Below are 72,089 nucleotides of genomic sequence, written 5' to 3' on the forward strand. Positions count from 1 at the left end.
GAAGGGAAGGAAGGGAAGGGAAGGAAGGGAAGGGAAGAGGAAGGAAGGAAAGGGAAAGGGAAGAAGGAAAGGAAAGAAAGGAGAAGGAAGGGAGGAAAGGAAAGGAAAGAAAGGAAGGAAGGGAAGGAGAGGAAGGAAGAAGGAGGAAGGAAGGAGAAGAAGGAGAAGGAGAGGAGAGGAGAGGAGAGGAGAGGAGAGGAGAGAGAGAGGAGAGGAGAGGAGAGGAGAGGAGAGGAGAGGAGAGGAGAGGAGAGGAGAGAGAGAGGAGAGGAGAGGAGAGGAGAGGAGAGGAGAGGAGAGGAGAGAGAGAGGAGAGGAGAGGAGAGGGAGAGGAGAGGAGAGGAGAGAGGAGAGGGAGGAGAGGAGAGGAGAGAGGAGAGGAGAGGAGAGGAGAGGAGAGGAGAGGAGAGGGAAAAAGCTTATGTCCTAGTCTCCACCCTAAAAAATAGAAACAGACCAAGAGGATGCTTCAGTGTCACCACAGGGCTTAGGAGAAGCAGGTTGTTTTCCCAAACTTCCAGCAATATCTAAGACACATGCCAGTTCCTACCAGGAATTTCGTGAAGACCACATTTTAGGGTATGGTCTTGATCCTCTTTGACATGAGTATGCCCATGACACCAAGCTGGATATTTTTCTTTGCATTGGCCTCCAGTCTCCCAGTTTTCACAGCAAGGGAGGCAGGATAACCTCTGCTGGGTTCCACTCTCCCTTTTCAAGTTCAAAAGAGATGGGAGCCACTCTTGTACCCCAGGGATGCCCCAGCAGACCTGGAGCACGGTCTGTTCTGATGAAGTTTGGGATGGGATGGCACTTGAACATGGCACGAGCTGGATGCTGCCTGCTGCTGTTGCACTCAGACTCCTGCAAGCAGCCAAGCCCTCACAGTGTGAGCCAGCCAGCCAGCACACAGAGCACTGCCCAGGGTGGGCAGGGCAGTGTGGGCACCACCACGGCAGCCACTGCCCCCGAGGGCACCACCTCTGCTCCTGGGCACCCCCTCAGCACAGAGCTGCTGCTGGAGCTCTCAGAGCTGCGACAGTGCACAGGGCACTATAGAGAGAAATGCAGTGAGACATTGGATGGTGCCACCCAGCTCCTGGCTGAGGATCAAGGCTAGGGAGAGGCACCACGCTGATGGGCAGCGTGCAGGGGCCAGGTGCCCCCCCAGACACGTCCCAAGGCATGCACCATACAGTGCTCAGGCAGTGCTGTGGAAGGAAGGGGGAGGTGCCCACCTGCTGCTCAGCAGATCTGCCACCTTGCAGTTTTCTAACCAGTTTTGCTATCTGCCTCCCTCTTGATAAGTCACCTCCCTGACTGCTTTTTCCGTCACACATATTCCACTCCCTGATGCAATTAACCTGCTGGTCTCCATTTCACAGGCTTCAGAAGCATTAAAGCCTTAGAGCAGTTGCCTTAATATCAGTGAAAACATTTCCAAAAGTGAGAACTATTCAAGTAAAGAAGAGTTTACCTATAATTTGCAGCAATTTCTCTCATTTCAGTTCTGGACTGTGCAGCTTTTTGAGCCAAAAAGTTTAGGTGCTTTATATGCAAGATTGTTGCATTTTCCTAAAGCAATGAATGATTCATTCCAGTCGTGACTGAAAAGCTTAGGACTTGCCTACAGTTGGAAATTTATCAAAATAGTTATTCTGGAAGAAATCTTGGGGTAGCGGCTCTTCTTCTGGAATTGAAATGCCCACACAGTGTTGGATAACACCGTTGTCATTCTGGAAGAGCTGCTCTGCTACATTTGCAAGTGTTGACCCTGGTGTCAGAGGCTGCCAAGCAGGTTATCCTTGCTGTGGGATTTAAGATGAGGAGGTAAGAAAGGGTTTGTTTTGGTGTCTGAGATCTTTTCTGCAAGTGTGTTTCTGAGAGACCCATAAAATGAAATGGGTGGGAACAACATAGCAGATTATTAGCACCAGTCTTCTCCACCAAACTGGAGGCGTAGAAGTGCAGTAGAACTTATTTTATGACCTAATTTCTAGTTTAAGTTTTTCATCAGAGATTGCCTGGGAGATAAGGACACATTGCTATATTTTAGTAATATTTCTTCCTAGTTTCATGTTACAGTTGCCAGCAGAGAAAAAGTTTTGGTTTGGCCCTTGCTACTTATTAGAACTTATTTCGCCACATTCCCAGCCAAATGGATACAGGTACAAGAGGCCAATGTTCTTCTTCCCTGGGAATGTGAAAGCTGGCAAGTGCTTCAGATGCTTTATTTTTCCACAGTGCTACTGAGGGACAGAATCCAAACCTAGCCAGGATTGTGTTCCCTGCATGTGTGAGGTCCACTTGTGCTGATGTGAATCCAGAGGTCTGCTGTCCAGCTGCACCCTCTACTACATGACACTGATCTTCAGGAGCACCAGATTCCTCATGGGGACTTCCACTGGGCTAGATGTGGGCTGCACACACAAAATGATGCTCCAGGAAAAAATGGGTGCAGCAGCCCCATACATGAGGGTAGTGCCTCCAGTGCCCTGCCTCCCAGCAATGTGTAAGGCTCCTGGTGTTACACCTGCCAAAACAGGAGGCACTACATTCAGTGGGAAGTAGTTTTGACTAAATTTTTGTGTTTGAAGCCTGTGTGTGTGCAACAGTAATTTCTGGTTTTGTTAATGCCTGAAGATGCAGCTGCCAGGCAGCTTCTGCTGTTAAAAGAAGTCTTGCCCTGTGGAAGAAAAGCCTCCAACACAATAAAGAAAGGGAGGTTCAGAATTCCTGGTATTTCTACATTAAAAATGAACAATAATTTAACAACCAAAATAAATATTTTAGGTCCACAAAACAAATAAATAAAAGAATAAAAGTGCTAGAAGGCACAATTGCTAGCTTTTGTAGCCCCTTGCATTGACTTCTAAAAGTCAGTAGTGGCTAGCAGTGCCATGGCCAAATCAAGTCTCCAAGGGAGCTCCATTTCCTTTTGGTGGATACACTGGAGCTGACACTGAGTGGAAAAGGAATGAGAAAGAAATAAACTACTTTATTACCTGTTCCATAGCCTTTATTGTTGGTTTTTAAAACCATTCCCATGGCCTAATATATGCCATAAAACATAACATAAACAAATATAAACAGCAATGCACAGGCAGAATTTAAGACCACCCACAAACGGTTCATTTTCAGGCATTGTAAACTGGCAAGAACACATTAAATTCTATGCATATTGCTGGAAAAATATAACTGGGAAGGGTGCCTAGAACATCTCACATGTTTCTGCCCCAAGACAAACGTATTCTGGGCAAAGATTACCAAAGTAATGACTAAGGATTACATCCATGCTTGGAAGAACTGTTATCTGTCCTCCAGGGTGGCAACAGGGAAAGGAAATCTCCATGAAGAGAGAAGGGAGTGCTCTGACATTTTCTGCTCCAAAGGTATCACATGAGAGGCATGAAGATCAGAAAAAGCCTCCAAGCACAGACTCAAAGGATCACATGGTGAGTCAGAAGGGACCCATCAGGATTTTAAATCCATTTCCTGGCCTTGCACGCAGCACCCCAAGAATCACACCAAGTTCCCGAGACCATTGTTCAAATCTATTGGAATATGAATCCCAATATTACCAGTTAGATTGTGCCTGGGCCAGTCTGACCCTGGCTGCTGGGCCAAAGGCGGCAGCTGTGGTGTATCACCCCAGAGACACCTTTAGCTTGCTGGTGGTTGCAGCTGGGCACTAAACAAGTCCAGGCTTGTTAGGAACTCCGTTTACCTCAGGAAGAAGGCTTCAGGTGAATGGTGAGGAGGAAAAGGAGATGGATTCTGCTGGAGGGTTACATATCCAGAGCTTTATTCCATGGTCACACAGGTCTGAATCTTGGCAACAGCTCCAACAGAAACGCGACCGCATGGTCTGATTCACCTTTTAAGCTCCCGGGGCAGGGGGAGGGAAGGGGCAGGTGAGCCACCAACCAGGTGGGAGGGGTGGGGTCTCAGGGGAGGATGACGCCTAGACAGGCCAACGACCTCTGGGCCTGAGGGGCATCCTTTGAAAGTGACAGACCACACCACGCCTTGCTGGAATGTTAAAACTGATTGACAGCCCAGCAAGGAGCAAGGGGGAAAGGGGAAGAGGGGTATTGGCACACCTGGGGAAGGGACCCAGAAGTTTAAAACACACCGCAACACAAATCCTTCTTGAACTCTGTCAGGCTTGGTGCAGTGACCACTGTGTGTTTCTCTGATTTCTCAGGGTCTCTCTTGCAGGGCCTCTCAGCTCTTGAAGAGGTCGGCAGCTCCTCCCAATTTAGTGTTGGAGGCAAACTTACCTAGTTATTTCTTCAAGTCCTGTGTCCAAGTTGTTAATGAAGGTGTTGAAGAGAGCTGGGCCAAGGATGGAGCCCTGCAGAAACCCACCAGTGTCTGTCTGCCCATCTGATGTCACTCCATTCACCATAGCCCTCTGTGCCTGACCGGTGAGCCTGTTGCTCCCACACCATGTAACTTGGTTATCCAGTTTGTGCTGGACATTTTTCCAGAAGTCTTGTGAGAGACAGTATAAAGCTCTTTGCTGAAATCCAAAAAGATTACTTCAACTGGCTTTCCTAGATCAGCTAGGTGAGCTTTCTTGTCATAGAAGGAAATTAGGTTTGACAAGCAGGATTTCCCTTCATGACATTGTGCTGGCTGTGGCTAATGACTGCACTGCCCTCCAGGTGTTTTTCTATCTCCCAGAAAAGTCTTTTCCAAGATTTTAACAGGTACTGAAGTGAGACTGATGGGTGTGTAGTTTCCAGGGTCCTCCTTCTTGCCCTTCTTGACAACTGGGATAACATTTGCTAGCTTTCAGTCAGCTGGGACCTCTGCAGATTCCTGAGACTGTTCAAAAATCATCAAGAGAGGCTTTGGGATGACATCAGCTAGTGCTTTAAGGATTCTTGGATGAACCCATCAGGCCCCATAGACCTGTAGGTGTCCAGCTGGAAGAGCAGATCCTTCACGTTTTCAGAGTCAGCTGGGAGCTGTTCATTCTTGCAGTCATGGTCCTCCAGCTCAGGGCACTGAGACCCCCTTGGTCTGTCATCTAAGTTGAGAACAGAAGCAAAAAATGCATTAAACACATCTGCTGTGTCCCTGTTTGTGAGGTGACCGTCCTCAATTTGATGTTATTGTTGCACTGCCTATTGCCATTAATATATTTGAAAAATATATTTATTAATATGAACTTGTTCCATAGAGTTGTCATCCAGTTTTTTAGGAATCTTCTGACTTGGGTTGTAGCAGCTGTGTAGGTGCTTCCAGCTGCAAGTTGAAATCTCCTACAAGGACAAGGGCAGTTGACTTGGCAGTGTCCCTTAGTTCCTCAAAGAATAATTCATTGGTGTCATCATCCTGGCTAGGAGGTCTGTAGTCAGTTCCCACGATGACATCCACATTACTTGTTTGTCCCGTGGTTCTTCCCAGAGGTTCTCAGCTGTGCCATTGACAACTGTGAGCTCCATACATTCTAACCCTTCTATTACACACAATGCCAGCCCTCCCTTTCTTGCCCATCCCTCCTGAAGAGCCTGGACCATCCAACAGGGCACTCCAGACACAGTACTCATCCCACCAGGTGTCACACCAGCGATGCCAAATGTCAGGAACTGGGCCAAAGCCTCAACCTCCCCCTCTTTGCTCCTCATGCCGGGTGCATTAGCAGAAAAACACCTCAGGTGTGGTACATTGCAGCCAACACTCTGTGGGGCAGATTGAGGCATGCTATTAGTGCTCTTTTCCTTAAGTTCTGTGGATGGCACACCATCCCACTGCTATCACTGGCAAGCCTGGTTTTGTCCCTTTTTGTCCAAGCTAGTTCAAAGCTTCATCAATGAGCACTGTTAGCCACTATGCTGGGACTCTTCATGCCCACTGGGAAAGGTGCAAGCTTCTGACTCCAGCCCTCATGGGGGCAATTCTGTGAGGCAGAGAGTGGGGCTGGGGGTCAGATTGGCTCCATCTCCCTCTGGGCATCCACAGCTGCAGTACTATTGCAGTACATGCAAGGCTTGCACAAAGCATGCCATGATTAATAATGGCAGCAGGAAGATTCTGTACCTGCAACACAGAAGCTCAAGTGAAACCAAAATTCTGCCTTTCCCAGAGCCTGCATCCTCAGGTGCTGAGCACTGTCCATTTCTTCATAGCAGCTCAAAGCAGCCCTGATGTTCTGAGCTGCTGCCTTTTCTGCAAAGTGTAATTACTTTCTGTCCCCTCTGTCCCATGAGGGCTGACAGCACAGCTGCAGCATTTAAAATACAGAGCTGAGCCTGGCCTGCAAACCAAGGGCCTAATGCAGTTCAGGAGTACTCAGGGAAAACTGTGTCCATTTTAATGAGACATCACGGTTAGATTCATTTATGGGATTCTTTAACAGCCACACTGCAGAAAGCCCTTTTAGTCCTGCTCGATTGTAGGGCCCTAGGAGTGTCTACTGCATGTCATGAGGAAAACATGCCTTCCCAATGGATGAAGGCTGGGGGGGTCCTATTTTCAAGATATATTTCAGCTGATTTGACTTGTCTGTAAGTCAGATACAAGCACGGTGAGAGAAAATTCACGAGAGAAAATGGGATGCAGTTCACCTGTACATTGTAAAAATGGAGTTTTATTATGCAAGTGCTCATTCCAGGAGCTGAGTATTGGAGATAGTACTTTCCTAATCACCACTATTCTCTGTGTACTCTCCTTCAGAGCATTGCATTCCCTAGAAAACTGATGCTGGCTCGTGAATAGTCAATCACTTGTTACCTCCTTGTCCTCCTGCCTGGAGGAAGGAAAGGAGGAAGGTGCCCCAAGGATTCCTTTTCATTTCGGGAAAATGGTAGCTTGCAAATGGAAATGATGATTTTTTTGTTTGTTAATCCTTCAGGAGACTCCAATCAGAAAATACTTTAAAAAGCAGCCTAGTACAAACTGCCTGCAGAGGTTAGGAGTGGGACATATACAGGCTGATGCAGGTTTTTAGCAACAGCCAGGGATTCACCAGGTTTCAGGAGAAGATCATGCGATCTGGGGGACATCCCTGGCTGTACACTGAGAAAAACCAATTTTGGCTTACCAGAAGTGTGGGATGGAGAATTAAAAGGAGATGAAGGTGCTCAGAAGGATGGCCCATGCCATCAGCGTCAAAAGGCTGGTCAGCCAACACGGTGAGAGGGCACAGGGTAAGTGTTGATAGAGGGGATTGGGCAGGTCCTGGCCTCTCCCTGGGGACCCTGGGTCGTGCATTCTGGCCCACAGAGGCACAGCACTGGAGCCACTTTTAAGTGGCAGGCTGGGACAGAGGGGCATCACTGCTCCTTGCCAGGAGCAAGACTAAATGGCCACTAACTGCTTCCAACGTGTTGCAAAGCACTTGGCTCTGGGAGTTATTATTTACCTCCAATGCACGCTTTTATTTGCATTTTCTGCAGAGCTAGCTTGTTGATATGTGGGAAGATTATTTTCTTTTGGTTTGCAGCTGGTATACCTGGAGGTTTAATGGCAATTTATTTTGGCAATCCAATAACCAAATACTGAAGCTTTTATGTTTGTTATGTTAACAAGTTGTGATGTTTGTTTTAGATTAAGGCTTATATTTTCTATAGTTCACCATGAAGTTTGCTGCATGAAAATTTTTTAAAAATTTGTGAAAAATTTTTAAAAAGCCATCAGCTTTCAGTTCTCTGTTTACATATCTCTCTTTCAATAATTTGTTAAAGTGCTATTAGAAAATAGGAAGTTGTATAAAAGAACTTGGATCCCTTTATTGTAAATGTGCTCAATGGGATTGCTAACTCAATGAACCTTTAAAATATATTTATTAACCCATTTACCTTTCTGTGTGCTTTATATGCAAGCCTAGTTTAATTTTCATATTAAGACTGTTATCTGTAAGGACATAAACTCTCCCTTTAAGAGGGAGAGAGTAACAGATTCAATTGTATTAAATGGTAGAAGATGTTATTTTTCTCAAAGAGATTAATTTAAATAAATTGTAGAGAAACCTGAAGAAAGAATTGGGGAACTTAACCTATGCTTCTTGTAGAAAAATATTTGTGGCACTTGTGTTCTGGAAACATGGTCTATTATAAAATAATTGAAAACTCCATTTTCTGTAGTAAAGGGTCCATTTTTAATAAGAATAGATTTCCTGGTGATGTATCCAACAGACTGAAGAACAATTGAAAATTAAGTCATTTTCCCAACCTGCAGAGAGTCCTGCTTGAATCTCAGAGGCCATTTGCTGTCAGATGACTTTCAAAAACTTTTAAATCTATCTTTGACATTGCAAGGGAAAAAATATGATTGCCCCAAGCACTCAGCCATAGCTTTATCAGCAGGCTGAAGACTGCATTTCCTTAGCAGAACTTTTCTCACTGAACAACTAATATATCTTTCAATGGCATCTGCACAGATACAACCTGTGGTGGCTTTGTCGAGATGTCACATCTGCTCAGGTGAATATTCATCAGGCTCCAATTTTCCTAAGCTCGTCTGGTATCAAACTGCAACGATTGCTTTTTTTTAATGTCTGAAATGTGTTTTCACAAGGTTGCGTGCAACCTAGAAGAGTGGCAGCTCTTTGTACTGTCAGCTCTTCCTTCTCCCATCCCATGGCTGCCAAGAATCTCAAATACAACTGCACCTCCAGTGCAGCAAGAAACCAAGAAAAGAACAACATGGTCTGTGGGTCATATAAGAGTGGAGCAAGGGCAGCAAGTCAAAACAATGAAGGTATAGGCTGATTTTTTTTTTTTTTGCTTTCCACCATTGCTCCTATAATTTAACCTGACATCCAACCTGACAAAAAAGAAAAAGCAGAAGAATTGTGTGGTTGAGGAAAAGCATATAGAAGAGTTTTCTCAATTCACAAGAGATCTAGTAACCCCCTTATACAGCGAAAAGGACAAAGATCCCACCATCCTGGGATCCAGATCCCTGATAGTGGGCTGCTTCTGGTCTGTGCCATGGCGCTTACTGCCTGGCATATCTCTGTTTATTCACTTTAAAAGTCTCATCACCCTAAGCAGAAGCAGAGTGCACTCCAGGAATATCCTCTCTGTTACTGCTAAACCAGACTGATGAGAAATTCAGTCCTTCTCACCTAAGATCACTTTCCTATCCTCTTATCCGTACAGGCAGATCCAGTCTGTAAGCTCAGCCGTGTCAGCTTAGCAGTTCCTTCTTAGCATCAGCACTTGTCAGGGAAATGGAAACTGCAGATTTCCCAGTGCTTAGCACATAAAAGGATCCTCTGGTCCCTCATTGAGGTGCCTCAGAGGAGCCTCAAGCTAACCTCCATGGTCACCACCAGTGGACTCTTCTGCTGGGACTGAGTAAATCATTGAGAGCTCCCTATAGGGGGAAAGCAGCCCAAACCCTGCTAATCAAGCATCCAGTAAATTCAGCTCGCAATCTTCTTGTCTCAGCTGCTCAGGAATAGAGGACTACAAGGAGCATCACTTGGGTCCCGTTAGGGGCACAGCTGGCAGGAAATATCTCATTGGCTCTGATAACCCGATGGTGCAATGGATCAGCTCGGGACACTTCAGGCCTTTGGAACATGTAAAGCCCTGGATAACTCTGTTTATTGTGTATTAATAGCAGATCTAAACAATGGGGAAAGAAGTTAGGGATGTAGTTACTGTTTCAGAAAAGCGATATATTTAACAACTTTGTCCAGAAATATGTGGGGTAGCATGAAATTGTGAATTGCCATTTATTTTTCCAAATATTTTGAATACAGACCATCAGAACAGCTTTACAGTTAGGCAGAAGTTTAAAAGCATTTTATTATGTGTGATAATAAAGATATCTCTTTAGCATCCTGTAATGTATTCAGAAGAGATAGCCTCAGCCTTGACTTTCCTTCCAGCAGCACATCCTTCCCTAATGGCATATTCTCTTTGTTCACATTTTAGAGCTGAAGTGCTTAGCCGCAGAGACCACTAGAAACAGCCTCAATCATAAGGAGAAAGCAATAAACAGGCTCAAGGATTTGAATGGAGAGAAAGAGGCCAAAAGAAAAAAAATCTTTTAGTACAGTTGAAAATAGGTTTACTGCTTTCTTCTCCTTGAAACTGGATTATCACATTTCAGATGCATTTTCAGACCCATTTCTCATGGTGTTTTTCAGTCTTCTGGCCAGAAAATATGCCTCAGCTTCAAGGTAAAGTCTTGGACGCAATATATATCTCATGCAATGCAATGTAATCTATTTTGTTCTCTGGTTACTGCAATTCAGGTTTGTGAAAGGAGAGGAAAAACAGTATCCTCAACCTAATCTGGATGCCCAGTATCTGATTTCATAAGCTTGTCCCTCAAAAGCTCAGCTCAAAAGATCTCCTCCAACAAAGTCTAGCTTTAAATATGTGGGTGGTCCTAGTGAGTTCAGCAGAAGTCCCACAGGCTTCAGCTGCAACTTCTGCCAGTTGTGGGATTAAGGCCTTGATGTGCTTTCTGTGTTACATACTGCAGTGCCACTACAGGCTGCTGAAAGTTATCAGTTGCACCATTTTCAAGCAGAGACCTGAGGAACAAGCACCTGGCCAGACCTCTCATGGAAGAACACGGTGGTCTCCAAGTCAGTAGTGCTGCACAGACTCCTCAGAATTTTCCAGTTGTGGGTTGTTCTGCACATGCACAACAATGAATTGGTTCTTAGCTCTAAAAAATGCAATGTTCTTACAAAAAAAGAAGAAAAAGAAAAGAAACAAAATCTCAGGATTTCTGGAAGTTTATCAAAGCCTGTAGTATTTTTGGAGTGCAAGAGTCTGGTGATCACACTGTGTGGCTTTGCTGATGTTCCCTGGGTGGTGTGATGAGAGCTGGCTTTGTGCTGGAGGGTGAAAGCAGCATGGAAATTATGGCAATCTAATCTGTATCTGCATGGAAATGCATGAAGGGGTTGCCCTGGGCTGAGCTCCTGCCTTGCTGCCTGCCCTATGGACTTCCCCTGCTACAGGCAGAGCTGGGCAGGTTGAGTGGAGGAGGCAGTAACCCTGCAGCCATACCCACTGCCAGCCCACATCTCTTGGAGCAGGGAGCCCTTCCATGCTGGTTTCCCTGGAAGCCCTGTCCCAACTTGACCTTTTCTCCTTCTTCTCCTAAGAGGTGCAGCCTACTAGGCCCCAGGAGGAGATGGTGTTGATCAAAGGTGTGGGAGATGGGAAAAACAGTGCCCTTTTGCTCCCTGAGCACCTGAAATTCCTTTCAGCACCTCGTCACTGCAATGGTTCCCCTGAAACACCTTGCACACATGTGCCTTTTGCGTTTCCACAATCTCTCTGACACCTTTTTGCCCAAGCTTCACCACAGAGAGTCCTCTGACTCTCCTTTAGGTCTTTTACTACCCTTACCATTATTCCTAGGTCTGTTTCATTTTAGCACTGGCATCAAACTGCATTTTATTACTCTGTGAAGGGCTGTGTCTGGCTAGGTAAAATCAGTTATTTGCACTGCCTGAGAAGAAACACTCTGCAAATAAGTAGCTCTTCGTGATTTTCAACCCAGATGGTTCTGCACTGAGTCTAGGACTCAGTGCTCAGCGTGGTCCTCAGTCAAAGGCAATTTTTGCTTCAGACAGGAAAGCAAAAATTCAGTACAGCCTCCATGTGAATCTATAAATCAGCCCAGGTTTAGAGAGAGCCTTATGGACCATTAAATCCACTAGGCTGCTGATCTAGATAAATGTATAATTTTATAGCACTTTCAAACAAGATGAGGTTTGTCTGTTTTGCCTCTTGTACAGCTTCAGCAGTAACATAAAGTCCCAAACTCATGAAAGCTGTCGCTGAAGGAATGGCCTGATGCCAGCTTATACCATCTGAGACAAGCTCTGTCCAGTACATATAATAGCAATTAGAGTGCGGGGTGCGCCGTACATCTGACAAACTGAGCCATGGCATAATCAATAAACTTAATTACCTATCACAGCCTGCCCACAGAGTATACAATTTTAATTCAATTATAACTCCCAAAAAATGATACATAGCAGAGCAGATATATTTATCACTGAGGTCTAAATCAGCTGTGCGTGTCAAGGCTGACACTTAAAAATGAAGACGTTTATAGTTTCTGGAGCCCAAAGAAACCCACATTAAAAAGCACATTCTTCTCAAAATAACTAAAAATGATGTGTCACTGATGGAGGATTCTTTGCCCAAAAAATGAGTCCAGAATCACAGTAAGCAGCACATTGCCTCCCCAGAGCCCTGAGCATAAAAATTAGAGAGGGGAGGACTCACAGGATCATCTCCAATGAAGCAGCCAACAGATTCCTCTCTGCCTCCACTGCCCTGGCATCCAAGATGCAGCAAGTCAGGAAGATGCCTTCTGGTCCAGTGGGGACAGAAACAGTCCCCAGCCTGCCTAGCACAGCATTAAAACCAAGAAACCTTGGTAACAGCTATACCAAGTGCAAAAACTTTCCACATGTGTTCTCATATGGGAGTTTCTGAGTTTCAACTTTAGGGACCTCATTCATCTGTAAATCTTCCCCTGCAGATAAGACAGATTCAACAACAGCCCCAGTTTTTAGTTTTAGTGTAGCCTTTTCTGTGAAGTGTGATTTAGGCAGTCCCTTTTATTTCCCTGTCTTTCTCTCATGAACATCAGGAAGACCTTTTGCTGCTTTCCACATGACTCTGAGGTTGGGGTAGGTACTCTTGCTCCAAATATGTCTTTCCTATGACAAACACACCAGGATGTTACAACCTGAGGAGTTGAAAATGACTAGCTGACAAGAAACATAAAGTTAATATCAGAAAATTTAATCAGGACCAGCAGATGGGAGATTTGCTGCACAACTTAAAATCAATGGGGTGTCCTGGTCACCGAACCAAATCCTTTGGTATTGTAGGCACCATATCCCATAATCATATTCACAAATGTATTCATGACCTGTTCATACCCTTTTGTTCTTGTGCAAGTGCTGTCCTTCAGCATAACAGCTGTTTTCCTTCCCTGGTGCTACCCCAATATGTTTATAGGCAGCAATCAGATCCTTTGTTTTGCCAAATTTAACAAGGCAAGATCCTCCTCCTCCTGCTAAGCTGCTTGTTTCATGTAGCATATTCCTGTGCCTGTTTCAATTGATTTTGTCTTTTGTGGATGTGGGATACCAGGTTGGCATGGATGAATTGAGGTCTGCCTTCTACACCAGTGGGGATCTTTCCCTTCCTCTTCTGTGAATTATCTGGTGCCTGAATTACTTTGACTGTTCAGTTTTTTTGCAACAGAAGTAGGTGGCTACATTCACCATTATGTCCAGTTTAACAGAATATCAGAGTGTCATATCTCCAGACACTCTCCATCCCAGTCCCTGCTTAGATCCTTCCAGAAGCTGTTTGTCCATTATTTAGTCTTGCAAGGATGAGCTAATTCCCAAATTTAAAATGTCACCTTGTTTCTCTCTTCACCCTTAGGCAAAGCTTATTTCAAAATCCATTTTGGATGTCTGGCATGGAAGCGGATATCATTTGCTGGTCTCAGTTTTTGCTGTCCAGTGCCAGTGACTGCGATGTTGGAGGCACATGAACCTCCAGCTGCCCTGGGATGAGCCCACAGCAGAGGGAATGCAGCAAGGCCTCTCTGACTGGCGCTGTCTTTTGTTCCTAATGTCTTAAACTAAAGCCAATCTTCATCCATGCTCTGCTCCCATAGGCTTGGTAAAACTCATGCAAACCATATTCCTCTTGTGCCTCCCTGTGGAAAATTGCCTTTTTTACATGGGACAGATGTGTCTTGTTTTCTCCTGGCCCCACTTTTGGTTTGGCTGTGGGAACCAAGGAAGTTGAGCAGCTGTTTCAGCTGAGGCCCCTGGGTAGGACCTCTGAGAATCTCTGTCCAGTGTGCCAGGAGACAGGACAGCCAAAGGACCCCTGAGAAAACAGAGCTGAGAGAGGCATGTTCCCCACAACCTCCACCTCTTTGGGACAGAGGTGACAAACACCTGCCCTGTCAACTCACTGTGTAATTCGGTTTATTTACCTTTATAAATTGACCTTCATCAAGGGAAAACACTGTACTCCTGCTATGTATCAGCTGTGAATGAGGTGATCAAGATAGCTTGTAGGATTAAAACAAACCATTAGGGCAAGATATAATTTTCTCCTTCCCCATTCTGTTAATTTTGAGATGTAAAGAGGTGAGAAAGGTACAGATTGTCTTATCTTCACTTGGATGAAGCCCTCAGCAGCACTAGTCATCATGTCTGCTGCAAGAAAACGGCATACAAGAAAATGCAAGAAAATTTATTTCCCTTAAAAATCTCAATATTCAGTGATTTTGTGAAACCCTCTGCTTCTGCAGAATCTGAGCAGTTGTTAAATGAACAACAACACCACCAAAAAAAAAAAAATGAAAAGAGAAAAGTATTTACAGCCTTTTTGATTACAAATTAACCCCCAAATGTGAGCCAAGTGTAACTGATGCTGTGCAGGCTTCCTGCCGCTCTGGCAGCCTGAAACAAAGGCTTGGACTTGTACAAAATCCACTGCACTTGTCAAGGCACCAGCAGCACTATCAGGAATGCTCAGTGATAACCCTGAGCCTGCCACCATTACAGTTTCACGTTATCAGGAGGAGTGTGAGCTGAAGAGGAACCAGAGCCCTCTGGCAGAGAGGGAGTCCTTGCAGGGAAGGGAGGGCAAAGGGAAGAGGGAGGCTGGGGAAGGTGTCTGAAGGACATTGCCATCTCCTCTCTTTCCTGGCTCCCTTGGGTCTCTCTCTGTGGAGGGCGTCTCCTGCATGGTTATACCTGGTCACTGGAGGGGACCCAGGGCTAACAAAAAATTACTCAGTGGGAGCCCTGTTACTCCCCTTGCTCCTGCTTCCCATTTCTCTGACACCAGCAGGACATGGTTGCACCTCCAAGGTTAGGACAAAGACTGATATTTACAGAATAACCTGCAGACAGGGTTCCGAAGATGATCTGCAAGTGCACCTGGGGGCTCAGACTGAGGGCCCTCCCCATTCTCTCTTGCTCAGAACAAATATGCTGGGTGCAGACTAAAATCTGGAGATGGTCATGGTCCCATTTAGGTACTCTAAGGAGAGTTAAAGACAGAGCAAACAGGGGAGCCTAGAGAAGGGTTTTATATTGCCATTTCTTTAATTTGTTCAGCTTTCACATGTGGCAAGTAGTAAGGAAGGAGATGAAATCAGGGGGAAGATCTCACTGATGAGACTTCAAGCATGTGTGTGTAAGTCCTTCCTGCACCACAGGCTTTCCCAAGAGAGGTGCAAGGAAAGGAAATGAAAGGGGCAAGAAGTACTTTGAGCAATCTGCAGGAATTGGAGGAAAGTTGGGAAAGGGAATATGATTACTCTTATGTTTGGAAAGATTTTGTGCTTTGACAGTAGCAGAAAGACTTTTAAACAGAGAATTAAAGAAGATGACAGTTTAGGAAGCGCATTTTGTTCAGAAGGATTTTGGATAGCAGGTTCTAAGGGAGAGAGGCTGAAGAATAAAAGAGCAGTGGTGTGGAGCTTGGGATGGAACTCGGTGATGCTCTGAAACCAGAAGTGGCTGGAAGTGTCTCTCAGCTGACTTTGGGCATGAAGATTCAAAATATGTCCAATTGCAGAAAAATAAATGTGTTGAATGTGTGATGGGAGAGAGAAGAGTCAGATCTACGCAGGGGCTACCAATCTGACAGCAGATGAAAATGGCTGGGAGACACTAGGCAGGTTTAAAAGAAATTATGTGAAGAGACCTGCAAATAAAACTAACCTGACACTTCTGCTCCCAGATACAATGATATATTCATGGTGATTATGATGGATGAGCAATGAATGTTCAGTTTTTATATTTTCTTTCTTGACATCTATTCTGATTTGCAAATGATAGATCAACACTCTACTGATTAGAGGATTATATGACTAACTTTCAGCAGGCAAAGAGAAATCTGTCTTTTTTCTGCTTGAGATGGAAGAAAAGTCATAAGCACTGAAGATTTGGCATCAAGGCTCTGGTTTATTTTCAGCTGAATATTGAGAATTCTGTGCAATCTCAGCACAGTCCATCACATTCAGATTTTTTCATGATAGATCTAGCAAGTTTCATGGCACTGATGGAATGGAGGAGAATGCAAGAATTATTAATGTCAGCAGGACTATGTAGTGCCTGTTACCTTCCTTCTGGGAATAGCAGGAAACATTGCTTACATGCAGTACCATTTTATTTATTTTTCACTACTCATTCTGTTTCCGAATTTCATGAATCTCACTTGCTAAGGCTGAGATGAGAGGCAGGATGATCTAGGGAGTGAAGGGGAGGAATCTGTGCACAGATTTTCTGTGTACTTCACTGGGATGCCTTGTGTGAGTCCTCATCCCAGGTGGGACTAGCCCGTGCTGCCCCATTTGGTATATCTGCATCACGTTCTAGAAGGATATGCATCATTTGGAAATCCTCTGAAAGTCCTGAGGATAGCTTTACCTTTGCCCTGGCCTCTGCATGGCCATTACAGATTCAATAGTCACTAGTTTTCCTTTTACTTTTCCATAAAATTACTCTTAATATCATCTTGATTATCACAGCTGTGCTGTGGGGCAAAGCTCAATAATATTGGGAATATGTGCTGGGGTCATATGGCGTAAAAAACTCCTGGATGTGCCATAGGCATAGGACCATCAGACAGAGAAGTCCCTGCTCCTGGGTAACACCTACAGTCCCAAGAGCATGGTGTGAGTGAAGTGGGGACAGGTGAAAGTGTCCATGTGGGAATGTCCAACAGGGACTGGGGGGGCAGAGCAGAAGGGGGAGCTGTCATCCTTCCCAGTCCTTCTGATAAATCAGCACCAAATATTCAACTCCTTCACAAACCCAGTGTGGTGATCAGGGTTTGTGCCGTTCCTGGAGAACTAAATGTTCCAGGTAAGTGCTATTATTAGGTGTCCTGCAAGCAGAGGAGCAGAACAAGCAAGCAGCCAGCTTTGTAACCTACGGATACGGGAAGGACAGAAATGAGAGAGACTGAGAAAAGGCAATGCTCTTTCTGCAAATGCAGAAGCTGCCCTGACAAAGACAAGCACATAAAGTTGGCAGAGACACAGGGTAGCAGCAAGGTTTGAGCTTTAGCTTAAGTGATCTAAAGTGGATCTGCAGAGAGCAGCACTGCAGAAATAGAAATGCCTTGGGATGCCACAGAGCTGTGTCTTTTCCACTTGGTGAGAGAGTCACACCTAGGAAATCAGAAAAGATGCACAGGCAGCAGCAAACAGGGAGTATTTATTTGCTGTTTCTTGTAACACAGGGCTGGTACTTCCCCTGAAACAAGCAGGCAGTGATCTAATTCTCACTGTGCATGTATGGTTTTTTTTCATCCAGTGCATCGCTAATGCCTTGAACAGATTTTAATGACCATCATATTTAATATGTGATGATCCAGGTATAATCTGCGGTGGAAGCAGATGAGGCAGTTTCCTGGAGCCTGTTTCCAGCCTTTGTTCTCTCTGAGTTTGCTCTGTTTTGTATTTGTGTTCGTCCCAAGTGTGTCAGCATGAGAACAGATGAGGATGGTGAGGCAGAGCAAGCAATTCTGCTGAGCCTTTGGGACTGGTGCTCATGCTGTGCTTTGGAGCAGTTCCTCTGATGTCCTATACTCATTTCAGAGGTCGACAGAGCTGAACCTAACCCAGAGCCAGCTCCTCCCATGCTGCCTGTCCATCCTCAGCCTGCACTTGTAACTGTTGAGAAACTGGCCTCTGGCTGAGCCATCTGGGGTCAGACTGAGTAAAGTTACTTGGTAAAAATCAGACCAAGTTAAGGTTCTAGAAATGTCTCCCTCTCGTGCAGTAGAAAGCTCAGTTCTAAGTCTGGTCCTGAATTTGGACTTAAGTTTGGTCCTGAGTGGTCCCTAGATATCCTCCAGGTATGTCTAGGGACCACTGAGCTGACAGACACCAGAGCTCCTGTGTAAGCTGGGTTAATGGAGAAGTACAATTCAGCCCTGGAGGCAGCGTGGCAGGTGTGCTGCCAACAGGGATAGCACAAAAGGACCTGGAAAATTTAAAGGAAGGATCCCTTCCCCCAGCAAGCCTCGAAGCAGCTGCCGGCTGCTCAGCTGCTATCCAGGCAGCAAGCCTGCAGGAACTGGGGTGAGGAGTGGAGGCTCCGGGGATGGCTCACATAGCTCAGGAGCAGGGAGTCCAGCATGCAGGGCTGCTGTGGCTTGCATGTGAAAACAGGACTGGGGAGCAGAGGTGTGAGGCTGCTGTGTGATTTATGAGCTCACCTGCAGCCCTGACACTGCTGCTGACTGCCTGGCTGTGCCAGCCTCAGGGATACTGGCCTTGCCACCTACCCATGCTAGGGTCAGGGGGTACCCCAAAGAGCAGCTGTAGGAGCACAGAGAAAAGTAAAAATAGCCCCTTGACATCTGTAATCTCAAAGTGTAACACTCCCTGGTCCCCAGGCTGAGGGCTGTGCACACACAGACCAAAAGCATAGTCCCTGCACCACAAAGCAGAGATCCCCATGTTCTTCCTGCTCTCACAAAGCTTCCCTGGTGACTGACTAAGCCTAATGGCATGAGCAATAATTGCTGCTTAATCAGGGTGGTTTTAGGAAAAAGTCTGTCTAATGAGAATCCATTTTGCATGTAGCAGGTGATTAAAGTATGCTTGAACAGAAAAAAAGAGATATGAGCCTCTGAACATGTCTTTCTGGAGAGACAGTGTGAAACAAAGGCAAAGGTGTACATTGTGCCAGATGTTTCCACCAGAACCTGGAAGGGTGAAAAATGAGCCCCTTCAGAACCCATGGCCCTGCACCTCCCTGAGACGGTGATTCTGTGTGAGAGTGCTCACGTGTGTGTGTGCAGACACAGCAGAGAACTGCACCAGAGATCAGCAGGACACCTCACGCCTCACTTGGCATGGAGCAGCAAAAGGCAGTGCAGTGACCAGAAAAACCTGCAACCCACCATTTACATACTCCAAGGATCCCTGTGTGAATCTGAGAGAGATGAAATAACTGTGAATTGAGGGATTATCTCACATACAGGACAAAACAGAGGGGGAAAAAAGCCATTTCCAGTTTTATTATCCCTAAAATCCTATTCATTGTTGTGCCTTCCTATTTTTTTTCTTTTTTTTTTTTCTTTTTTCTCCCAAGTTTAGTGTGTAGGATTGGTCAAGAAATATTCTGACTTTTGGAGAGGAAAGCAAACAGCCTTTGGCACAGGTGTCCAATCCTTTTGTGCACAACACAGCACGTCTGAAAAAATAAATAAAATAAATGTTCTTCTTTATGACAAGGAAGGGGAAAACTTCAGGGAAGGCAGTGGCTCAAATGATACATACAAAAATATTCAGATTCAGTGTATACACGTCTTTGAAGCCCCCTTGTCCTCTCTGACATTGTCCTTCTAAGCCTTCCATATCTCTGGAGACAACATTTTAGACCCACAAAAATAGACATGGAACTGAGGAATGGCTGAAATAATGTCAATCTTCTCAGCTCATACTCCTCAGCAATCCCAGAGTCTCCCACTCCCCAGCAGCAAATACCTCTTCAAGGCAGCTCATCCCAGCTCTCTTAGATGTTTGTAACTCAGGGAGATGGCCAAGATGACCAAGAGCTCTGGGAGTGGCACCTTCTCTCTACCAACCTTTTGTTGCAACTGACGAGGCAACAAAAATGACCAGTTTAGATTACACACCAGGAGAGAGATTGATCTTGCTGAACTTTAAAAACCTGTACCATAATGATAACAGTCTGGATTCTCTTTATATTTGGTGGAGAAAAAGCCATTTCTACATGTGATTCTCTGGATCTCTTTTAGACATATTTTTTAGGATGAGATGTGCTTACGCATCAGAAGTGCCTGTTTCTCTCCATTGCCTATAAAGGAGTCAGCATGACTCGCTCAGCTGTTGACGTTTGCACTGTAGGAATCTAAATTTGGGCAGATGAATACCATTTCCAACTTTCAGTCTGCTGAAGTTAGGTAACAAAAATTCTACTGTGGGCAAGTGCTAAATATTTGAATAGATGCTATTTTTCAATTCACCCTCTCCTTGCAAGACGACAACATCAGTAGGGTTATCTGTGGGAAGAGGAAACAGCGTGTGTCATTAAAACCAGAAGACATCCAAATTCTGTACTTTTTTTCTGGCACAGATTACCATATGAGCTGCAGCAGATTTCTTAATCCCTCTGCTTTTTAAGCTTTACCATTATTCAATTTTCAAATGTTAGTATACAATTTAATTCCTGAATGTGCAGACAATACTTTTTAGCACTTCATTGTTCTCGGTTTTCCTCATAACATTTTTATGTGAAATATAGTTTTGTGTCCAGATTCATTACATTTTCAGTGTTTTGCCTTTCCTGCCCTTCTCTAGGAAGTGCTATGCATTTCTTTCATAAATATGAACTCTCAAGCCTGAAGAATGGCACTAGTATTTAACATCAGACCATCACTCCTTCACATCTGCTGGCTCTGAGAGGAGTATTTCATATTTTCTCTCCCTTCTAATTTTCTTACTTTTCTTGAATCTTCAGCTCTTTGATGATGTGTAGGGCGGTATGTTCTGTTCCAGAAGAAGACTTGGGAACAAATGCCTGCCAGAGAAAAGGCTTTTATAATCTATTGTGTGGGGGCCATTGTGCTAGTTTGACACCTATTTCTGCTTGGCTCGCAGTTTCATCTAGGAAAGATTCTTTCGCTTTGGAAACTTGGGCAAGAACCATGGAGGGCAACTACTTCTTCCACAGATACAAACAATTCCTCCTTGCCCTGCATGGCAAAAATGTGCAAAAATTGTTGAATATAAACATGATTACAAAATTGATGAATGAGTCTTTAAATCCACCAGAAAAAAAAATGCTTGTCACAACATTCAGATCTTTCTCTCTAAGAGTCTGTAAATTTCACAGAGGGGCAGACATCACTGCAAGCAGCAGTAGGATGTTCACCACCTCTGAACAAAGGAGCAGAGAAGCACTAGCAGTTCCCCAAGGAGCTCAGAGCTCACAGTGCAGCCCAAGGAGCAGCGGTGGCTGTTGCACAGCTGGGAAGGAACGTGAAGGGAATGCACCAAACTGTCTTGCTGAGGTCAGAGCTGGATTGCTGGAGAGCAACTGAAGAGCTCAGGACAGCCTTTGAATGAACAGAAGTATTTTTCTAAAGAATGCACATGAAAGCCACAAACATGGAGAAAGTGTAGAACATGCACCCACAAGGACTAAATTTAAAAGATGTGCTTAGCAGGGAACACATGCATAGCATATGGATGCAGCTGATGGAAGAGTTGTTGGACTCAGTTCAAGATACCACTCACATAGCAGATGAACCATAAATTTAAGCTACACATGTCACATCCTTACCACTAAGGTTCTCTTTAGTCATGTGTGAATGCAGCTTAGCTGTTGGATCCTGGCTTGTGAGCTAACTTAGTCTCTGAGCACAGCAACAGTGGTGGGCAGGATTCAGGATGCAGAGGGACCCTCAGCTGCTCGTTACCTTTGTGAGTTATTAGCCTGTGGGCTTTTTGCAGCCCTCGCCTTGGCCTTTGTTAGTCCTGGCACTCACTGCCTAATGTCGGATGCTGTCCTTCAGCTGCTTGCTGACTGACAGGCCAGCTTCTTTAACATTTGTCTTGATACATTTTTGGGTATTAAATTAGGCTCCTTGAGCTGATTAAAAGCCTTCCAAGAGTATGTCATTCCCAAGTCTCCTATGCACACGCACAAAGACAATCATAAATAATAAAACCTGTTCTGGATTTCTCCAATGAGGGTGCTAGTATCTAAGTCTCTGCCCTCTGGCCAGTTTTCTGTATTACTGAGCCAATTCATATTTCCAAGAGGTACGTAAGAGTGCCAGGTTATTACTCTTCAGCAATTACTTTCTGCTTTCAAAATCTTTTAATCCAAAAACCATACTGATGAAACTGGTAGAAAAGGTAAATATTTACAGAACAAAAATCAGACCTTCTTCCACTTCCATTCAGCACTGGAGTTGTAAAGGATTCCTTGCAGCAGCTTGCAAGCAATTAAAGTTTTAGATTTGCACAATGCTTTTGGAACCTAATTTTATAAGCAGCTGCCGACAGTCCATTAATTTGAATCCAAAATGCCCTCTGAGTTAGACTAGAGCTAAAGAAAGCATTAGCTTCCATTCCAAAATGGGCTTTATCACATATTCCTGGTGCCCCTTTTGCATATCTGTTTGACTCAAGGCAATAGCAGCATAGTATTTAAGTGCCAGTTATATTTTGGTAATATGCACAATATTTTACTGGGGAGAGGAAAACTGAATGACCTTAAACCTCGTTAGAATGAGAAAGAAAAACAGACTTAAGCATTCATTGGAAGGATTTTTAGGGAAGTCTTGCATATCTCTTGGTAGGGAGGCTTTTTAACATTATGACTAACACTCAGATTTTATGGATGTAAAAAACCAGAACTAATTTCTTTTTTTCTAATGTATCTAAATGAAATTTAAAAAATCAAACATGTTCCTCTTTTTTAAAAGTCAGATTTCAGCAGAATACTGATATTTGCCACCAATGAATCCATATTTTGGTTGCAGCTGGTGATACCACTCTGTGATGGCAGTTTCTTTCAGATTTGAGGCTGTATGGTAGAAACACAGATGCAAAGGCATCTGTGATATGATTTAAAGGATAACCTGCTGTTGATGATGCTGTATCTGGTGCAGGATTTGGAGGTTTCTTTGGTGGCGGGTTTTGTTGCTGATCTTACTGTCAATGACTTGTGTCAAAGAGGTAATGAAGAGTAATGGCATGAATGTGAAAGTAAGCTGGAATGCAAAACACAGGAAAAGAAACTATCACTGAGCCAACTAGCAATGGCAGTGTTTTGGTTTTTTTAAAGATATTATGCAGAGGTGAATATTAGTACCTCTGAGCATATGGATCTTTTCCCAAAATCCAAAATGCAACATAGGAAAAAGTTAGATCTTTTAGGTACAATGGTGGGCTGATGGGCAGAATAGGCTGGAACCATTCTGCAAGACATGGCATGGTCAGTGGCATAATTTATTCATCTAAATAGAGATGGTGAAGAAATGAAAGGCCTTAAATGCAGAAGTGAGAAATTTTGACCAAATCATGAAGAGCAGTGGGTTGTGGTCAGAGATAAGTCTGAAAAATGACCTGAACAGGAAATGTTTTAAATTACTTTCAGGGGGCTAGAACTGCCAAAACAAAAGGCAACAAGAAAGTAAGTGTTGATGGCAAAAGAAATCGAGCTTCTGGAAAAGTATTATAATGATGGGAAAGCCAAAATCTAGAGGTGGTGTGGGAAGATTGAACCAAAGATAACACATGGAACAAAAGGAAATGGCATCGAGTTGCCTAGGGGAGTTCTAGACTGGATATTAAGAAAATATTCTTCACAGAAAGGGTTGTCAAGCACTGGAGCAGGCTGCCCAGTGACGTGGCTGAGTCAGTGTCCCCAGAGGTATTTAAAAGACACGTAGACATTTTAGGGACATGGTTTACTGGTGGACTTGGCAGTGAGGAGCTAATGGTTGGATTAAAGGACCTAAAAGGTCTTTTCCAACCTATATGATTCTATGATTTGTGATACTGGAAAATTTTGGGAGAAAGGCAGAGATTCATGTAGAGAAAAAACAAGCATCAGTTTAGCATTCCTGAGTTTAAGATTGCAGCTATTCAGTAAAGAGGTCTGAAAGAATATTAAAGGTGTGATTTTCATCAGATCTCTGGATTTGCAACCCACTCCTGAAATTTCTCATCCCAAAGCAGCTAAAGGTATGCAAGATTTGGCACAGTGGGAGATGTGCCAGAAAGTCAGGTCCTTGTTGGACCCATGCAAACCCCTAGAAGTACCAGGGGACCACAACAAAATGAAGGAAAGCTGAAAACCAGTAAAGGATTGTGTCACAAAACCCTCAAAGTGAACAGGACTTTAAGAACACGTGGAGATGAAGTCTGAAAACAAAGGAGCAGAAGATGTAATAATATGCTAAGGTGTTGTGTTAGTCTGCCTCTAGCTAGTCACAAAATTTGTTCATGTATGAACAAGCTTTCATATGTACAGAAAGTCTGTACCTCACTAAATTTTATTTTACTTTATTTTAAATTAAATTTGACCAAGATGTACCTATATTATATTCATGATGTTTCCATTTGCCTGGAACTTGCAAGCCCTTAAAAAGAAGAAAACATCTTGTATTAAATTTTCCAAGCAGCCAAAATGCTGCTGCTCTTTTTTTCTTTTTTCACCCTGTGGTTTGAATTTAAATTTATGTTTCTAAATTTACATATTCAAAAACTTAATTTGAAACCTGTTTGGAATTTGGATGTCTCTTTTTATCACATTTCGTTTAATGCAGCTACTTCTCAAATTGAGGCATCACCCCTGCAGCTACTGGACGTCAAAGGACAAAAAAAACTGCTTGAAAGAAAAACTGAAGCCACATTTCTATTCTGCATTTGAGCTGCTGACATTTTCTAGATAACACCAAGAGATGTCAGAATACTGGCTGTTAAAGCAGTCTATGTTTGGAGCCTATTAAACTGAAGGCTGAGAGTGAAGGGAAATGTGCAGTCTTTTGGTGGGACTGACATATACCATTGCTTACTACATTTCAATTTTATGGGGAAGAGGAGTTTTTCCCTACTTTCTTTTTTCCCCCCAAGAGTTACACTTAAAATCTGGCAGGTCACCGAGAGCATGTAATTTCACTCTAATTTCTCTGTATATTCAAATGTTACCTAATACAGCCCTCGCCCTTCTGAGGAGGAAAGCCTGGCAGGAAGTCCCAGCAGAAGCCTCTTACTCTCTTATTACTGTCAGAGGTGACCACTAGTCTGTCTTCTTCTCTGACACCAGTAATTCTGCCTCTTCAATGCTCCCCCATTATGTTGCTCAAGGGGTCTAGACTGTCTGTTCTTGTTGTTAAAGATGTAGCTCCACCAAGGGCTGTAGAGTTGCACTAGTGTAAAGCCATCTGGAAGTAGAAGGAGGGCTCTGAGTGTATTGTCCATGTTGTAATCTTCGCTGCAGCGTTGTTCTTGCCTCTCTGCTGGGGCTCTTCTCCATTCTCTGCAGCACAGTCCTTCCTTTCTTCTCAGGGGCTCCTCCTGGGCTCTCAACCCACCCCTATTTATCTCAGTTACCTTCACGAGCTACAGCTGCTGCCCAACTAAGGACCCTGCAGCTGCAGCTCGTTTGGAGCAACTCAGACCCACACAGGTCTTACAATAGAACATATATTCAGGCCCCCACATGTCCAGGTCTTTTGTATGCCATGCAATGCCACCAGAATGATCTTGGCCTTGCCTCCTAAGCAATCTCTCACCTTTTCATGCAGTGGCGAGCGGAGGGAGGAAACTGGTTTCCTGTCAGCTGAATTCTCCCTGGAGCTCCTCAGCATGCCCAGGAAGTCTGTCAGAGCACCCCTCCAGAGATCACATTCCTGTTCCCCAGTCCTTGCTCCAGCTCCCCTGACCTATGCCCAGGAAGGGATGTCTCAGCACACACCTCTTCCCCCTCCACTGCACATGGCAGTGAGCCTGCGACAGGCTAAGAAAAAGCATGAAGAGCTGAAGAGACCATGACTGCAAACAGCTATTTACTTCCAGAGCCAAGCTGCTTTTCTACAAGGCCAGTCTATCATGCTCTGCCACACTGGCAGCCTTGGAAAGGCTGCAAAGGGCTGGGTAGGGTGCATATGGCCAGGGAGGGTGCACAGGGCTGGGCAGAGCTGAGCCTGGACTGACAGGCCCAGATGGATTCCTTCCAGACCTGTCTGGGGTGTCTCTGCCTGCCTGCTAATCTTCATCTTAGGCTAACAGACAGCTGGTGGCACTTAATCAGAGACACCATTCGTGTAGGCCCTGCACACTAATGAGACTCCTGAACTGTGTGGTGCTGGATAATGCAGATCTATCAGGTGCTTCCTTCGGTTGTTCCCGGAGCCTTTTGTGTCCACCAGTTTATAGATTATCCTAAATATTGTTTCTGACTTCAAAGATATGTAAAAGCATTTGAACATCCATCATATCTGAGCAAGAACTATTACAGAACAGCTTGTCCTCCTGCATAGCAGCTGCCCAGAGATTTTCTACTAAAGCTCCTGCCTTAACTCACACTATGATTAGTTTTGATATTCCCCACTTACCTGCATTTGCCTGCCCTTCCTCAAGTACTACTGTTGCCTGCCTCCAAAGCAGTAAGGGTGGGTGTCTGCCTGACTGGGGTTGTTACAGGGCCACAAAGACCCTTTGCCAAGCCATGGAGAACTTAGAGGAAGCAATCTGAGCAACCAGAGATGTACCGAGAAATGCACATCTGTCTTGAAAGCTGAATCCAAGCAGAAACAGCCCAAGAAGCTGAAATCCTTTCTATATGCCCGTGTTAACAACATGCAAACTAATTTGAAGATCCTTTCACCAAATTTAGTTTTCCACTGATCCTTTTCAGGGACTAATTCATCATTTCCTCAGTTTGGATCTTTGTGTTGAGACTTGTAATGATGAAGGGTACAAGTGGTGGGGGTAGATGATGTCTTTGACAGCCCCAATCAGTACTGTCTTTAAGTAGCACCAACCCAGTCCCTGGGAAGATATGAGAGTATTTTAAGAGTGACTCAAGCCTTACTGCAATAGCTATAGCCCCCTGATTAGCTAGGCCAACACCAACTTAAAATTCAGCAAAATGTGCTATTTCAAGGGGAAAACACAAGAGGCTGAATGCTTCTCACCCTAAGCAATAACCTGTGGCTCTTCCCAAGAGCCAGAAATTATCAGCTTGTATGGGTGAGCTAGCCAAGAAAAATAAGAGGCCTCATTCTCATCTCAAACTACAATCATGAAGAAGGCACTCCACCAAACTTGCTTCACATGCATTGCAATGCAATGAAAATGAAGTATGAGACCTGTACAGTTTCAGGGTTTTAACTTTTCTCTTAGCTTGATGGAAAAAGACTGCTTGAAAATCCAATAGATATGCTAGAGAAAAGTGAAAAATCTGCAAACATTCCAACTAGTAATGCAGAAGGAAAAAGTATTGCTCAGAAAAGTGAGGTGATATGAACCCCTAAGTTACCTTCAAGCACGTATGCAAAGACAAGTTTATGCTATTTTGCTCAGTCCATTATTTCTTTCTATCTCTCTCTTTCTCTCTTTTTTTCTTGTAGAAAAGATAATTTAAAATAAGAAAAGATAACTCCTTCTATTTCTTTCTATTCAGATTTATAAATACATATACCAGGAAATATTATTATCTTTTGTATTAATATTTTGTATATGTGGGAGATGATTTTATGTAGCATTTTAAAAATCCTTAAGTCTGTTGTTTATTTCAATTATTTATAATTTTGCAAAGGGAATGCAGGCACATGGAGCTCAGAAAAAGATCAGAGTCCAGCTGTCCACAAGATTACTTTTTCTTCTTAATCCTCAGGGACCTGATTGAATTTTTCTCTGTTTATTATTATTTGATATTTTTTCTTCATATTCTATTTATTTATTTAGATTTATAAATGATACCACCATGCTAGGGGCAATTGCCCTCTCTGAATCATTCCTCTTGTGCCTGTGACATTTGTGCAAACCTCATGTCTGCCTGATGTGTTTCAGCTCTCAGTTCTAAACTACATCAGGCCATTGTATTGTTTATTTTTTTATTCACTTAGCCAAGCATCTTGGAACCAACTGCATAATATTCCATTTGACATTAAGCCTCACATATACCTTACAGTCTCTCAGTTCTCTGGGGCCACAGCTGTCTTTTGAAATTATGCTCAGTGGGGCTGGCATAATTGGGCCTCAGGCCTCAGATGGGTCCCCAAGGCACTGCCACAATGCAGGGTGAGCTCCTTGCAGCCAAGCAGGGGGATCACCACAGTAAGTGCTGGATTCTCTGTCCCTTGGCAGCTTTCCCTTCCTGCTGAAATGCATTCTACAGCTGAATGCGAGTTCAATGCAGGGGTAAGTGATGACATTTAAGGGTTTAAGGAGGTCAAAAGAGATGATCCAATGGTTCCTCCCAGCCTTCGATCCATGACTCTATGAATACTGATAAGAGCAAATTTAAAAGCACCTCTGTGAAAAGGTCTCCACAGCCACTGCTTCAGGAATGCTGTGGGAGTTTTGCTGGAAGACTTTTTCAGGGTTTGGTATAACTTTGCTTTCAATGAACAAGCACAACTTCAGGGAGAATATATCTACCTGGGGCGGTGGAAAAGATATCTCTAGAAAAAGATCGCCTGAGCTAAGCTGGAGGTGTGACAACTCTATTACTGATTCCAAGTGATGACACAAATAAATGAATCAAATTCCCCAAGCACAGTTTTTAGGAGCAAACAACCAGGAATACTGAACAGCATGGATGAATTCTGAATTATTGACTGACCAGCTGTTGACCCTCCTTTAAATTCCCACTGAGTTGCTCATTTCTACTGGCTCTGGGTTAACACTGTGACTCAAAATAATCTGCAGCTAAAAGCAAAAAAAAAAACCCAAACCATCAGGACATTATATGCAGGTGTGGTTCAGGCAAGACAAGGAGTAGGAATCCTAGACTGCGGAGCCATGGAAAGCATGCTAAGTAAGGCAGGGACTATGCAATATCCCCAGACACCCACCAGTAGGTCTTTGAGGCAGAGCTGAACCTCACCTTGTTCAAGCCCAGAAGGAGATTCTCTGTGGAGAGGTGTGAGTCAGTATATGTCTGGCTTTTAACTTTATGCCCTTGCTGTATCTTTGCAGTCCACTGCCAAAAGCAGTGAATTACTTATGGACATGGAAAAGAGGAGCTGCCTTTTTCAACCACCCTTCTTGCTTAAGCAGCAGGCATCAGCAGCAATTGGCAACAACAGCAAAAAATAAACTTGGAGCAACCTCACCCCATGACCAAATCCCTTCCTAAACATGTATTGTTTAGCAAGAAGATAATATTTCTAGTAATGAAACAACAAAGCAAATAGGGTTCAGTGCTCTGTAAACAGCAATGCATACAGACACACATGCACATGAGACTTGGAATAAAATTCTTTGAAAAAGCACTTATTCCTATGCTTCCCAGTGATGGAGTGAGAATCATTACTTTTAAGAAATTGTTCTATAATGCAAAAACACTGGAAGGTATAGTTTTGACTTTACAGCATAAATTATGTTCAGGCTCTGCTTGAATCAAAGATGCAACAGGGAGGGCTAGAAATGTGCAACTGGTGTGTTTTGGCTTTGACTCAGCCCCCAGAATGACCCAGCAACAATTCTTCTTCATTTAGCATGTTTGCATTATTTTGGTACAGAAACATCCCTAGTTCTCTGGCATGATTTAGTTAAAAATTGTTGGATCTTCACCTGCACATTTCTGCAAGGTCTGGCTTGTTTCTCCTGCTGCTGCATGACACTTTCCTGACTTTTGCCCATGTTGGTGTTGCCATTTCTCTGGGGAATCCTCAAAGACATAAGTCTGGATGACCCCAAGATGCTCCAGGGAGCTGTAAGCCTGCAGGACTCCTGTGATGCAAGTCAGCCCCTGCCATGGTTTAACCACAGCCAACAACTGAGGACTGTGCAACCTCTCACTCATTCCCCACCCCTCTGATGGGAAGGAGAGGAGAGTAGGAAAAAAAAGGTAAAACTCATGGGCTGAGATAGAGCAATTTAATAATTGAATTAATAATAACAATAATAATAATAATAATAACAATAACAATAATAATAATAAAAATAAGAAGAAGAAGAAGAAGAAGATGAAGAAGAAGTGCAAGCTAATAGAATTAGAGGAATAAACCCTAAGAAAACCAAATGATGCGCAATTCAACTGCTCATCACCCACTGACAGATGTCCATCCCATCCCTGAGCAGGTATCAGTAGAATCCAGCCAACTCCCTCCAGTTTATGTATTGAACACGATATTCCATTTTATGGAATATCCCTTTGACCAGTTTGGCTCTTCTGGCAATGCTCCCTCCCAGCTTTTTGTACACCTGCTTCATGTCAGAGCACAGGAAACTGAGTAGACCTTTTCTTAGGGTAAGAACAACTGAGCAAAACCATCAGTGTCTTATCAACATGATTCTCCTACTAAATCCAAACCACAGCAATGTACCAGCTACTAGGAAGAAAATTAACTTTATCCCAGCCAGAGCCAGGGCAGCTCCAGACATCTCAGAAGTGCTGGCAAGACTGAATTTTGTTGCAAAAGAGCATCAGTAGAGCCACAGAAGGGTCCTGGAGAGTCACTCTTTCCACTCTGCTGGGCCAGGGGTTTCAGGGGAGCAAAGGGTGGATGGCAACAATTGCAGGGAAAACCTCAGATCTTTGCTCTGCCATTGAAAGCCATGGCCCTGCACGTCCTGATCCCTCCAGCAGCAGCCACCAGGCTGGCTCTCCAGGGCACTCACACTGACAAAAGCGCTGCAGGAGCCTGAACTCACTCTGGTTTCACCAGCAGTCTGTTGCCATAGGCAACTGCCTATTTTGCCTATACCTAGAGCTGGCCGTGAGCAGTATGCACAGCAGGATTGCTGTGATGAGATTAGCACACTTTATTATACTATCCCTGCTCTTATCACCAACCCCAGCTCTGACAAATTCAAGATAAGGAAATTTCTCTCATGTACTTACCATGGTCTTGAACAGGACTTTAGAGAGAAGCAGTGAATGCCACAGTATTCACATTTACATGGGAAAATTTAGGGAGTCATTGCTATTTTGTTTTCAGGTCCTCTGAACCCTTTAATGTCCCAGTTCTGGTCTGGTTGCTTATCAGTTATCCCAGCTTGAGTAGCTTGAGGGTGTCCTCTGCACACTAAGATAATGTCAATATGGGACCCAGGCATCATAATCCCTTCAACAGTAGCCCATAATATTTTCCATTCCAAACTACCCAGGAATAGCTTGCTTTTTAGGCTGGCTTTAACCAGCGCACCACTTCACTTTTGGCAGCTGGGACAGAGAGCTGCATCAGGTAAGCATACCTGTTAACTCATGGGAAGGTAAAACATCTCTAATCTCAATGAAGGCCAAAATAGGACTTTTACTCTCTAGAGAGTCAGACAAGAAACCAAATCACCACCACTTAACACACGACCATCCACCAGCTTAGCAGTTCAGCTGCAGGCGCAGTGGCATTGCACTGCCATGGCCTGCCTTGAGATCACCATGTGGAAAGGGAGTTGACTCTAAATTAAAAATACTGAACCTAAACCCTTTCTTATATGTATTTTCCATTTAGGTTCCTCACTCCTCATTGAACTACCTTGCTGATTCTGAGAAATATCCCGCTGAACGTAGCACAGGTTGTCAGAGATGTTGCTTGTAAACAAGAGAGGCATGTAATTAATTTGAAAATCCTAGGTTTTAGATCGTCAATTCTTGCATAGCTCTAAAAGTCTGTACCTCAGATTGGGTTCTGCAAAGAGATATTTATGTAATGTGAAATTCTGGTGCATTAAAAAACAAATACAGGCTTATGTTGACCTGACAATGACCTTTTCAATAATAGAAAATCATCAAAATAAAGGACAATGCAAATGCAGATGATTTTGTTACAGTAGATTTGATCAAACAAAACAAACAATCTAATTAACCAGTGATTAGATTAAGTAGAAGTCTCTGCATTGAGTGATGGATAATTAACTGGAATTGTATTTACTTATTTTTTATTGTACTGCAGAACAAGGCACATCTTTGCCTTTCTTTCCTTTCACTGCAGCCTTAATTAAACAAAATTATTCTGAATGCCTTACACAGCATCTAGGCCTCTAAGTAAAGATGGTAAGTCAGAAAGGGAAAGCCAGCCCTACACAGAGATTTAGTTGTGGATCAATACTGTTTGGATAAATCTCATCCAAAGGAACAGTTACAACCCTGGCTTTTCAGAGCTGCTTGGCATTTACAGCTCCAGCTGAGTGGAATGTGAGCTGCAGGTGTTCAGCCCTTCAGAGAGCCATGCCCTTATTGTTCAAACATAATTTATGCCGGAGAACAAGCAAACAAACATATTCAAGGCAACTCCTAATTTCTGCACCTGAGTCAATTCAGGACTTATTTTTATCAAGGCAAATGCACAGAAGGCAATGGTGCACAGCTGATCAACATCTATAACAGAAATGGATCTTGTACTTTGAAGTCCTTATCAGAAACAGTTGCGGTGACTTTTAAGTATAGGCTGCATGAGAGGCAGCCTTATAACATTATTTAATTCCATCTTTTTAAGAGCTGTGATCTGGAAGATTGTTTTGGCTACCCATCACTACTAGGAAAATCCTATTCTTCTGAAGAAGCCCTTTTGATAACACAGCTTGTTAAACATTAGAGGTAATTTTAACTTTTAAAGAATTTTATTAATTGTGTATTTGCCAGAAGCTCTGTGATATCCTATGAAAATTATCATATCATGGGTATGATAATTTATTAGATTCATCATTCATTAGATTCACCATTCATTAGATTCACCATAAACATGGGTTGCATATTCCCACATTTTTTGTTCTGAACATGTAACCGTTAATTTGATGAAATATCTGGTGGCAAAATTTCTCCCCTAGCTGTGGGGACTGTCTAGACACTCTTACTGCTCTCATTGCCATGGCACTTCCGTGCATCCAGACCCAAGGACAGCTGAGGAGGAGTTAATAAGCATTACCTCTCGCTAGGTCTCTTCAGAGGATGCTTCTGCCAAACTGCAGGGGACAGCAGACGAGAGCAGGCAAACCAGCGTGATTCCTCCGTGCGATGAGCTGCCTGATGGGAAAAGCCAGTAGGACAGTGTGGAAGCTCTGGCATCTCTCTAGCAGTGCCTTGCAGGCAGCCTCTGGCCAGGTGGCAGGACATTCGTGTGTTGGCTCATACCATGCAGGCGTTTTTCTCACTGTGTGCAGAGACAAGCAAAGCTAGAGCTGCTGCAAGCTCTGTGCTAGCGAGGATGCCAAGGAACACCATGTGGAGGCGGGTGGATTCTGGATGAGCAAGTGGGTAAACAGAAAGGCTGAAGTGCCAGGGGTAGCCTAGGGGCATTCCCTTAGGGAACAAACAGCAACTGAGACAGAAAGTAAGGCCTCACTGCAGCAACCAGCTTCTGGAACTGCTCTAGGGTATCAGCTAGACTTTTAAGAAAAAGGCCTGATGCATGTGCTGGCAGTTGCTGAGTTTTAAGTCTACAATTTTGGTTCTGAAATGCCAACCCATGAATTTACCCATTTACTTGGGTAAATGGGTGAACCTGGGATCACTTTCATGATGCAGACTTCATTTTCACTGTCACTGAGTGCAAGCCAGCAACTGATAAAACCACACCTTCTCATCATTGTTGAAGCTCAGGGCTTGGGTCTTGGTCCCTATGATATTATTAAGAAAACTTCTATTTTCTTTCACATGAGTAAGCTTTTAACTAATTCAACTTGTATTCAGTCCTTATTTACATCTGAACAACGACTCTGACCAAAAAGGACTGTGACAGTGGGAGCAAAATGTGACCTCTGGTTTGCACTGCTTTAGCAGGGATTGTCACAGTTCTCAGCCTCTCTCTTCTCTCATGGAGCTACTGTACTTTTAACCTTTCTCACTAAGGTCTGTTCAGAGCAACAAGAAAATGGGTGTGACTATATCAGAAAGTCCTGATATTTCTGTTCTGAAATATTTAACAAGTACTGATGTTGAAAAGGCTGGTTGTCAGGAGGATGTGCACCTCCTAAATATCATGGGGAAAATAATATATTTGCAGCATACTGCTTTTCATGGACACAAATCTCAGTTAAATTCGTCCCATCCTTCTCTTCATAAGGCCACAAAGGTCAAGAATTGCTTATAAGCAATAGGAGAGTGTTTTTCAGCATCCAGTAGCCTGGATGCATCCTGACTCCATCTCACAATAAAGCCCAGACACATATCCTGTCCTCCTCTCCTACTCTTTCCTCCTCTTGTCTTCCTTTCTAGAAGGCCAAATGTGTAGATGTAGGGCAGGAAGCCTCACTGTCAGCAAGGAAGGAGTTCTTCAGTTTTGGTGGAAGCAAAGAATAGGGACAATAAACAGATATGAAATAAGAAATGTCAGATAGCACCATAAGAAAAGTACTGCCAATTTTTTTTCTTCTCGGTGATGATATATACATGCAGACACCAGCCTAGGAGTTGAGGGGGAACGCTAATGAATCTCTCTGAGTTGTGTCTATGGCGCTGATTACCACTGTTCCCCCAGAAGCCTCCAATATTTATGATTTGGAGATGTTTTCAGCAGGCAATGAAATATTAGTCGCTATTTAAGAAATGTACCACATAATTGCAGAAGATGGCATGCTCCCGTTCCAATTAGAAGTGGATAACTGTAATACCTGAAGGAGCCTTGTGCATCATTTGTAGGTAAATATGACTCCTTGTAAAGGAATTTATGCATAGAAAAACACATAATATATTTGTGAATAGTAAGATTTTGATGTAAAATACTGCAGTAAAAGATTCACTATCCTATGGAGAAATCTGAGTTTGAGATATTTTTCCTAAAAGGAAGCTGGCAAATCCTCTTCTCCTTATTGCTTCTATATCACTATGGCAAGCAGAACTTTCTACCTCAGAAAACTTTGTCCTTAGCTTTTCATATTAAACTCACAAAAACATCAATATATGTCAATTCTTCATCTTCAACCTGTCTTCCTACACTGATCATGCTTGTAGCTATTCCCCAGTACTGAGGTCATCTAGCATGAGCAGCTCATATTGCCTTAAAACAGCGTGGCTGTTGCAAATTATACACTGGGAATCGGACTGTTCCCAGGAAATAGCTAAAGTAGCTGCTGAACTGTGTTAGGTTAACTGTTAAGTTGTATAGGAGAAGTGTGGGGGCCCGTATTTAACAAGTACAGTCTTTTGATGTGTAGAGCAGATGGGCAGATTCTAATATCTGCGTGTCAAAGGTAGTTGCTGAAAGGAGCAATAAAGGACTAAATCCATGCTTTTGTAGATCCAATCTAAAGGAATTCCTGTAAAGCTCACACATAATTTCCATTGTAGAATTCATAGCATTTAATCAGCTTGAGCCTATACTGGAGTAATATGTCAGGTACCTAGTGTCCACAAAACAGCAAGTGAACTTTAAATCAACTGAAAATCCCAGTGATTTGTGAACAGAATTACATCTGGACCCTGAGGAAAAAATGCAACCGATTCTGCAGCTTCAATTTGTTCCTGCATTTGGTGAGATGTTGATAAAACTACTAGGGTCAAATTCAGGGCTCTGATCAAGCAAATATGGATCTGCTCTGTAGACAGAACTGCACTTGCTTGCCAGAGGTCTGATTCTGACCCAAGATCTTCACACACCGTGTTTATGTTGTTTTTGTTTTTGTTTTGTTTTTTTGGGTTTTTTTTGGTTTTTTTCTTAATTTTACATTGCTGAAAGATCTTTGAACAAACTTGTTTTGTAGAAGTGAATACAAATATATGTGGAGTATGACTGCAGGCTTACAAGCAACAGAAATACCTGAAAAACCTTCTGTTCTTCTATTGATCCAAAGGAGTGCTTGAAACATTACTATGGCAACAATTCTTACCCAGTGGAAGGAGCATGCCATTATCTTTGCATAGGAACAAAACAAGAGGAGGTATTTTTCAGAGCTAGTGCCCACTTTCCCTTGACCACTACAGATGTGCCGACCTTCTGGCAGGAGTTCCTACTGCAGGAGCTTTCAATGAAAAATTACTTACAGAATTATTTATTGGTCCATGCGCAGAGAACAAAAAAATTCTATTGACCAACAGAGTCCTGACACAGAAAACAGCAGTGCATGGAACTACTGTTTTCTGAAAGTATCAAACATCTTTTTTTTACCTCTTTTACAACCTCAGCTATTGGTGTAAATAAAAGAGACAGGGCTGCTCTGGCTCACCCCAAATGTTGTCTGTGTCATTTGGCTGCACTCAGCCTTTCACAACTACAGCTATTAAGTCAGAAAACTACGGAGCATCTAACATCCCCGTGCTCTTACTGACAATGAGTTCAGGCTCAAGTACAAATCTGCTGGTGTTGAGCTCAGGCTAAAGTACAAATCTGTTGGTGTTATGGTAATGGTGTTATTTGGTCTATTAATTAGGATCTGGACAAATAAATTCAGCAAGAAACTATTTTGCATCATGTGGCTAAATTGAAAGTCCACATCCCATATGGCCTGAAGGCAGAGTTGACAGTTAATCATATTCCAGATGTTTGTAACACTGAAGAAGCTCCGTCTGCTGCTCCTAGATGCATCCCTCATCCCCAGCTTCACATATGGGTAATTTTAAGAAGAATGTGACTCTGCCCACCTCTCCTAACTCTGGGAAGGAGAGTGATACTGGCTACAAGTCCAGGCAGACTGTTCTTCCTGTAAATGGCTGCGAAAAATGATTGTGTGGGAGATGGTGCCAAACGAGGAGAGAAAAGGAGCAGCCTGGAAGAAAGCTTCCAAATCTGCACTCCCACTGCAGAAACACTTTAGGGCTGTCCTGAGGCTGGGGAGAGGAACAAGCAGCTGCAAGCTCTTTCCAAGCTGTTTGTTTGCCAGTCTTCTCTCTGGGCAGCCTGTGGAACAACCAGCTGCGAGAGCAGCACGAGTAGGTGGAACAGCTCTGCCCACTTGGGAGCTCAGTACTGTTCCAAGGGGCCACTTAACAGCACAAGCCAAGTGGGTGCTGCCCAGTGCCATTAGTATTTTTGTCCCCTTTGTTATAAAAGCAGAAAAGTAAGTGTCAGAAAGAAAGCAGGCAGAACCTGGGCAGAAGGCAGACTGTAGAAAGAGACCAAGACTAACACCAAGGATGAAGCATGTGAAGTACAAGACGGGAACAGGAAAGACATTGCTACTAACCAGTAATATTGGAAAAAAATGTACAGAAAGCCATCCACAAGCCATTTGCTAGGTCCTAGCCTAAACAGCTGAGTTTCTACTTATTCTGTATAAATGGTAAAATCCTGTTTCTTCCAAAGGTGTATTTAACCCTGGTGTTCCTGGAAATTATTCATCTTTACTTCATGGTGACTGTCTCCTGCATGCTGTTGCAAACAGCACGATATATGTGTATCTGTGTGGAAATATGGTTTTATTTAACACATACCTGCACATAGGCAGGAAAGCATGTAGAAAATGTCTTGATGACACTCTCTTGGTGAAGGTAAAACCATAAGACATACTTGGATTTAATCTATTTGATCACTCTTTTCCATTCTCAGACACACTGGGTTTATTCAATACTAACTTTTTTCCCTATTTCTAGGTGACTTTGAATCCTGAAGATACTGAAATAGGAGGTATTATAAAGGATACAATTATTATTTTGACAGCATCATCTTTGACAGCTTCATGAATGAACTTTACTGAATAAATGATGATTCATTATCCATCAAATAGTATTTTCCCACTTATCCTCTGCCTCTCCCAGCTTCCTCTGCCTTCAATATCTGAGAGCCTTCCAAGTATTTTATAAAAGTAGCAACATTTCTTCTTGCTTTTAGGTAAGTAGCTTGAACAGGTCATGGAATTTCCTTACATGTTTTCTGTTGCATAAGTGAAAGTAGGTGTACTGGTAACAAATTTTTAAGAAAAGGCTAAATCAAACAGATAAAATACATGAGTAGACTCAAAGGCAGGCAAAGCTCTATTCATTTTAAACTCACATGAAAGCAAATTTCAGAGCCCAGGCCCAGCTCTGCACTCACAAGTAACCCCACATTGGCTGGTGGCTGTGTTTCTGTATCCTGGGGAAACGCAATTGCTGCAGGAAGTTCTAGCCCAGATAGCCTGGGACATCTGCAGAGGCTTTCTGAACACCAAAGTACAGCCCATCAACATGGATTCTGTGTGAAATGTGGGAATATCGCTTAGAAAAACTGGTTTTGGGTAGCAGGGAAGCTTATTGAAAGCAGGTTCTTATATTCTCTCCTGCTGACCCTGCATCCTGTTGTGTGATGTGCCCATCATATGCAAGAGCCAGTTTCCTGGGCGTGGGTGCACTTCTTAGGTCTGCACAGGGCTTTGGTACAGGGGGGATTGAAAGGCACTGTGGAAATCCTAGGGTTGTATTTTAAGAAACTGGAGTCAGCTACACAAGCTTGAATCTAAATCTGCGTTTTCTGGACTTTGGAGAAGAACTGAGATTCCTCAGTGTAATCAAAATGTTGTTATCTTGGACTATCTCTAGCCAGCTGTGTTCTTTGGTGCCTCTCAGTTTGCCCCCCACTGGACTCAGCGGAACTTGTGCTCCAACATGAGGGACACAGACCAAGGGCCACAAACAGCTCTCACTCTGGCTGCCAGCATGGACCCGGGACCTCATGGTCCCTGGACCTGCCAGCCCACACGGGCATGCAGACACAGAGGCACAGACCTGCCTGCACTCCTGCCTCATGGATAATCCTGCAGATGCAGTGATGCCACTCCCTCTGAGGAGAACTTGCCCCTCTGGAGTCGGGGGTCACATGCTGGGCTGCAGGGAGACAGGGCGCTCTCTCCTGCCGAGCTGCAGCTTGCAGGCTTCCTGAGCCATGCAGCAATGTCTCCCTGGTGTCATCTGCTGGCACTGGGAAGGTGTCAGGGTGTATTATTAAGCCATCACAGGGCACACCTGAAGGGAGGGGCTGGGGAGACAGGGCAAGCTCTGGATCTACTCTTCAGTCTCACAGCCAAAACAGGGGCTACTGAGAGCTGGCTGTCCACTATCAAGCAATAAATTGCACAGATCGGAGATGATGTGCTCTCAAGTGCTAATCCAACTGCCCATGGAAAGGTTTCCATCCTGGGAAACTCACATCCCCTTCACTGTCACTTGTCTTACCACTTTGGGGCTAGAGTCAGGCTGCTCCCTCTCCCCTCTGCACATTGACCTTCAGGACTCCCTAAGTCCAAAAGCCACAATACTTGGTAAAAAAAACCCAGCTCAGGAGTGAGTTCCCACCAGATTCACAAGCAAAACTTTGAGTGCTCTCAGTGGACATTTTTAGTAGGATTTCTGTGGGCTTTTAAAGAGTTTATCAAAATATTTTGCACTTATGCTGTGATGTGGCTTGTAATTAAAACGGGGTGTAATAGCAAAGATTTCTGTTCTACACAGGTTTTACAAGGCTTCCAAATGTCGAGAGGAATACAAGCTGCCTTTGCTGTGCTGGTACTAATTGCAGCCCCCTGACAGGAATGTAAATGCAGTTTCTTAGCACATTCTTATCACAGCATGTGTGGGATTTACATATATAACTCCTATTAATGCTAATGGAAGCTTATATACATAATTCTTTTTGCGTAGGGCTAATGCTATATTTTTATCTGAACCTGATGCAACTGGAACCAGACATCTTATATAAGTAGAAAGATCTGTAGTTTCTTACCGGAAGCTTTCTTAACATTTTGGTTCAATTAAAATGGATGGAGGAAATGCGAGTGAAGAAAGCAATTCAGGACTTTTTGCCAATATTGTGATATTGGTATTGGAAGTCCATGTAATTCATATAAAAAGTATTATGTTATCTTCAATGATCCGATTTTCCTCCAAGTTTCTTTTAGTGGCTTTTAAAATAAATTTCATTACATCAAAAATCAGGATTGGGGTTTCCTGATTAACTTGCTAATTTAGAATCAATCTGCTTTTGATGTTTAGATGTGTTTAAATGTTTATTTGGAGTAATACTACTTATAAAATGAAGTATCTTTTTTATTTAGAGCTACAGTCAGCTCATCATTATGAATCTCTGAAAAAAAGAGCCATGCTGCACATTGTGGTTCTCCTGCAGCCAGGAGCATGCTGAAAGGACATCATGGTTTGTATCTTCAACTATTATTAGAAGTTTGCTTTCCCTGATTAGCAAAGTACCTCAACTTCCTACTACTAATACCTAATGGTTTTTGTCTCTTCTTGTTTCTAAAGTTTTTTTGTTTCATTTTGTTTGGTTTGTTTTTTTTTTTGTTTGATTTGGTTTTGCTGGAGTTTTTTTTGTATTTTTTAAAATTTGTTTCTGGATGGGAAATGACATCTTCTTTCTGATATGATGACACCCTGCTGTGGCTACAATCAGCTTATGACCTCAAAACTGAATTAGTGTAATGCCTATTTTCAGGGTAGATGTTTGGGGCATACTGTAATCTGATATGAATTCTAAGAAGTCTGTTGTGCTGAGAATTTATATAATCTGAAGCTGTCCTAGTCCTCTCTCCCATTTGTTTTTGTATGTTTGTTTATTCTGCACAAGGAAACAAGAGCACCCCCCATTGTACCCAGATGAAAACAGATATTTTTAAGTAGGACTGTATTTAGACTGCAGACAGGATCCTTAAGTTCTCCTCCAGCTTTCTGCTGCTTTGTGGTAGTTGTCACCAGACAAGACAATTGAAAGTCTGCCCCACCAATTTAAAAGAAGCTAAGGGAAGCATGATAGAATGTCCATGATGAGGACCATTTTCTAAACAAGTTGTTATTTTTTTAGCTAATTAAAGATAAAGTTAGAGGGTACATTAACCATTTTAAAGGTTGCCTCTGCTTTCATAGGATTTTACAACATTTTTCCTTATGTTTTGGCTAGGGCTGGATATTTTATCATTCAGCTGGAGGGTTATTGTTTAAGGATTGTTGTGTGCACCACAAAACCGGTCTGACGAGCACAGCTTATATGCTGAAGTAAATGTCAAAACCATAGAGACAGAGATAACAGAAGATTAAGATTTTGATGGCTCATTTATAATGTTGAGGAAAAGAGTAGAGAATGCACCCTGCTGCTGCAGAGTAAATCCTTTACAATGGAAGGATAAAGGTTTTATATTTGTGTATCACTTACTGAAAGAGAAATGGTTCCATTCATTTTGACCTGAGAAATTCAAACTTTGGGACAGTATGTGAAAACTGTAAATGCTACTCAGAGATTTAGTAGCAAGAAGTGATATATAAACTTGCATTGCTGCACAGAAATAATGTTCTGTAAACATAAATCTTGAATATAAAAAACTGAGAAACAGTGAAAGCAAACTTTACAGTGGTAAGTATTTGTTATCAGAAAAAAATTTTCTGAGTAGGCGGGACTGGCAGTGTAGACTTGTAAAAACAGTCATAGTGGTTTTCTGTTTGCATTTGGAAGGATTGAAAAGACCTACTGCTTATTTAATTATTAATTTCCAAAGGAGATTCACTAAGGCAGTTTCTCTGTGGAACAGTTACTGTATCTCAGTATGATTACAAACAGACAAACTGCATGCTATTAGGAATAAATATATAATTCAGATTTTAACTCCATATGGAGATGAGAACCTTTTGCTTTTGCACATTTTGGAACCTCAAAACACCGTTAAAAATGGAAGGAACCCAATCACAGTGATTAAAACCCTAGTTCCTAATTAAAATACTGTACCTAGTTGACTCATCTTTGTGCTGGCTGTGTAAACCTGACCTTGAAGAGTGGTGAAGGAAAAATCAAGTGGGAAGGCATATGTTAGCCAGAAAGAACAAGGAAACTAGCTAATTGAATATTGTCTAATGAAAACTTCTCTCAAGTCTTTTCAGAGAAGACCTATAATTTGCATAGAACCTAGACACTACACTTCTGAGAGCATTCAGAAGGCTAATTTAATACCATAGACTCATTTATAAGAAAAATACATTTTTTTCTTTTGAATAATCATCTCAAGGTTTAAACATGAATGCTCTTCACACTAGATGTTGCAGTAAGTTTCAGAAATGTCTTGTTTTTCTGGTCTAGTTAGTGAAAGCAAGAATGTTGGCAAATTTCATAATTTTACTGTAAGTGGGAAAGATTTCAAGGAGTGAATTTAATGTTAATTGGGCATTTCAACCCCTGTCATTGTATTACATACGTAACTTCAGACTTTGTGTTCAGGTCTGAATACCACTATGTTCAAAGAAGTAGGATTTGGAGAATGCAGTTACATGTGGTAAGTAACAAAGCAGATGAATAAAATGTATTGTCATTTGGTTTTGGAAAAAAAGAAAAAAAAAGTGCTAACAGAAGCAATTTAGCAGTTGTAATTTGCTTGCCCTCATTCACCTCTCATTGATTTCAATTGCCAATAACTATAATTAACAAAAACAATCAGGCTGATTGTCATTAGGATTTTAGGTCAGATCTGTTGTTTTATTAATTTCACAGCCTGCAAGCTCCTATTTTAAACCAGTTCCCTATGTTTATTGGCACACGAGCTGCCTTCCCCTAAGTAACAATTTTCGCTATTTGTGAACATCTGTGAGATGTTCAGAAGATGAAAGATCTTCTGATGCTTCTCACAGATGTCTTCCCACATACAATATTGCCAAAAAATTGCTTTCCTGCAGTAGCCTGTTCTGTATTCCACATTTATGCAATTTATAAATCGTGCAATAGAGAGGAGAGGTATCATTCTGAAGTAGAAAGAGAGAGTGGAAAAACGAGATGAGCCCTAAGGAGACAATTCTGCATTTGGCGTGATGATAGAAACTGCTGTGAGGTGGTAATTATATTACTTAGGAAGCTGTCTTGAATCAGAAATGCTATTTTTTTTCCTAAACAAATTCAGCTTCTCCTAAGAGCATGGAAAAAAAAAAAAGAGAGGCAAGTTTTTGTCCCCATCTCTCTGATGTTTTCTAGCATATGCCTTTATATTTTATTTGGTCAGTTTTTCCTATTTCCATTGATTGAACCTGCTTGATTCCATCCTATTTCACATCTTAGGACATTATGGGTTTGAGAGATTGTCTTGCTCTGGGACAATTTAAAGGACAACACTCTAGAATGAGTTACCTCTTTATAGTTTCAACCAGTCCCTTTCCACCAATAAGGAACGATTATGAGTAGATGTAAATGAAAAAGTAACAGTTTGCTAACAATCAGAACAGCAATAGAACGGAAATAACACCAAATAACCACCAGACACAAAACCTGCTAAATCTTGTGGACTCCCCAGAACAAAGAGAGACCCAAAAAGCAGGGGACACTTCCCCCCACTCAATATGGTGTTATGCAGTCAAACACATGGTTTAAAGGATAAAGAGAAAATGGTGCCACAGATATATTTTACTTCTACATTCTTTAATATTTTTTATTCTTCACTTCATAATTTCAATTCTGCTGATGTGTTCCACATACCGATGCAGTATATGTATGCCTATACTCTTAAAAGCCTAATTTCTCCAATGCGTGCATATTTTAGATAATAAAAATCTGTTTCTTTTGTCCTTATGTGACCACATGTCTCAAATGTGCTTTGTTTAAAGGGAATTCCCCTAAATTTTGTCTCAGTTTTATCTCAGAGTTAATGATTTTGTGGGTTGACCTGGAAGCCTACAGAGGGTGAAAGCAAGGACAGGCATCTTGGGAAGAATACAGAGAAGTTGTCCAGGGTTCAGGTTAGGAAAGCTAAAACCCTGGTGGAATTAAATCTGTCCAGAGATATCAAGGAGAACAAAAAAAGCTTCTATAGGCTCTTTGGTGATAAAAGGAAGACTAGAAAAAATGTGGGTTCTCTCCAGAAGGAGACCTGGTTATGCAGGACATGGAAGAAGGTGTGGTACTCAACCCTTTTGCCTTGGTCTTCACCAACAAGTGCTCCAGTTGTACAACCCATGTCAGAGAAGGCAAAGTGAGGGATTCTGGGAGTAGATCAGGTCTGAGACCTGAAGGTGCACAAGTCCATAGGACCAGATGAGATGCATCTGTGTGTTCTGAGGGTGGAGGCACTGGCTAAGCCACTGTGCGTCATATTTGAGAAGCTGTGAGTCCAGTATCCCATTGTTTGGAAAAGTGGAAAAATAATCCCCATTTTAAATCAGAGATATCTGGGGATCTACAGGCTTGTCAGTCTCACCTCAGTGCCCGGCAAGATCATGGAGCAGATCCCTCTGGGAGCTATGCTAAGGTACATGGAAAATAAAGAGATTATTAGTGGCATTCACTAAAGGAAAATTGCACCTGACAAATTTGGTGGCTTTATGTGATGGGGTTGCACCTGTGGTAAATAAGGAAAGAGTAACTGATGTCATCTACTTGGACTTGTGACACTGTCCCACATGACATCCTTGTCTCTAAATTGGATTTGATGGATGGATCACTCAGCGGATAAGGAATTTGTTGGATAGTCATTCTCAAAGATTTCCTGTCAACAGCTCAATGCCCAAGTGGACACCAGTGATGAGTGGCAATCCTCAGGACTTGGTGTTGGCATCATTGCTGTTTAACACCTTTCTCAGCAACAGGGACAGTAGGACTGAGTGCACTGGTAGGAAGGTACAAGGAGCAGTCAGCACACTGGAGGGAAGGGATGTTATCCAGAGGGACCTGGACAGGCTGGAGAGGTGGATCTGAGTGAACATCATGACGTTCAACAGAGCCAAGTGCAAGGTCCTGGCCCTGGGTCAGGGCAATCCCAAGTACAAACACAGACTGGGAGGAGAATGGATTGAGAGCAGCCCTGAGAAGAAGGCTTTGGGGATGGTGTGAAAGCCAGCCATGTCCTGGGCTGTCAAAGGGAGTGTGACCAGCAGATTGAGGGAGGTGATTCTGCCCCTCTGCTCTGCTCTTGTGAGACCCCACCCAGAGTGCTGCACCCATCTCTGGGACCCCAGCATCAGAAGGATGTGGACCTGCTGGAGCAAGTCCAGGGGAGGACCATAAAGATGATCAGAGGGCTCGAGCATCTCTTCTGTGAAAAACAGGCTGAGTGAGCTGGGGTTGTTGAGCATGGAGAAGAGAAGGCTTTTAGAGAGACCTAATAAAAGTTTCCAGTACTTAAGAGGGGCCTACAAGAAAGCTGGAGAGGAAATTTTTACAAGGGCATGTAGTGGTAGGACAAAGGGGCAAATTTATGTAAGGTATTAGGAAGAAATTTTTGACTATGAGAGTGGTGAGGCACTGGAACTTGTTGCCCAGAGAAGTGGATATTCCATTCCTGCAAGTGTTCGAAGTCAGGCTGAATCAGGCGTTGAGCAACATGGTCTTTGTGGAAGATGTAACTGCCCATGTCAGAAGGGTTGGAACTAGAAGGTCTTTAAGGTCACTTCCAACCCAAACCATTCCATGATTCTATGTTTGTCTTTTGAAAAGCTGAAAGGCAGCTTCTTGGTTCTTCCGGTAATATTGTGAACTATTTGTCTCTTTCACAGTCCTTATTTCCTGGATTCATCTATCGAGCCCTTTATATTTCTTGATTTCTGAACTGACTCAATTTTCTCATTTTTTTTGCAGTAATGCTAGGGCTCAGGTCCATTGTTTCTTTAATTCAGATTTATAGAGGCATTAAAGCATAATTAAAACATATGTTAATGATGTCTTGTCATACTTTCCTCAGTTTTGCCTTAGGGTCTTTATGATCTAATTGTTTTGTGCCCTCTTACCCCTAGATTTCTCTCAGAACTGCTGTTTTGGTATTGCAAATTATTCAGTTCTTTGTGGGTTGTGTCTCTTCACCACCCTTCTTGCAGACAGTTAACTTACATTTCTTTAGGGTGAATTTCATTTAGGGAATTTATTTTAATGCAGTGTGGCTACTTTTCTTTTAGTTTAGATTGTATAACTTGTTGAAGTTAAGACTTAATTTGTTAGAGCATCTCAGTAGTTAATTTCCTCAGCACTGGCAGCAGCTAAGAAGAGGTGGGGGAATGAAACATAGAAATGAAAGAAAAAGCTTTCCAAAAGGAAGAGGCAGAGAGAAGTACTGAAAGAACTTGCAGATTTAATTAAAAGAGTTTTTATTCACCAACACTTTGAGTATGATATACTCCTCAAATTTTAATATTGCCATAGATAATTCATGGTGAAATTTTTTCCTGGTGAGTGTGACTACAGTTGCCCAGCACCCAGATTTTATCAAGTCAGCCTTTTGTCTTTTCATAGATTTCCTGTCTTTTTCTTGGCTAGAACAACCCACATGGCACTAAAGAAAGAGGAATGCCTTTAATAAAGGTGTCAGTTCACTGCCATCTACACCTCTGTCTCTACATCTATGAGACATTCTCTGGAACAGAAAGCGATCCTTGTTCTGTGTAATTTTCAGTAAGTGGTGGTGTCTCCCTCTGTCATTTGAAGTTCTGTGTCACATGATTTGCATGGCATCTCTGAAACATTCTGAAATCCATTTATTTCTGTAATACACATTTATGGAAGGCAGATGTATCATAAGTGTGATATTCAAACCAATTTCCTGTTTATTATTCCACTGCAAAGGGGTTTTAACTCTCCTTTTTCCACATCTATTAGTAAGCAAAATGTTTCTGGAAAAATGACAAAACCTTCAGTGTTTACTGGGCCTAAGCATATTATTCTTGCCTCCCCCACAAGCTATGTCATTCCAATGGACTGTGTACACACTGTTTGGCAAAAACAATTATAGCACTTGTTTTGAATATATGTGTAATTGTTAAAATGAGGATGTTTCCATTGAAATCCTGATAGTGAGAGCAAACACTTTTTTGCTTCCTTTAATGTTTTGTATGAATTTTCTTTAGCTTCATACATGCCATAGGTTATCTCCCCTTGTTTTCAGTAAGACCCACCACTCCAGGTGGTAAACACATGATTTCACCTGTTTCTCATAAGAGATTTATATTACCCATCACCAGCCTCTGTGCTCTGAGAGGCTTCATTCTGGAGGCTATTAGTGATATTCCTGTATCATGCACTCCTGATCACTGCTAGCTAACTTCAGACTCCCCAGTTCCAGTGCCTTCAGGATTTCAGTGCCTTTGGTTTCTGCTGACCTTGGTGGGAGTTGAAGACACTCAGTCAGTCAGTCACAAGACTGGAGGCAAACTGAGTCGGAAGTCTGTAAAGTATTCTCTGTGCCATCTGATTTGAGCATTTGAAGGCCAGGAGCCTGAACGCTTTGATATTTAAAGTGAATGAACTGTTTTGCAGAACATATATTAGATTCTTTTAAGTGTTAATGCTGCAAGAAAAGTCTTGAATTAATTTTCAGTTCCTTTTCTGACGCATGATGATTCGAAGAATCTGTCTCTGTAGGGTGCAGAGTCTGACAGAAGTGGATGTTGTATTGAAATCTTTGCAGCACAGGATAGCTTTAGCAGGCAGCCTGAAGTCTGTTTTGCCTGGTGTTTGGTAGAAACATAGTATTAACAGCCAGGATAAAGAGAGAGAATGCAAAAACAGAATATGAAGGAAATGAAGAAAGATTTTTCTTTTCCCCTCAAGGGGATCAGCCTTTGAGAAGTTCTGTTAACTAGTGGATGCCCTGGGACTGAAGGAAAAATTATTGTCTCTATGGAGGAATGCTGCGGCCCGGGTGATAGTGAATGTAAGTGAAACACTGCCATACAGTAATGGAGAGCATATAAGATAAAAGAAACATTCTCTGTTTCAGTGGTGGAAGTGGAATGAAGTGACAGCATTTCACCCTTTAATTACCGTGTTAAGCAGTCCAGTGATGTTTTAGATATCTTTTCTGTAGTGATATGCTTTTGATTTGAATTCCCTGCAAAATACTGGTTTTGTGCTAGATACTACATTCTAGGCATTAGACCAAGAAAAGTGTATTTTAAGTAATCTTAGGAGAAAGAATAATCTCCAAGTAACATCCTGTGGTTCAAAGGATTATGAAATTATTACCTATACAGAGGTGTTTCATATAGTTGATGATATATCTACTAAAGTTTCTCCTATAGGGGAAATACCATTTTCTGAGGGCCTTCCCTGGGTGAAGGTGTCTTGTACTTTTATACCTGCAGCATATTTAAATATGTTTGGAAGATGTTAATTCCAAACAAGATCAGTATGTGAATTACACTTTGTGCAGAAAAATTGGATATGGCATGTATTTACCACATTCTCCTTATGAATTGTGCAGACTTCTGGGCAGATAATGTCCTCTGCTGTCATAATGCAATTAAGTTTTGATTTCTTGCTGGTGAGTTGGTAATACTCACATGACTTTGCTCCATTATGCAGCTTCAATTTCCTGTTTACGTGAGGGAAACAATTATCTTAGAGAGTAATGTTTACTGTTATTTCAGAAGAATGGGGCATAGTGCCTGATGAACATATGTGCAGCAAGACACAACCATATTGCCCTTCCTAATTGTTCAAGTAGGAGATGAAGAAATGGGAGAAATTTTCCCAGCAGCCAAAAGGTCGTGACCAACTGGAAGCTGTTGGAGCAGAATACGAACATTTCTGTGCATCTGACACAATACAACTTGTCTTTGCAGTTCTATTAAAAAAAACCAACAAACCAAAACAAAAAAAAAAAAAACCCACACAAAATACCCTTCAATTTTTTTTTCTTTTTTTTTTCTTTTTATTTTCTATATGGCCATAAAGCCGCATTCCTCTCAAAGGTTTGGCTGTTATGGAATTTTTCAGTGATACCCATTCAATCACTTTCCAGCGTGAAACCAAGAAAATGGAAATGTTGTTGCCTCTGTAAAACACACAGTCTACACATCAACTGGTAAGCTCACAGAGATGCTCGCAGTGCTGTAGAGATATGGCCTTGTGTTTTTATGTAGTACTCAATCTTCATGGGACTGCATGTCAGTGGTACTATATAGGCAGGAGCTTGTGTGCTGTGATAATGACAGTCATGAAATGCAGCCCAGTAAAAGAGACATAAAAGAGGAAATGACAGAATAGAAATGAAGGCGTTCCTAGTGGTAGGAGTGAGTCTTTTCTTTATTCTTTGTAAAAATTCAAGCTAAAATAAAGAGGGTTTTCTATTACCTGCTTGTTTTTAACTGCACCAAGGCTGGTTAGCATAGATTTCTCTTTGTCTCACTGAGTCTGGTAGCACCAGCAGCACTGGTTCTGCAGATGTCTCTTTTACACTTCAATATGGAAACAGGAAAGCAAACTTTTGGGATTTTCTCTTAGTGGCCATCTGGAATTTGCTTATGCACAATAGATATATTGAAGTTTAACACTGAAAAGAATGCATCATAAAACAGTTCAGTGGTACTATTCCAGGCTGGTATGCTAATGGGATGTTGCTGGCTTCATGATGAAGGTAGCATTGTGCTGATTTTCTCAAAACAGGAGAATAGCCACAAAGAAATCTTTCCTAATCAGAGAAAGCATGAAAAATGCCTTGCTCATCAATTTTTTCCCCCTGAATAATGTAAATTGAGGTCTTATTCAAAATTATGGCCGACTAGAAAGAAAGAAATCCATTGAGATACCTCTCCTCATGTTTCTTCCCTCTGTGTTATTTACTAGGTAAAACTGGCCTGGGAATCCTGTCTTATATTTTCAGAAAGACAGTCTATTTCTTGTATCTCTGTGGTGGCCCTTTTTGCCATTGTACAGTAACATAAAATTTGTTCATTCATTTTTTAAATCCATATGGCCAGCACAAAGCTTCCCCCCTCCTCTCCTCTACTTCTCTTATTATTTAGCCTCTACATGCCTTTTTGTATAGTGGAAGCTTCATTTTTGAGAATAAGCAGAGCACTTAATCTATTTTAGGTTTAAGCATGAAAATTGTTCCTTTGACTTGAGTCAGTGAGTCACCAATAGGACAACTCACTCATTTGTGTTTAAGCTGTGACTGCCATAAACTTGGTGAAAAGTGGTCTGATGAAACCACCCGATGGACCCATTGAGAAATTTTCACAAGGACTGAGATATATTGACACAGAAAATATTTATAATTATTAATGAATCTGAGGAAGACAAGGTCTAAGGTATATTAAATAGAAAGAATGGATTGTCTTGCTTAGTGGCAGATCAGTATTCTTTGGCTTTGCACAGAGATGCCCAAAGGAGTTTCTGGGCTTTGCTTCCCCAGGAGTGACATTGTTTGGACTTCAAAGAAATTATTAACTCTTAATTACATATGCAGAAGGAGCTATCAGCTGAAGGGCTTCCAGTTCTTCTGTCTGTGGATGGACAGAAGCCTAGCCAGATCAGAAGATTGTATTTACTTTTCTGAGAGTCAAGAGGAAATGAGAAAGATCATTCTGACAGCCTCAGTGGATGTAACAAGATTCCTTGTGTTTGATGAGTTATTTTTATAACTGATATATATATTATTATATATATATCCTAAATTTTAATTTTTTAATTGAAATCCAAACAATTCTGAACATCTCTCTGCCTCACTCAAGTCAGTAAGATTAAATTTATATATTTTGTCTTTCTCATTACCTAGATCTCTCCTTCCACTATTCCAGAGATACATTTTTTCATGCCAGAGCTACAGGATGGGGCAGGAAGTGGAAAAGTGTTTGCTCTGCAGCTGGCTTTTCTTCCTGTCACTTTCCTAGAGAGAAAGAGCCCTTAAGTCTTCAACAGAGCTAAAAATCATCAATGCAGTTGATAAAGGGTGAATGTGTTTGCTTTTGTCTCATCCTTACCCTCTTACCAGGCTCTGATGCTTTGCCACCTGAGCAGCAGTGGCCAGATTCAACAACACCATCTGCAAACTTGAAAATACATACTGTGACACTTTGTGCTTTGGGTTTTAACGTGTGGGAGGTGGGAAGGAGATAGGGAAGAGACACTGCCAAAGGTCACATAAAACCTCACAGGAATTTTTGTGGATTTTCCATGTGTTGGAACTATGTAGGAGTCAATTTTAAATCTATGCATGAAAAAATTATTCCATGTGTCCTTTGTCTGTGATCACGGTGCTCCTTGGGAACCTTTGGATAAACAGGCATAATGATCTTTTTCTTAAGTGAGTAGTCTTTAGTAATTTGTCCCTTCTTTTGTTTTCAGAGCTGTTCAGACCCAAGGTTTCTCTTGTCTTTTATAGCAAGAGAAACATCAGAAAAAGAAAAATTATCTTCACCAAAAATCATTGGGATCCCTGTGAGGAAAATCTGATTTTTTAGTGACTGACATGTCCTTCTTACTAAATCACTACCCTGAAACATTGAAGGGTGTTCCACACTCCTGCCCGTTGTGTTCTTCAAAGTTTTGTGAAGACTTCAGAGCTGGAAGGCAGCTTGTTCCTATTTGCTAATAATAGTGCTGTGAGGAGGGAGGACTCTGCAAGTGAAGAATGCAGGAGCAGAGAGCAATCCTCATTAGGATGCCACATGAAGGGTGTCAGCCTACTGAGATCCCAGCTGCGCTCCAAGCTCCACGCTTCTCATGAGTGAGAGAGCAAGCTGTGGTGTGTGTCCAGTGGCACTTCTGAGGAGAAGATGGAGGCAACAGCATTGCTGTGTCTCAGAGGCCATGGGAGCCCCCAGCTCTTCTGAGTCCCTTTCCTGTGCTGACCTCAGTGCCTGTTCTGTTCTGTTCCTTCAGACAGAAAAGGCGCATCTGTGTAACTGGCCACTGTACAAACATGCAATCAGCAAAACCGTGTTTGTCCTTCCATTTGCATAGAAATTAAATAGGGAATCCTGGTGCCCAGAGTTACCAGCCTAGAACTCCTCTGTGTGTATGTAATCCTACTCTCCCATTAGCTTAAATCCATCCATATATATATAAAGCCATAGAAAAAGGTTTATAATATTCTAGAAGGGAAGAAGAAAAGCTATGGATCGTCATTATGTTAAAAATCAAAACCCAACAATCTGCACAGGCAAAATTTTGTTCCTCTCTGCCAAAGTGATACATATTTCCTGGACCTGAAAACTGGTGGAGAGACCTCCTGTTGGCTGCTGGATCTTATAAACATTTGGTTGAACATCTCCTTGTAGATGGAGCACTACTGGGCAGTCCATGACATGATCTAGGAGCAACTCCAGCTCTGTGAAAAACTTGAGGGAAAGGAGGATGAAGAGGAATTGCATTTCACTCAGAGGCACTCCCTTTTTAGCAAACATGAATATAAATAATCAACAGGTAAAGTTAATATGCTAAGTTTTGAGCAGAGTTGGAGCCTATCTGCTCGAAACTCTCAGATATGTTGTCAATCTCTTTTACATTTATAGAACCTTAGAAAATTTCTAGTGGAGTGCATACAATTTTAGTGTGGGTTTTTTTGCAACATAATTGTGTAAAATACAGAACAGTGTTTTTCCATTATTTTTAGAGTAAAGTAGTACACAGATCTGTAGTGGGCAGTAGACTTCAAGTTGAAAATCATTGAACTAGACTTTGCATGTTTCAAAAAAAGACTTGTTCTTTCTACTTTTCCTAAGAAAATTATAGCTTTTTTTCAGTTTGGTGTAAATACCTCTTTGTAACCTTACCTGTAAGGTGAAGGTGCTTGAAAGGCATGTCCTGGCTGTGGCAAAATTTCACTGGCCAATGTGAGTTTTGCCTGGACTACAGGAGTGCAGTCAGGGGCTTAAACTGTACCTGATGTGAGTCTGGCTTTGCTCATTGTGAACCAGCCAGGCGGGAAGCAGCTTTTGTCTGCTTCCTGCTTCTTTGCTTGGAAGGCATATTTTGTATTATCAGTTTGTCTCTTGGGCAGTTCTGGTTCTTGATTACTAGGAGATTTTCTTGCCTAGAAAGAAAACTTGAGTGTATTAGCTGTGAACAACAAAACTTGCTTTTCTCTTGGTCAGGCTCCTGTTACAGCCTGTAAATAGAAGTATTCTTAAGAGTTCCAAACTCGCATCTAAGGAGATAATAAATTACATTAATGAAATTGCAAAAATCAAAGATAATTTTCTCTAACATCCATTCCCCACAACTGCATGCAAATCTTAAAAGACACATTACAGAGAATGAAGTGAATTAGTCTAAAGGCAAGTAAATCTACTTTGTATGATATACTTACTATGTATGTTATTCTCAGCCAGTTCACCATTCTTACCTGTCCTGTATCTTGCAGAAAAATCAGAAGATTCCTATAGATGGACTATGGTTAAGAATATCTGAATGAACATTCTGTGATGCAGGAGAATGAAACTCAAATTATGTGATGGAAGAGTTGCTTAGATACTACAGTGATGACAGTGGCACAGATCTTATATAGAAGTAGAAATAAAACATAAATAGAAATGGTTTTACAGCAATCATTCTGCTGCTCAGAATTCATACCAGGGTGAACATGAGTTTTGCATACCAGTCAGCAACAAAGTAGTTATAATTTAAAAATATATATAAGGGAAAATGAAAGAGAAATTAGGGTTGGCTTGTGCAAAACTGTGAAAGCTGGAGAGATCTGGGAAAATTCCCTGATTTGTTTGAACAGTGCTGAACAAATAAGGACAATTAAATTTCAGAACAAGGTGACTGGTTTTGGATTGCAGGCGTTTCTTCCTTCGTGGTCAAAAAGCAGATGGGGGAAGTTGATTAATTATCTTCAGCATTTTCCACTCTTCCTGGGTTCTTAGATACATCTTCTAACTGGTGAGTATGGTCTTAGAGAAACAGCCAAAGTAATGGCTCTGTTTCCTTAAGTGAATGGTTGAAGAGGCTGCAGTATTACAAAATGTACTCTTACCTGATATCCTTGCTATGGCTTTCACTTCTCAGACTTATGCAGCTGCTCCTTACTACAGTGTTTCTGGGCCATGCAAAACAACTCCTTTCCATGCCTAGTGGTTATTTGCTTTAAATAAAGGCTTTGCAGACCTTGATAGAGACAGGGAACTGAAAAGCAGCACTGGAGTCCTTGAATTCAGTTGTTTTGTTGGCATGCTCTCTTTTCTCTTCATTATCATCATTATTATCGCAGCAATTGCCATTGTTAAAATTCTTCTGCAGCAGGGTAATCCCTTGGTGCTTCAGCCCTGGGTGACAGAGCACCTGGTACCAGGCACAAAACAAAGAACTCAGCCTGACTCAAGTGGCAGACAACTTCTGGTAATTCTTCTGTATCATTCATGTGTCTTACATTGACACATCTTGAAATCTTTCATTAAAATATTGCTTTAAAGAGCAAAGGTTGTTATATTTGTCACTCTTAAGGTGTAGCAAACAGATACTTTCTGCGTCTCTTTAAGGAACTGCAGTTCTTTGTGTTTTACAGCTGTAAAAGTGACATTTCACACTCCACATGAGTTGATATCTTTCTTTGCATCTTCCTTCATTACATATATGCCTTTGCAATAAAAAATTTACTATCCCAACTTTTGTTGATACAATAAAGGCCTTAAGGCTGTGAAAGATATCAGATAGTAAATAATCAAGCCCTGCTCCTTTTCAGTCCTGTTCATAAGACTAAATGCTCAGTTATTTTGAAAATTTGGACATAATAATGATTGTGTACTTTTGTTTCGAAACACAAGAAAAAAAAGCAAGGAGAATAGAATCAGGGCTATCAAGAAGAACCAGAACAAAAGTAATTTTGGTCTTTTTCCTGGTAACTGGAATAATTGCAACTCTTGGTGTGATCTTTGCTATGATCTTGATGATTCTTCACTGGTAGCTGGGGAGCCTACATTGTGATTTATGTCTTATTTGATCAAAATATGCTTTTACTCTTGACAAACATGACCTAAGGTGAATTATTTAACTTTCTCTGTAGTTTGATATTTGTTTTACCACTAGAGAAAATGAAGAAACTTTTAGGGCCGGGATGAAGTACTTTGCAAAGCTTTTACAGTGATGGTAGATGGGAAGAAAATTACTCAGGGCAATTTATATAAACGTACTTTAAAAATACGGTTTTGTTTAATTATTTTTTCTATTTCAGAGCTGTTGTAAATCTACTTGAAAATCAAAATCTGAGCAAGACAATCAAGAAACTGGCCAAGAAAAGATCACTGTGTAACGTGGAAGAAAATAGTCTCCTTCTCAGGAGGACAACTTTGAAGATGATTGAGTTTCCACCTGAAGCTACAGCGTTCCCACCATTTGTAATAAGCATGAAACAAGGAATGAGAGAGCACAAGTACATACATTCCAGGACCTGCAACATGAAAAGAATTAGAAAAAAAATTACATGGAAATATTATATAAAGAAGTTAAAATATGTTCAAATTACTGGTTTTAAGACGTAATTTTTACAGTTTATTCACTATCTTGGACTACAGGATTTTCAACTAAATGGGTAAAAGCGCTTGTATTTTAAGGAGGGCATCATTCCCCAGGTAGTTTAAAAGTCTAAGCACCTATAAACTGTAGAACCAAAGACAGATTTTAGTGAGGATATTGAAAGTGATATATTTAACTTCTCTAAATTTTGTGAAACTGTTAATCCAGACTAGATGAAGCTGACCATATAGTCTAGGCAGAGACTAGAAGTGCTCCTTATCTCCTCAATGGTCTTCAGGCACAACACCCATTATGCAGTGACTATAATTCATTTTCTTCTTGACACATGGAAGAATGTATAATGATAGGGAAGTGTCCTGGTTTAGGGCAAATTTGGTAGAGAATTTCCAAAGGAGGGCCCCTCCAGAAAGCAAACCCACATGGCCCCTTCCCACAACCAGTTCGGGAAGGATTCCTCAGAGAGAAGTGGAAAGAACCTGTTTATTTAACAGGCTCAGCACCCCCCCAGCACACAAAATGAACAATACTGGATGACACCACTCTGAAAAAGATGACAAAATCAGAAAGTCTCTTTCAGGGGTGGTTGCTCTGTTCTCAGTCCCTCCAGAGCTGGGGCAGCTGCTGCAGCCACACGGTGCAAACTCTCGGTGTTCCTAGGTCTCAGTCCGGAGCAGGTTCGAAATGGTCCAAAAAGAGGAAAGGAGAAACAATCCAGGAAGAAATTTGGACTGTTTAGCTAAACTAGCTAACGAGCAGAAGTAAGAGCAAGCAGAAGCAAAGCAGAAGCAAGAGGGAGAGCAAAACGAAGAGCAAAAGCAAGAAAAGCAAAAGCAGCCCCATGTACTGTCCGGTCTCTGTGTCCTGCCAGCCGTGGGGGAGTGGCTGACAAGAAACCAAAACAAAACTTTCACTCTTCAGAGCCAGTCTTGAAGGCACAGAGCATAATATCCAGCATAAACAGCACACATGAATGGGGATACAAGCATCATAACGTCACCCCAGGACAGGAAGATCATTAAAAGTTGCTTCATAAGTTTCATTAATTTGTCACCTGCACATGTACACATGTAACCATTTCTGCCATCAAGGAGACTAAAGTATGTGGGACAGACCAAGAATTCATTTAGCTCTGTAATAAACATCAGTGGACAAAGCCAGGATGCCTAGAAAGAGTGCAAAAACAAGACAAGGCTGTATGTTTTATATGTGTTCCTCCAGCTTCTAGGCATTTGCAGGTGTTCTAAACCAGATGCAATTTCTGAGCAGTAGCAATCTTGAGTGGAGTTCTCTTCCATGGGTTTGTTGAGTGGACCCTTGGACCTGTGTAAGCTGAAACATCTTACCACAGGGAGATCCACAGCTCAACCACATCTTTTGTCCCAGCTGAACCAAATTCCTGCTTGCTTCATTTGCCCCTCTTTCCTTCTCCAAAAGACAGTCAATGTTAATCCACACTCCTGTTTCCCTGAAAGGGACCACTAACATGTTCCCTGACTATTTTCTTTCTGGACTGAAATGTGCAAGACCACATAGTGATTCTTCATGCTGAAACCTTACCACACCTCTGACCATCTTTCTCTAGCCCTCCTCCATTACATGTCTATTTTGTTTATGAAGGTGCTTTGTGTAAATAAAGATTGTTTAACTAACTAAAAAAGCTGAGCTGGTGAAATGTTGAAAAATGTACTACGGACTGAACAAAAGGTTTAATAGATTTTATGATTGAGATTTTCTCTTGAGTCCAGTAGAAGCTCTGAAAAGAGGCCAAATACTGAGCCCTCCAGGGTAGAGAATGCTTCTCAGTAAAGAACGTTGCAACAAAATTGCAAAAACATGGATTGGAGGTAGTAACTCATCCTCTCAAAAAATTTCCCTTTTCTTCAAATTCTCTCTTGCTGCAGATGTTCTAACTACACCATCTGCACATCCTTAAAAAAGCATTATCATATTTTTCAGAGCTACATCATTTTGTTTGCTGTTTAATGAAAAGATCATTTACATTTTTGCAAATAAAACATCATATTCAAAAATGACGTGCACTTAATTCTATAAAAATATCTTTTTTTAAAAAAAGAAATTATATTTTTGGTACCACTATCATTAGCTATGTCATTTTATATCATTTGCTGGACAAACTTAAAAGTTTTTCAAGATTAAGAAGAAAATGCATGCAGGAGGAAAAAGCGGATGATAACAATTCTTCAGTTTGCAAAACTAGCTTACAGATTCAAGGTGAGTTTTTGATCCCATGCAATCAAAGAAAGTCTATTGTGGTGAGTCTGAGATTAAATTGTGGATGCTGGTCTTAAAAATGTAGCAAAATCAGGTCTCACTACTTGGGAAAAGGCTTCCACTGAATGTGTCATGAATATGAAACCCTACCATCAGTCCTGCCATTGACTTTTTAACTCCTCTTTTTATGTTATAATTAGGGCATAACATAGCTGGGGGAGAAAGAGAGGGGAGTAGAATATTCTTTTCCATATTGAAGCAAATATATAGTATTATACAACCATTTTGTATTTTAATAGCATTTTCAAAGAACCTCCAGTCTTATTTGGGTTGACATTTTGAGGATTTTAAATTTCCATGGTCTGCTAGCAAATCTGGCAGAAAGTAATAGGTACATTAGCAAAGTAGTTCAAGAAATGAAATTCAAAACCAGCTGAACTAATCCATACCAGTGAGTGTGGGGAGCCTAGAGTAGGTCAAGGAGGTTTTACTCTTTACTGTGTATGTCTTCATGATCTCAGGGATCCACACGAGTTTCTGACCATTGCAGGTAAAGCAGCCTCCCCATTATGCCCTGTGAAGTGTGATCTGCACAGAAGCGCCAGTGCTTTGGGAGCTTATAGGGAAAATCTATTTACCCTCATGCAAATGCCTTCCTCCAGCCCTCCTTGGAGGGCCATCGGCCTCAGTCAGACCCTTTCACCTGTTTTTTCTCTACAGAGAATACCCACTACCTCCTCCCACTGCACCAGATGCTGGACCCAGGATACAGGGGCCAGACTGAAGGTGAAAATCTCATCATGATTGAATTAAAGGTTGCACTTACATTCCTTCCTGAACCAAGATGTCCTCATACATATGTTGAAGTGATTTTCCAAACCAGGGGCAAACCACTGTGTCATCCCTTGGTTTCATTTGCTTTGCACTGTCTAATACTGCAGTATAATCTTGTGGATTTTGTTGCAATTTAACCGTATTTTAACCACTTACTCACTGTCCTTTCATCTTCTCTTTCTTATTCCTATTAAAGGAAAATCATTTTGGAATGCATGTCTTGTCTGTATATGACCTCCCATCTGTCTCAGGAGATTTAGGATGCATTTATATAGTTATTTAAGTCTAGATGCATGTGCAGTTCAATTTATGTATGGACTAATAGTATATATTATAGAAATTAATTTTTTTTCTTTGACAGTTTTACTGTCTCTTTTTTGAAATAAAACTTTTATGGTGGATTTCAGAGATTTTGATATGTTTTGGTGACTTCAATTAATCAAACAGCCTTTACAAAATAATCAGTACTTACATTTTTCCTTTGTTGTTATGCATAGAGGAGGGCAATTGATAGAAAAACGTGGTAATTTTTTAACCTGATGTTTTATAAAGTAAAATAAAGGATTGCTAGTTGAAAACCTGTTTCAGTGCTCCATGACCAGTGGCAAAATTTCAGCATTTTGCAGTTATTATAGGGAGAAAATAAGAAAAGAATTTGATTTATGATTTCATGAACCAGAAAGGTACAGCTAAGTGTTAAGCCAAATGTACAGGATTTTGTATGGGTTTTGGAAATAGGGCTCTGCATTTTCCAGTTGTTTTTCTGTAAAGTATGGAGATAGATTTTTCAGGAGCTGGGCATTCAGCTCCTACTTCATTATAAGAATCTTGTTATAATAGGCCAGTGTTGTTCACGTACAATTTACTATATTTTTTACTTAGCTGTATAGAAAAACCTTTGACTTACAACTGGGTCAGAGCGCTGTGACTGGAAAATTCATTATGGTGCATTTTCAGAACACTGCTACTTTTGCAGGAATTTGTGTGTTTGTGGGCCTTGAAAAGTGAGCTAGAGAAAAAGCTTGCATGTCTGAAGCAATTAAACCCCACATCCAGCATGGCCATCTATGGGGAATTGGGCATTTAAAATTACTTAACTTTGCTGTCTTTTGCACCCTATATTTGTGTTCTTATAATCAGAAAGTTGCTGGGTGAAATAGGAAGAATTGAGCCAATTAAATTTTCATTTGAGATTGTAAGCCCTTTCCCAAAGAAATGGTTTTGTAGTATTTGTTCCTACAAAGTCTCCTGGCACTTTGTACTGATCCTTATTGAAGGTATTACATGTTGTCACAACATTAGAATGAAATAATAATGGTAAATTTTCATGCAGATGAAATTTCTACTATTTTGGGATTAAATTAAGTTGAATTACACCTAAAATAATGGCAAATTTTTAATTAAGATCCCTTGATAATTGCAATGACCCAAATTTTTGCTACAATTAACTGCCAAATTTTTAGCATTTAAAGCAGAATTTTTCCATAGTGAATATGTGATCTTCAAGATACTATCTTTCTTTCTGAGTATACAGAAAGTCCAGTCAAGTCTGGTTGTTTGGTTGTTTTGTTTTTTCTCTTTTTTTTTCTTGAGAACACACTCAGTGGAAAAAGGCTGCTAATCCCACGGAATGCCTAATCCCTACGAATGCCATTCTTCTTGCATTCCTAGTGTCTGATTCCACCCCAGTTTCCCCTGTACCAACATACTTTTTCATTAACATAGTTCTAAACAGCCTTTCCAAGTCTTTAAGGCTTGTAAAACTAAGATTGAAAGAAAAGAAATGGCACAGAAAAGAAAGGAAAAGAAATGAAAGAAATGACACTGTGACTTGGAGATGATGGAAGAGAGAAGTAGGAAAGAGCAAGAAGACTAAAACAGGCTGGGTGAGTATTTTGAGAGGGGCTGGTGAGAGTAGTGTGGGATGGGAGGAAACTGGGAAGGGAGCAGAGACTGGGAGTACTAAAGAAGGGGCTATGGAAGAAAGGCTGAGAAGAACAAAGAAATTAAGCAGCATCTTGAGCTTACTGAGACAGAGACTATGCTTAGAAACCTAATGGGAGGGGTAAGGAGGGGCAGATACTGGGAAAAGAGAGATGAATGTGAACAGGATTTTTGCTGAGGGGAAGAGGTGGATGGAGAGAAAGCCAGACAGGAACTGTGAGTATTGTGGGGCAAGAGACTGGGATTGTGACACCTTGGGAAGCAGAGAGAGAGATCAAGCAGGGAGCCAAACATGCTGAGCGTGCAGATGGAGAGAATAAAGGCAGGGTGAAGACACTGAAATGAGGAAACAACCTTGGTTGCTGGGATGGAAGAGTCAAAGGACTGGAGTGATGAAGAACAAGGCTGGAGAGAAAGTGCAGAGCTAAAGGGATAAGAAAACAGAAACTGAGGTGAGAAACCTAAATAATGGAGGCTGGAAATCACTGGCAAGAATAGACTGAAAAAATGAGCAAGAGAGATGTAAGATGTACAGCAAGCACAGTTTTTGAAGGGACAAGAAAGAAGAGGTCAGAACAGAGAATTTGTTTGGTGGTACCTGTGAAGGCTCTTCTTGAATACTCTTCTATCATGAACCTGGATTAGGAACACTTTTTCTGAGCTTCTCTGTAGCTAGCAAGCATTCAGAAAAATTGTTAGCACACAGTGTGTATTGGCTCCTGCATTTACTTTACCCAGCTTGAAGAGTGAATATTTCACTGCATTAGCTCAAGTATCCAGGCCCCTGTTCTCCAGCTGAAAGTCCCACAAACCTTGTTTATGGTTTTTGTTGTTATGAGTATGGTGCTACCTGGAAGAGCGCCTGAATTGTTGGTATGGAGTTTAAGAAATCACAGAAAACTTGAAAGGGATTGCAAGTTTGAGTGTTAGAAAACCTCTGTGTGTGGGCTATCCAGCCCTGGCCCAGCCATTGTCTCTGGTGCGCACTTGAAGACAGAGTAGGGTGCAGGGTTGTTCCCTTACCACTCTCACATATAAGAGAGTAGAGGACTAGCCAAAGCTGTCAGGATAAGCAGCACTGGTTAGACAAACCTGAGAAATACAAAAATGCAAGGGTTCCCTCCTTTTCCTGAATTAAGTTTGTCTGTAGACTGAGGTGGGGCTAGGACTTCATCCAAACAACTGAAAAAGGAGAAAGAGAGGCCACTGAGGAATTTAATGGGGCAGCATGCCGAGAGGCAAACCTTATAAAAAGGCAGACTAGTGTATGTATGTATGTATTTCATTGTAAAAGATCCTGAAAAGACAGGCTTTTTGACATGTTTTTCAATTTTAAAGCCTTCAGATGTTTATCTCTGTAGATAAATGGATAAAAGAATATTCCTTGTCTCATAAAAAGTTCATAAGGTGAATGATGAAATGTCATCAGCCTTCCTGGTCCTAGTGGTATTCACAGCAGGTTCTCAGCCAGTGGAAGCAAAAATGCCAATGTCCTTTGAACAGCGTAGGGGCAAGTCATGCATAATTAAATCTCCTGTTTTTATTGTTAAAGCACTGATTTACCCACGCTGCCCATGTGCTGCACTTGCTAAGCTGAGGGGAAGGTATCTCTAATTTTCTGAGAAAGCTTTAAAGACCTTTAAGTTTGCATGTCCATAGAGAACACAGATTCACCAGTTCATCCGGTGCAATTTGATGTCTGTCATACACTCTTCCCTGTCTGTCACTGTTGTGCTGAGGCTGGTAACTCACCTGAAGCCTGTGTTTAACAATACTGGCAGAAAAGCATCCAGATTTGCTCTGGGGTCATTGAAAGACTGGAAGTCCAGAACTTTTCTTGAATATTTGTTCCACAGCTTTATTGCCTTCTGTGCTCTACAAGAATCTCTCCTCTTTCAAAATATGAACACATCTGCCTTCCTCTTTTAGCCACTGGTTTCTGTTTCTGCTAAAGTCAGTAGTTTTTTAATGCTTCATATTTTTTCTTTGTGGCAATTTTTTTCTCCACCAACACACCAATCACTTATTTTTGGTCTTCTTTTATGACTAACCTTCTTAAAGATCCTCTCAAAATCTTTTGTCTCATGTTTGGGTATTTTTTCTAACTCTTTTTGACAGCTTCTAATTTTCCAGCATTATCTGTTCAACCAAGAACCATATGCCCTCTGACACTGATGTCTGTGTTCACCTGCTTGCTATGGCTCCATCCTAAATCATTTGCAGAGTCACATCTTTGTTAAACACAGCTTGTCATTCAGAAGATACAAACAACATTCCTTGTTCCTGAACCAACTTGCCATTTGATGCTGGTAAATCATACAGAATAAGAGTTGTTCCTGTGTGTTCCTAATTCATTTGCATGCTTCTCCCAACTTCATCCATTTCTTCATCCATCTTCATGCCCTCCACCCATTTTGTCTTCACCAGGAGCACTTCACTATGCAGAGAATGGAACTTTTGTTGACCTGATGTACAAAGGTGCTAGTAAGAACACATCCCTGAGTCCTGCTCCGTTTGCAGGGGATACCTGTTGTCTGCATTTTACATTAAACAGCAGTCTGTACTCTTATTTTATGATAAATTATAATATTTATGATAATATTTATGACATTATGATAATACCTATGACATATTTATGGTAATATTTATTTTGTGCTAAGATCAGAGCACAGACTGCTGTTTCACCATTCATAGCCCCTTAGCAGTGAGGCTGCTCAAGGGAAGGTCCCTGATTCCCTTCATGCCATGCCCTAGGAATCTCTCATGTTTCTACACAGATTAGTAGCACTTGAGTGGAAAGGGTGGAGTGTGGGATGCAGGGAGAAATCGTGTGTGTTAATCCCTAGCCTGCTTGATGAGGTGCTGTCCTGAGAGATCTGTGTCTTTCTTTTCTTCAGCTGAGGAAATGGATGGGGCCTTCAGTCACTGCACAGTTGAGCAGAATAGGAGGTTAGTTTGTAAAACGTACTCCATTAAATTGCATACAAAAAAATTTTTGGGTGCTTTGTCATCACCTCTTCTCATTGCTGGAGACCTCTTTTCCTCCCTTGCCCCCTAACTCATCTAAAATATCTCACAATGCATGTATCTGGGGGAGTTCTCTGCCTCTGCCTAGGGCTACTACAGATTTCTTCCATATTTTGTTATGAAGAGTGTGAAATTTATATTCAACATTCTAAATAAGGAAAACCCCAACTTTTTCGACAAAGTTTGAGCCCCCTCTCTCCCTCTCTCCCTCTCTCCCTCTCTCCCTCTCTCCCTCTCTCCCTCTCTCCCTCTCTCCCTCTCTCCCTCTCTCTCTTTCTTTCTCCCTCTATGACAAATAAAATGAATAAATGTCCATGACTGTGGTTCCCCCAGTCTTTCTTTGTTTTTCCTTCTCTTTTTGTTCAAGTATTTCTAACTGGAGAGGGGACAGAGTGTCAAAAGAAAGCTCAGAGACAACTAAAGTTTAAAACATTACAAACTTAGTGTCTCATTTTCATAGGTTTTCTTGATGATGGTTTTCATACAGCACATCACAGCAGGGCTGTGTTGAGGCATCACTTACAGCAGCACTATGCCACCAACTTTGGAGGGTTTTATTTATAACTTTTAATCCTTGTGAAAAACTTCCTTGCAAATCCTGGAAAGGTCTTCCACATCCTTCAGAGATGACTTAAAATTTCAGCATGTCTTTGGCAAGACTGGTTCATCAAGAAGTGAGATGCCAGACCTTAGCAGGGAAAGAACCATATCTATCTGTCTCTGGCAGACTGATTCAGTGTTGCCTGAACTGCAAACTGTGTTGCTAGACTTTTACAAGATGAATGAAAAAATATTAAATAGGAAGCAAAACTGAAGGATCAGAACAGTATAGAATCCTTCCTTTCCAATGTCACTTGTAATCTTGCTGGCTACAAAGTATATTTCCTTCCTTCCTTCCTTCCTTCCTTCCTTCCTTCCTTCCTTCCTTCCTTCCTTCCTTCCTTCCTTCCTTCCTTCCTTCCTTCCTTCCTTCCTTCCTTCCTTCTTCCTTCCTTCCTTCCTTCCTTCCTTCCTTCCTTCCTTCCTTCCTTCCTTCCTTCCTTCCTTCCTTCCTTCCTTCCTTCCTTCCTTCCTTCCTTCCTTCCTTCCTTCCTTCCTTCCTTCCTTCCTTCCTTCCTTCCTTCCTTCCTTCCTTCCTTCCTTCCTTCCTTCCTTCCTTCCTTCCCTCCCTCCCTCCCTCCCTCCCTCCTCTTCCTCTCCTTTCTTCCTCTTCCTCTCCTTTCTTTGTCTTTCTTCCCTCCTTCTTCACTTCATCCCTTCCTGAACTCCTCTATTCCTCCCTCTCTCCCTCCCTTGTTCCTTTCCAGAACTGTTGACTTTGAATGAAAAGGGGCAGTTTTTAAAATTAAAATTGGCTTAGGGAAAAGGACAAAGTCATACCACCTCTTTGTCTCAGTCCTGAGGATTCCAGGATCAAGAAATAATAGTTTCTAAAAGCACAGAATTAGCTCAGAAGTTTGGGTCAGTTTTCATAGATATCAGTGAAAAGTTGGGTTGTGATGACTTTAACTGCTCTGTAACAATGATCTAAAAGTAATAATCAAAGTCTAACTCTTTGCTTTGAAAACCATAGCTGAGCCTCTGGGTGGTGCTTTGGGAGCTGCCTGCCTCTGGATGCTGCCAGCACAGGTGCTGGTGGAGGGCTCAGCTCAAGCTAGCAGGAGCCAGGCGGCTTCTGCCACTCCTGTGGGATCTGCAAGTCCTCCTGGCTGCTGTTTGCCCTCAGGCCAGTGATGGACTTCAGTCAGAATGAAAAGGAAGGGGCTTGTTCCCTTCAAAGGGTCAGCATCAATGTAGGGAAGCCTCAAGCTGAAGGCTGCTGAGCCCCCATAGCCCATGGAGGCAAAACCTTGCTGTTAATAAGGACTGAGTCCCAAGTATTTCCCGATAACAAGGAAGGTCCTGAGCTCTGGAAGGACCCTGGCTGCAGAGAAAGGAGTAGGGTAGGATCAGTGCAAGCCTGTGACTGGGCACAAGCCTGTGCCAAACACTGGGTGGCAAGCTGGGGGTCTGTAATCCACTCGGTTGGCTTTCAAATCCCTTTTGCCTGGCAAACAAGCTGCATTGGCACTAACTCACAACCAGTTGTTCTCCATATGCTGCTCTTACTGCTGAGCTTTGCAGGCCACAGCTACAGATGCCCCTTCTTGGGCTCTTCACCCCATGCTAAGGATCAGCCTGGGGATGGAACAGGTTTCCTTGCACCACTCTTTGGGCTCATTTGTGTCAGCCCTCCCCTCAGGAGCTCCTACTGCCAGTCAGATCACCATCTTGGGCCCCAGATGATGTCTTCCTGAGGCAGGGCACGTCAAGAGCTTCAAGTAACCAACAACCCTGGTGAGCTGGTGCATGCAGAAGAATGTGGGGAGAATTCATAAAGTATTCCTCTGGCTTTTCATGGTCAACTCATGGGAATTCCTGCACTTCAGAAAATGGCAGTTGTGTTGCAGGAACACCAGTGAGCTCCGTGATTTAAATTCTGGAAGGATGAACACTTGTCAAATAGCTCACACTAATCAATAAATGTCATCTAATAACAAAAGAATCTGTAATCAGTTATGACCTCCATCCATTCACCTTGGATTTACAAAAAAACCCTGTGGGACCAGCAGCTGGGCTTGTTAAGTTTCTTGTGAACTACAGCTCTGAAATTCTTGTCTTACCTCTGCATGTCAAGGAAATGAATTTTTTTAAATTTCAGAGTAGGTCACTCCACGTATGCCTAGCAACAAAAATTATGCCAATAGAGTCATATGGCAGGAAATATAATGTTAACTAGGTCCTGACTGTGCTTTTTATCCTTAACAAGAGAAAATCAGGAAATAAGGAGAGTGTTGGATTTAATTTGGAATTTCCTGGCCCATTGCTGTTTGTTGTCTTGAAGATAACACTATCTAAACATCCATGGCCTTCAAAATTTAATTTCCTTTCTCTATTTCCTAGTTTGTATTGCTCAGGCTTTCAGGCTTCTACTGTGGCTCCTCTTGAGGAAGAGACTTTTTATAATTCTGAGTGTGTTTTCACACAGCATTTACGTTTCTCTTGCTCTTTTCCCACTTTTATCCTAAGTGAAAGCTCCCCATTCCTGCGCATTTAGTCAGCCTGTGGTGCTAGAAGCTAGGCACAGAAAGGAGAGTGTGTTGATACTGCCAGAGCTTTCATATTTTCATTTTCATTCGTCTTTTTGTGCCACCTGAGATAGCTATTGCCCAACAGGACATGTCATCAGACCTTACATGGGGCATCTTTGATCTCAGTGTCCAGCACGCTCTGCAAGAGCAAGGAATTCTCATTCTAGAGGCCAAAAATAAACTCCATTTTGTCATTACACCTGGACACCAAGGGGGACAAGCACAGATGCTTTCCTGTGATGTGATTGAACTCAGCCATGTGAGCTGCTGCCACCACAGTGGAGGAAGGGTGTCCTGCCAGGATTTTGTGTCCTTGCTGCCCTTCCTGTCTGGGAGCTGGTGGTCATACATGGGCCAGGGGGTTCGCTTGCATCCCTCAGTGAATTCTCTGCCAAGAAACACCAGCAAATTGAGAGATATTCTGGCAAGGGATAGCCCATTCAGACCTCTTTGAAGGTTCAGAGATTCATCTTGCTTGGTTAAAATACAGGATCCACACATTCATTTTATTGATGCTAAAAGGGCATGACCTATTCTTTTAGTATGGTCTGGAAAGTGGCACTCTTCAGGCAAGGAAATAAAGCCATGTTTTCAAAACAGAGAATCTTTTGCTGATTCTATGCACTGGGTAGATTATGCACACTGCTTCCCACTTAAAATCCAAAACAAATTCAAATAAATGGCTTGGTATATGTGGAAATAAATTTTTAATAATGTGTAGGTATTTTTGTTTATTATTTATGCGCATATAATTCCAGCAGCAATTAACATCTTAATGAGATCTTTGTATGGAATAATTTTTTTAATGAAAACACGATTGTGAATATGATTTGCTGCTCCTAACAAACCAAGCATAACTAGATCCAGTTTAATAATGTGGAAACTATTAACATATGAAAAATGTACTCTGAAAACATTCTTGTGATGACATAGGTTCATCAGAAGAAGCTGAACTTGCTTTTCCCAAGGTCCTGCAACACAGATGAGACTGAGATGCTGTTGCAGCTACACCACACTGATCCAAATGGTAAGATTCTCAGGCATTTATTTGCAGAAAGCCTGTGAACTGTGAACCTTTATTTACTTTTTCTCACCAGGGGATTTTACTCCTTGAGTAAAGGATGAAGCCTCTTTCAACTTTAGATTTCAGGAAACTCAAACCTCAATGAGAAATTAAGGTCTTGTTTGGTTTGGGGATTTTGCCATATTATACCACTGGTGACAGCCACTGACGGAGCTTTGTCAGCACTGTCCCCAAGTGCCCACAGGCAAGGCTACTATTTGCACTGGTGGAGATTAGCTGGCCACCAAACAGCAGTAAATTGCACAAATGCAAATCAGAGCTGCTGTGCCTTGTTGACATATGTCCCTCTCCATGGCAGGGGATTCAACTAGAGGAGCTTTAAGGTCCATTCCAACCCAAATCATTCTATGATTCTATGACTTGCATAAAGGGTTTTGCCGGTGTCAATATATTGGCTTTGCAAGTGGAGCGTTTTTACAGGGCAGCTAAAGGCTAGTGGCTAGCATGAGTTTGGATGTGACATATCACACCTCAAGCAAAGTAGTGGAGAGGACAGTCAAGCTGTGAAATGTGCTTCAGGGTGGCTTGACTCACACATGGGCCAGGTGACTCTCAGCCCACAACCTCTCCTCCTAGGGTACACAGAAGTCTCTTCAAAACTTCTGGTGAGCTCAAGATCTGAGCTCATACTTTAAAAAACCTTCTGGGCAGGTTTTTGTTTGATTGCTTTTCTCTGTTTTTCTTGAACATGAAATAATCCTCCTTTTCTGCTCAAACTCACACTGGAAAGGACCAGGAAAGGACTGAGGTGGGAATTCTCTCTGGATGCCTTAGGAGCTTAGAGGCCACAAAGGGTATTTTTAGCACACCTTGGCCAAGGTTAAATCCCAATGGGCTTTCCCTTGCTGAGACCTACTTTGCCATGGCCTCACAATTATTTATACATCAGGACTCACATTTTCCAGTGTGTCTGTGCACAGCCATTTTTACACACCTAATTAAGCCCAGAAATGCATGTTTAGTGTTCTAACGATGACAGAACCACCCAATAATGTTTAGCACTTATGTACATATGAAATGGTGCATGCAACATCAAAGCTGTGTACACACATTAAATAATTCATCCTTATAATAACTGCTGGGGGCAGGGGGGAGAGGCATTAGCTACAAAGCTCAGCCCCCTTGTTGCAGCAAGTCATTGGCAGAGTCAGGGTTAAGCACCGAGAGGATCTGGCACTGAGCTTTATGCTTCTTCTATTAGCTCTCACTTCTCCCCAGTTCATATGTTATTTGGAAGATTTCCTACTCTAAGACATTCTCCAGTGGGAAGCAGCTATGAGTCCATATGAACAGAATATTCCTTAAAAATAAACCAGCGATGCCCAGGTTGGACTGGCTGGTGCTGTCGAGGAGATACACAGATAGAAGTGATGTTGCCTGAGCTGCTCATGACACAAACACCCACGAGTGCGTTGTGACGCCGGGAGGCCACGCACCCACACGCTCCAGTGGTGGGCAGGAGCATCCGGGTGTCACAGCACTGGGAGCGTGGTGCAGAGGAGGGCTGGGTGCTGGGAGATGGAGAAAAGCCCAAAACAAGATGAGTGTGGCAGCTGTGTCAGTGGCTTTGTGCTCTGCTGTGCTCATGACCAAAGAGTACAGCCCTACCTTGGTCACCCTCCTACTCACTGTCGTGATCAAATTCAATCAGCTATTACCAGAAATTACATAAAAAATGACCCTAAAATCCCTTCCAAAACATGAGGGGTTTGAGATTAGTGGGCGCTCCCTTCCCCCTCCCTCAGCATTTAACCAAAGTGAGCGAAAGAAGCACCACAGGAAAATTGAATTTCTCTGCAGACATCCTGTAGCTTTATGATCAGGATGCATGCTCTTGCATGATATTATTTGCACGGTTCAGCTGTGTGTCACACGCGTTGGCTTTTGTTTGTCTCTTCCCGTGAGCGGTGAGGTGTACAACACCTCTGAAAAAGCCCATCTGCAGAAGGCAGCTTTCCGAGGCTGATAGAGACGGTAGCCAATGCTCTGGGAAGGAGCCAGCTCAGTCGCAATAATAATGTGATGTTTCACTGGATGAGGGCTATTCTGCTGACAATTGGCAGGTATATGGCTCTACACGTTGTGCATTCCTGACAGACACGGTGATTTTTCCAAGAAGCCTTTGGACTTCAAATATTATGTTTTTTTGTCTTATTTTAATCTAGGTTGCCATTTGGTGTCGTTATCTTTGTGCTCAATGCAAGTTTATTTGTGAAGTTTATATTGCTGTTTTGGGATGATAGCACTGAGTCCACAAATTCTTTTAAAAGCTACTTCATCTGCAAAGAAAACACCCCAAAAATCCTGTACATATTCCATAGCTTTGTACAACTCATGAGAGGCACTGGAGAGACCTAAATAATAGGGACCATTTTCTATCTAGATGTGTTTGGACATTCCTTTATAGAGCATGTGGAAATATATTTCATTTTCAAACAGATACACCCTCCTCCTGTAACATGAGTCAAGAGGAGAAAGCCCACACAGTTGTTTTGGTTACTTAGGAACTTCCATGCCTGATTAATCAGTTTCTCTCCTCTGCTTCGAGGAACCTAATTGAACTTGTCATTTTATTCCTCTGAAATGTACTCGAAGATTCAAAAAATTCTGGCATTTCTAATATTTATTTTCCACACTTCGGTTGCCAAACGCACCTCCCTCGGGGATATTACAGATTGGCTTCCATAGTAGCTGAGATGATCCTGTACATTTTCTGGCCTTTGCCTATGGGGAATGGAGCCTCTTCTGCTCTTTTGGTGCAGTTTGGCAGAAATTGAGCCCATTCCTATACCAAGGTGCTTTCTGTACCAGCAGTGCATCTCCTTCTCTTGCTCCCACAGTATCTTTTCCCTCCAGCATCTTCCAATTACAGTATTCCTTCCATTACCATTAAATTTAATATAATCCATCAAATGGTCCCACAGGGGATATCTTTCACTTTGGATTTATCTGCTAATAGACACATGGTAGCAGATGATCTCTCTTCTCGCCTTTTTTTCTGTGAGATTATTAATTACTAACGCAATTTTATCACAGAAACCTGGCAGTCTCCAAACATAGTCTCATATCTTCCTGTTTCATTTGAATTTCACCACTGTAAATTACTACCTCACAGTCCTGGTTTCTATAGGTGTCATTGCATTCCAGCATAATTCTTAAAAAAAATAGAAATAAATTATGTTATTGGTGTGTTCCTTCATCCTTGGTTCCCCATTCATTGTTTGATCTATTCTCTTTGGTGCATTTATACACTCATTTTTCACCAGTTTATAAATGTTGCAGTCGGAGACTTGGATCAAATTCTCAGCTATAGGCACAGGGCTCCCATCTAGATGAATAGCTTCTTGGGTTTAAGGCCAGAAAGAAACATTAAAGCATCTGTTCTTATTTCCTGTATATCACAGGCCATTACATCTCACACAATTACCCATGTATTGAGCCTAATAGCGTCTTTGGCTAAAGCACATCTTCTAAAAAGGCATCCAGCCATGATCTGAAACTCTCCAGAGATAGGAATCCATAGCTTCCCTTGAGGATTTGTTCCCGTGGTTAATTAACCCCACTCTTAAAAATATATGGCTTATTTCCCATTTTAATTTGCCTGGCTTCAGCTTCCAGTCACTGGTTTTTGCTCTACACGTTGCTGCTGGTTCAAGAGCCTTATAGTAGTTGGTAATTCCAGGATAGTTACCTTTCAGTCTTCTCTTTGATAAACCCACAAACGTTACATGCTGGGTATCTATAGAAAAATGGATTCTCAAGGCATTAAGTAATTTCTATGGCATTTTTGGAAAATTTTTCAAATTTTTCTCATAAGAAATAACATTCATATGTCTGGTCATGATCTGCAGGAGGAAACCCTGCTGTCTTCTCCTTAGTCCAGGAGCCATCAAGACATGGTCATGCATGAACATCCACATAGGGCCAGTTCTGGGAGGTGACTCTCATCCTTCCCAGGACAAGGAGGCTCTGGACAGTAACACAATCTTTATCCAGATGCATATTCTCCCTTCTGCCCTCCCAGTCCATCACGAGATTGGAAAGAAGGGCCACACTGCTTTGTGGTCCCTTGGCTGAGGTGGCAGGCCTCCATTATGGAGAGCCTCTTTTGGTTTTTTGTGTTGCATTTTTCTCCACCAAGAACTGGCAACATCTCTGCAAATAATGGTAGTTCCAAAGAAGCTTTTGAGTGGCCATTCCCTGCTGCTGCTTGGACAAGGCAAAAGCAGCTACTGAGCAAGTGCACTGATGTACCTAGCCTGTCCAGGCCTAATGTTTATTTTTACTAGTGATAAGTTGCTGTGAGTGTCTCTGAATGTCTCTTCTAGATAATGAAAGCTTTGCTTCAAAAAACAAGCAGCAAATAGCTTTAAGGAAGTTTTATGACAAAACTGGAAAGTGCTGTTGGTTTTGCAGCTTGTGGACCCCAAGGAGAAGCGAGAGCTTGAAGCACTTTGCATCAAGCTCAGGCTGCCTCAGTTCCATCTGTGTTTAATTAAATCCTGGCCAGCCAGTGATACCCATCATCGTGCCTGCTGCAGAGCACAGTGCAGCTGCTGCAAGAGGTGAGACCTGCCTGCAGCCTAAAACAAAGGGTAGGTGACTGAGGCAGCTGTCCCTTGTCCATCTATTCAGCCCAGGACCAGGGTGCCACCTCAGAGCTCCTATTTAGGTGCATATAAGCCTTTATGCTCCATAATGGAGGTATTAATGGTGGTTGCTAAAGATTTTAAGTGCCTTTAGAAATTAGATGCTGTCAAAGCATGCTGAATTAATGAGGCTTAGGATGGCTGGCATATGGTGGGGTTTAGGTCTGCTTGTGGCTCATGGCAGTACAGGACAAGGGAAGCACCATGCTGAGCTGCCTGTGCAGGGATGCACAGTCCCAGCCCTGTGCCCGAACCTGCTGTGCAGGGTTTCATGGCAGCATCTTCTAGCATGCACGCAGGGATAGTGACTGGCCAGTGCTCTTCCACCTGTGCCAGCCAGCACTGAGAAAGTGCTTTGACTCTGCTCTTTCAGCTTCACTAGCAGGCTCCATGTATGCATCCCCAGCCAGGAAATAAAAGGCAGTAAATAAATTCAGATTTTCAAAACAAAGATCCT

The sequence above is a fragment of the Zonotrichia leucophrys genome, chromosome 3 (genome assembly GCF_028769735.1).
Source record: "Zonotrichia leucophrys gambelii isolate GWCS_2022_RI chromosome 3, RI_Zleu_2.0, whole genome shotgun sequence".
NCBI lineage: Eukaryota > Metazoa > Chordata > Aves > Passeriformes > Passerellidae > Zonotrichia > Zonotrichia leucophrys.